This window comes from Aethalodelphis obliquidens, unplaced genomic scaffold, assembly GCF_003676395.1.
Source record: "Aethalodelphis obliquidens isolate GAN/ISIS:26980383/991018 unplaced genomic scaffold, ASM367639v1 scaffold4, whole genome shotgun sequence".
Classification (NCBI taxonomy): domain Eukaryota; kingdom Metazoa; phylum Chordata; class Mammalia; order Artiodactyla; family Delphinidae; genus Aethalodelphis; species Aethalodelphis obliquidens.
In genome coordinates, this window is record NW_020837948.1 from 63,487,242 (window position 1) to 63,559,330 (window position 72,089).

The window sequence follows — 72,089 nt, forward strand, 5'->3', positions numbered from 1 at the left end:
CAAGAAACTGGGAACTCACATACATGCTGTTGGGAATGTAAAATGGTGCAACCATAGTTCGGCAATTTCTTAAAGATTAAACATATATCATTCCGCTTCTCGGCAGTTATAAGATAAATGTAAACATATGTCATACAAAGACATACAGAAATGTTCATAGCTCCAAACTGGAAACAAAGCAAATGTTTATCAACAGGTAATTGATAAACAAATGGCAATATACTGGTAGGAAAGAACACTGCATCAAAGCCCTGAAAGAGGAATGTTGGTTGTAGAAAGAGCTGGCCTGGGAATCAGGAGTCCAGAGTTGTAACCCTGATTCTTCCACTAAAAAGCTGTGTGAACTCATTCAAACAACTTCATTTCTCTGGACCTCAGTTTCTTTATCTGCTCAATAAAGCAGAAACATTTACTTTTACTCTGAATTGTTTTTAATTCCCTTATTCACACAGGCACACAAGACTAAAGAAAATGAGGCAGGGGATCTTATTAAAAGGATAATGGAGTCTGATCAATTTCTGTTATTATTTGATTGGCTATTGTAGAGAAGCTGTGCTTGAGATGGAGTAAGAGAGATCAGATATGGTTGGAAAAGGACTTTCACTCCAAAAGGAATAAGGAGCCAATAGTGCACTCCTGGCCTCTGAAGCACAGAATTCAAGGTGTGAGCCCAGAGTATAATTCTCTAGTTTCTTGGTAGCTCCAAAAGAGTTCTTTAGCCAAAAGTTTTCTGGATGTTTGCTTATTCCCGTCCTCTACCCTACCCCTCCCCAGTGTTTCAAAATTATCTATTTTATAGCATTGAAAAACAAAATTACATAACTAAATAAAAGCTTATTTGCTGTTTAGTCTATTCAATTACAATGACACCTATATGGAAAGAATCTCAGCAAAAATACAAATCCTCAAAGTCACAGGAAGTCATCTTTATAGTCAAGCTTTCTTAATTCCACAGCTGGGCTATAATAAAACCAATCTTGACATGTGATCGAAGGATAATTGGTCATCTAGAAAGTTACATTCCCACTGAATATTTTGTACGTTGACCAAAATTTGTAGTGGTGTCAAATTATTTAAGATATATCCAGAAGTGTTTTAAGCCAAGAAAATTTGTTTTCTAGTGCAAGAGATAAAAGTGAGTAATTTTAGCTATGTCTGAGGGAGTGGGCTACATTTGGAATTTTCATTTAAATGAGTATATATATATATATATATATATACACCTATCCATATATAAACACATATATAAGGATCTTATTGCTTATTCTTGTCCTGGTAATGAGAATAAGCACTATTCTGATTTACTCCATGCCTTATCCCTCTGAAATCTTACATGGTGTTATTTGAAATGTCTTCACATTGAAGAAATTCTACATTTTCCTTTTGCTGTCAAAAATAAACTACTTTAACATGGACATAATCCCCTGCAAACATTCATACTTATAATCACATTCATGCACATCCTGGGTCTTTTCTGACAGCTTGCAAATATCCCCATTCTCCTTTGCATGCAGCCTTCACAGTTACAAAACTGAAATTTCTTTGGCCACTTTCTCTCTTTTTTTTTTTTTTTAGCCTTTCAGATTGTTTTTATTTTTTTTGTTTGTTTGTTTGTTTTGTGTTTTTTAGCATCTTTATTGGAGTATAATTGCTTTACAATGGTGTGTTAGTTTCTGCTGTATAACAAAGTGAATCAGCTATACATATACATATATCCCCATATCCCCTCCCTCTTGTGTCTCCCTCCCACCCTCCCTATCCCACTCCTCTAGGTGGTCACAAAGCACCAAGCTGGTCCTCTCTCGTATGGCGACTCTGAGAGATTGGTAGGGACTGCCTGGAGCACTGCTGCAGAGAATGCAGGCTCAGCAGGAGGGAGCACCAAGACCAATGGGTGAGGTCCTTGCTGGGCACTAGATGGGGGAGAATGTACAACTTTTTGGCTACACTTGGTGAAGACTCACAGAGGACTCTGGACAAAAACACAGGTTCCCAGGTCCAGGGCAAAGCCACTAACCCTGCAGGCTAGGTGCCTGGGAAGTGGCATTTTTAGCACGTGATTCTTATGATTAGGTAAGTTTGGGAAACGTTGAGATAGCTATGTTTTTCATCCATATGCACTTCCAGGTTTTGCGGAATCAAAAAATTTCTCACAGTTAAATTGTATTTGAGTTGAACAGCCCTTTCTGTAGCCGTCTGTACTTGCACACATGTGTGTGCATGTACCTGTGTAAATGTGCAGGCATAGGTAAGAAGGATGGGCTTTTCTACCCTTTAGCCAACCCATCAGAGACTAGTGATGGAATCTTCCCTTCTGTATCACCTCCCCTCCTCCAGGGATCCAGAACTCACACCTTCTTTTGAGTGTGGCAGGGAGTTAAAAAGTGTCCCGAGTAGTTCACAGAGTCTCAGCTAGTTCTCAAGTGAGAGGCAAACAGCTTTCAGTTGTATGATCACAGCAGGATGCAGGCGAGAAGCTGCCTAGGGAGTGCCCTTTCATCACCTCCTCTGCGGGGCCAGCAGGCGCTCCCAGTCCAAAGGCCAGAGGTCTGCAGCTTCCACGGTGGCCCCTGTTTCTGACCCCAGGCAGTTACTGGCATTCTCTTTTTGTTAACAGCTTCCTTCCTCCTTGACTTTCCCCAGTTCCCTGACTGACCTCCTCCAAGGTACCACCTCACACTTGTCTTTCTCTTTTCAGCACAGATATACCTCATCTATACCCTATTTTCTTTCCTCTGCATGCGCGCGTGTGTGTGTACATGTCACAGACTTTTATACTCCACTCTCCTCCAGTCTCTCCTCTGATTTTCCTGGCTTGGAAGAAATTTAAAAAAAAAAAACAGCAAATATTTACTGTTTATTTTCTTCTCTTCCTGCCATAACAGTCCTAAGTCTTTCTTTAGGCGATATGAACATCTCTGGCTCTATCTGACTTTATGATCAGGAAATCCAGGAAAGAAAGAAAAGGCCAAAGCTATATACTTCTCACTCTTATCTTGTATTTCTTCACTAGAACATAAGCTCCCTGAGGGCAGACACTTTGCCCGTTTTTGTTGTGACAGCTTCAGGCCTTGGTATATACTATGGCACGTGCTAATAAATCTCATGGAATCAATGCATGAATGACCATATTTCCGGCCTTGACTCCTCTAGTGCCCTTTTTCTATCCATAACTCATCCAGGGTTTCAAGGCACAGCTCAGGTCTCCCTCTTCTAAGAAGCCTCCCCCGTGTATCCCTGTTTTTCTCTAACCCCTTTGGCACTTTTATCTGTATATCACACTACCTCCTTGTTTGTTATTTCAACAACTTTTAGCTAATTTATTTAGTGAAGGCAAATGACCGTTTTCAACAAATTTACAATAAATACTGTAGTGAATTTCATTCAAGTTGTTTCTTAGAAATCCTTAAAGCAGACCGATGGCAACATTCCAGAGTCTAATTCAAGAAAAGTAAGTTGGGTCAAAACAGTGCTCTCTGGGTACACAGCTCTTTGACTCTTTGACTTGTCATTCTTCTTTTATTTTTAATATGTGTCATATTTCCTCCTCACTTCCTTCATGAACAAAGGATTGTGTGTTTTCCCCTACAGAGATGAGCGTGGCTCAAGGCACGTAGTAAATTCCTACTGATTACTTGATTGATTTTAAAGACAGGAGGGTTATTTCAGACTCTGAGATTCTTCACATGGATGGCTGTGGAAAATGTGTCCTTCCTAATTCACAGGAAGGCCTCCCTAGTCTTGTGTCGTGGTTATAATGCTCTGTGGACAATAAAAGAAAATGTGTATGACTGTAAACACATGTGCTCTCCCATCCTCCATCAGAATATAAATGAGAATTAAAGTCCATGAAAAGGATTAATTAAACCTTAAGGGGGTGTTTCTATTTGTTCTGAAATGTGGCCTATGACTAAAAGAAAATACAATTCTAGGATGCTTGGGCTCTTGAATGTTCTTTTCCTTTTCAAAACTTTGTCTCAGTTCAGAGCTGCCTTAGCAAGTTTTGGCCAGCAACTGAAGGGAAGGGAAAATTTTTGCCACAGCATTTGTCTCCATTTCAGCAATGAAAACAAATGGCCAGAAGGTACTGGCTGCACAACTCAAATGCGAGGAGGTGATTTTTCTTACACATCAATCATTAACATCAAAAAAAAAGAAGCAATAGTATTGATGGGATTTCATACTAAACTCTAGTAAACTAAAGAATCTCTTAATGAAAAGAAGCAAAAGATAAAGAAAGAAAAATGAAAGAGGACATCATTAAAAGTGAAGCCTGGACCAATGAGAGAACAAGGCTTTGATTCTTTGCCCCAAGATCTAGCAGGGCTGGTTGGGAAGGAAATGATGAGGGTTTGTATAATAAGTAGCCCAAGCCCAGTCTCCTTTTACCACAAATCCCTCATCTCAGTATTTTCTATTCTTGAGCTCTAATGCTCTTCCCTGGTAAAGCAAACACATGTATGTTGTTAGTGGTTTCTCTATAATTATAAGAGTTGTGGAGCACTATTCTAATTGGGGATGTTTATACATGTACTTCAACAAAGATTAAAAAAGAATCACAGACATTTACAGGGCACTGGCTTTTTTTTTTTTAACATCTTTATTGGAGTATAATTGCTTTACAATGGTGTGTTAGTTTCTGCTGTATAACAAAGTGAATCAGCTATACATATACATATATCCCCATATCCCCTCCCTCTTGCGTCTCCCTGCCACCCTCCCTATCCCACCCCTCTAGGTGGACACAAAACACTGAGCTGATCTCCCTGTGCTATGTGGCTGCTTCCCACTAGCTAGCTATTTTACATTTGGTAGTGTATATATGTCAGTGCCACTCTCTCACTTCGTCCCAGCTTACTCTTCCCCTTCCCTGTGTCCTCAAGTCCATTCTCTATGTCTGCGTCTTTATTCCTGTCCTGCCCCTAGGTTCTTCAGATTTTTTTTTTTTTAGATTCCATATAGATGTGTTAGCATATGGTATTTGTTTTCCTCTTTCTGACTTACTTCACTCTGTATGACAGTCTCTAGGTCCATCCACCTCGCTACAAATAACTCAGTTTCATTTCTCTTTATGGCTGAGTAATATTCCATTGTATATATGTGCCACATCTTCTTTATCCACTCATCTGTTGATGGACACTTAGGTTGCTTCCATGTCCTGGCTATTGTAAATAGAGCCGCAATGAACATTGTGGTACATGACTCTTTTTGAATTATGGTTTTCTCAGGGTATGGGGGCAGTGGCTTTTAAGCATGAGAATTTTCTCAATTTATTGATGGTTTCTTTTGACTTGCTTACAAAAGTAATCTAGTTCTTGGTTTGATAATAATTTATAGGAAAAAATCATTTCGTAGGTATGTTCTAGCATGAAAAACTTCATGCACGTGGTAAATGGGTCACCTCAACCCAAATGAATTTTACAAGGGTTTTGAGTCTCCTGATATTTGGACAATTTCTAGGTGCCTGAACTCTGGATGAGTGCATTAGACTAGATAGAAAGCATCTTCCATGACAATATGTGCTCTTCACTTTGGGACTGATCTTTTGATTCTTTTGCCTACAGGGGACTCTAGCCAGATCTTAATTGCATAGTGTTTTCCATATCCTCAACTCCTCAGCCAACTGACAAAAATAATCCAGGACTGCTAGCAAAAAAAAAATCATTATCTTTTGATTAATCTGGATAAAGTGAAAAATGAGAAACAGGAGCCAATAACAGACCATGAATTTTGCAAACTGTAGTTAAAGAAGCCCCTCTTCAGACTTAGAATCTCACAGAAAATTACAGAAAAAATGCTGTAGAAAGGATTCCTTGTTTTCATTCACAGGGAAAAAAGTTACTGTAGTGCTTTTTCTGGTAAAAAGGATGTATCTGGGGAAAAAATATTGCCAAACCAACCAAAGCCAAGTCATAATATCCAGTACCTTGGGAAAAATAGATTCTAGTTTCTTCATTGTATCATACCTGGGCAAAAAAAAAAATCTAAGATTGACTAGAAAAAAGGAAAACACTTAAAAGTAGATTTCCAATGTCCTTATCATTCAAATGTTAAAAATGGAAATAATTATATTGGCAATGAAAATAAGCACTGAACAGGGACAGGCCACAGGGACAAGATCCTCAGAACATCAGTGTAAAATGAGAGAAAACTAAGGAGTCGGTCTAATGGGTGTTGACCTAAAATATATTTGGTAATTTTGTCCTGTTCCTTATCTCTATTTTTGTTTGACAGTCACCTTCACATATTTCTTTCACCAGCTTATCTGGTGTCGTATTAGAGAAGTGTGGACAATTTGAATAGTGTATTACTATCCAAGCTTACAAGCCTGTCTTCTGTAACAAAGATCCCAAAATAACAATGGCTTAAACAGAATAGAAGTGAATTTCTCTTTCGCTAACAGTCTGAATATCATGGTGATGGTGTCAGGGATTCTGACTCCTAATTGTTTGCTCTGCCAACCTCAACCCTCATCTTCCATTTGACTCTAAATCAGCTACTCCACCTCCTGCCTTCACCTGAGAAGGGGCCTTTTCCTTAAAGGGCAGGTTTCAGAATCTTTGCATAATCACTTTGATTCACATTCATTTGGCTGGAGCTTTGTCATGTTGTCATGTGACCACATCTTGGCTGAAAGGGTGACTGGGAATGTAGTCTTTGAACTGGACGTTATGTGTCCCTGGTAAAGCTGAGTGAGTCTCTTATTTTTCATGCTCAATTTGCTAATGGTCCTTTGGCATTTCACCTGGCTTTCAGGATTCTTATTATTTTAGGGACAACACTTCCTTCCAGACACATTTTATGTGCTTTGGTAAGAATTCAGGGTGCTTCCCATCTATTTATTTGTCAATCACAAACAGCAAGCACCTTACACTAATGATATTATTTGCTCATGCTTTCCAGTTCCTCCCTGATGGATACCTCTGACGTTACGCTAAAATTTTAGTTTATTTTTGCTTGTGATAATATTTATCATAGTACTCAAGTCCCACTAAATTTCGACTCTAAAATGCCCTTTAGTGTCTTTAGTTATTGGATTTGTTGTGTGTGTGTCTGTGTGTGTGAATAAAAGTTTTGTTTTATTGGTGAGTGGGGGATGGCCTTGGTTGGGCTGAGGGGTGAGCTTGGTAATCTGAAAGAACAACTAGAAAATCTGGACAAGATTTTTTAAATATTTGGAGACATCTCAGAGAAAACAGCCAGTGGAGGGTCTTCCCTGGTGGCGCAGTGGTTAAGAATCCGCCTGCCAATGCAGGGGACACAGGTTTGAGCCCTGGTCTGGGAAGATCCCACATGCCGCAGAGCAACTAAGCCCATGAGCCATAACTATTGAGCCCATGTGCCACAACTACTGAAGCCCGCGCGCACCTAGAGCACGTGCTCCGCAACAAGAGAAGCCACCACAATGAGAAGCTCGTGCACCGCAACGAAGAATAGAATAGCCCCTGCTCACCGCAACTAGAGAAAGCCCATGCAGCAACAAAGACCAACGCAGCCTAAAAGAAAGAAATAAAATAAATTTTTTAAAAAAAATTAAAAAAAAGGGAAACAGACAGTGGAAAATATTGGGGCTATATTCTAAGAGAAGAACAAAGCTGAGAGGTCAGGCATTTGGGTTCACTTTGCTCCTAAGGGCTTCTATGAATTCTGCAAAGAACCTGAGCAGGGTGTTCCTCAGATGCACAGGTGTGTTCCCTTTATAATAATTCATCAAGCTATAAAATTAGAATTTGTATAATTTCAATGTGCGATATACTTAAAAAAATTTAAAAGGAAGCATGTTTGAAATAAAACAAAGAAATTATATAGAAAATAATATACAAACACCTACAGGCCCAAGATTAAAAGGATTCTATCATTTTAAAAATTTTATTTTCTATATTTGTAATAAATGTTTATAGTAAATATTTGGGATATAGCCAGAGCTCTACCCCCGCCTGTGTTTCTCCCATCCTTAGAGGAAACACCATACTGAATTTGGTACACCATTCTTAATGCATGGATTTGTACTTTTTCTATACATATAGTAAACATAAAGAATCTAGTCTAATCCTTTGGGTTTTAAGTTTCGTATGGAATATCACTATCTTTTGCTATTTGGACTTATCACTCCATATTGTTTTTGAGATTTATCCATGTTGAAATGCATAGATCAAATTTATTCATTTAGACACCTATATATAACTTTAGTGTATAGATAAGCCAATTTATTATTCATTCCCCTATACATTTGCTATTACAAACATTGCTGCAACGAACATCACCGTACATGTCTCTTTGTTCTCATGCTTGAGAGCTCCCCTTTAGGTGATATCTAGAAAGGAAAAGACAGGGTCCTAGGGCATACATATCTTCAACCTGAACACATATTGTCAGATTGCTCTCCAGAAGGGTATCATAATGAAACTCCCAAGAGCAACGTGGAAGACCTCCTGTTTCCCCACATTCTTGCCAGTACTTGGTATTATCAGGCTAGTTATTATGTTATGTTTTGGGGAGTTTAAAATGCTATCTCAATGTTGTTTTACTTTATCTGCTCCTGACTACTGGTGAGGTTGATCACATTTTCCTTATGTTCACTGGCCATTATTTTTTTCTCTTTGTGAATTGCATGCTAAAAATGGACCATTTTTTTCTATTGGGTTCATCGCATTTTTCTTACTGATTTTTAGAAGATTTTAAAATGTATTCTGTGGGAAGAAGTGAGGGAGTGGCATTGACATATATACACTACCAAATGTAAAATAGATAGCTAGTGGGAAGCAGCTGCATAGTACAGAGAGATCAGCTCGGTGCTCTGTGACCACCTAGAGGGGTGGGATAGGGAGGGTGGGAGGGAGATGCAAGTGGGAGGGGATATGGGGATATATGTATACATATATTTGATTCACTTTGTTGTACAGCAGAAACTAACACAACATTGTAAAGCAATTATACTCCAATAAAGATGTTAAAAATAAAGATATGTAAAAAGCAAATAAAAATAAACATTATATTTGTTTTCCAAAAAAATGAAATAAAATGTATTCTGAAACTTTATTCTTTGCCTGATAAATGAGTTGCCAGTATCTTCTCCCAATATGTGACACATCTTTTTGTCACAATGAAGCTTTTATTATTATTAAAAGTTTTTATTTATTATTAATGACAATGTAGTTCAAATTTGTCATTCTTAAATTTTTGTTTGTGTTTTTTTCTATCTTAATTAAGAAACAACTACTTATTCCAATGACATTAGTTTTTATTCTAATAATTTAAAAGTTTTGTTTTTCAAATTTGAGTCTTCAATCCATCTGGAGTTGTTTATGTATAATATGAGGCACGTATGTAACTTAGTATTATATATAGAACATCACAGTAGTAGCAGAAGTTCCATCCTTTCCCCAGCTCACTGAAATGTCATCTCTGTTACAGGCTTATCTCAAATATGTATGTGTGTCTTTTTAGAATACGCACTGTGTTCATCCCTGAATGAAGGTCTCAGTGTCCATCTGGTATCATTTCTCACCAGCTTTATGGAATTCCTTTAATGTTTCATGTAGTGAAGCTGAAGCTGTGCCACTGGCACATTCTTTCGCTCTTTTTTATACTAAAATGTCTTTATTTGCCTTTTTCTTAAAGGATATTTTCACTGGATATAGAATTCTAGGTTGATAGGTATTTTGTTTTATGTTTTTGTTTTTCCTTTCAGCACTTTTAAATGTTCTTTTATCTTCTCTACATTATTTCTCTTGAGATGGTAGCAGGTTTTTTTTTTTTAAGATTATTTTTCTCTTCATTTTCCCTCTGCCTGCTTTTAAGATATTCTATTAATCTTTGCTTTTCAGTCACTTGATTATGATGTGCCTAGGTGTGGTTTTCTTTGTGTTTATTCTGCTAGAAATTTTAAAGACTTTCAGAAATGTGAGTTTAAAATTTTCATTGAATTTGGAAATTTTTTCTTTATTTCTTTTTTTAAAAAGAGATTTATTTTTGGCTGTGTTGGGTCTTCGTTGCTCTGTGCAAGCTTTCTCTAGTTGCAGTGAGCAGGGGCTACTCTTTGTTGTGGTGTGCTGGCTTCTCATTGCGGTGGCTTCTCTTATTGCGGAACACGGGCTCTAGGTGCAGGGGCTTCAGCAGTTGTGGCTCATGGGCTCTAGAGTGCAGGCTCAGTAGTTGTGGCACACAGGCTTAGTTGCTCTGCAGCATGTGGGATCTTCCCGGACCAGGGCTCACACCTCTGTGCCCTGCATTGGCAGGCGGATTCTTGACCACTGTGCCACCAGAGAAACGCCCGTTATTATTTCTTCAAAAATTTTTTTTCCACCCCACTCTCTCCTTTTTTTTTCTGTGTATCTAATGATACATATATTTTCTTCTTGTCCCATAGGTCACTAAGGCCTTGTTTATTATTTTCACTTTTTTCCCTCTGTATGTCTAAATTTGAATCGTTTCTATTGACCTATTTTCAGATTCACTAATATTTTCTTCCGTAGTTCTCAAGCTACTTTTAAGCCCAGCTAAGAATTTTTTTAACACTTTAGAGACTATTATTTTAGTTTTAGAATTTCTGTGTGGCTCTTTTCTGTAGTCTTTGCTTTTCTGCTGAGCCTGCCTGCCCACCCTCTCATTATGGCCAGCTTTTCCTTTAAGTCCTTGAACATACTTCTAATCATTGTTTTAATGCCTTTGTGTGCTAATTGCAACAACTGCCTCATCTATGGCTGCTTTTATTGACTGTTTTCTATCCAAGTTTGGGTCACATTTTCTAGCTTCTTGATATATATGTCTAACAAATTTTTATCATATGGTCAACTTTATGGAGGCTCCATTGTGAGAGTTTGGCTTATATTGTCTTTCTTTAAGGAGTGTAGAATTTTATGGTGGATCAGCTTGATCCTACTGAAGCTTGATTTTAGACATTTTAGGAAGAGTCTAGATAGCCCTTACTGTGGGGCCAGAGCAGCTCTGCTAAAGGCAAAGTATTTTTGAAGCTTCAGTTGAATGCCTGGGTTGTTCATGAGGTCTCTCCACTCTGGCTTGTCAGAACACTAATGTTTTAATGTGTCACTCTTGGAATCCCTGATCTCTTCACTGTCTCCTAGAAACTGTTCTCTGCAGGCATCCTTGAGTCTTGCTTTGTGCATTCACAGCTTACTGTTCGGCTTAAGAGTCCAGAGGACCCTTATAGAGATTTTGGGGGTTCTTCCTCTGCACAACTCTATCCTCCTGGTACCCTACTCCCATAAATTCCAGCTCTCTCAGCAGCCCCAAACTCCATATTGCATTCTCCATCCAGGCCTATCATTGCTGTCTAACAGGTTTCTACTTCCTGTTTGAATGGAAAGTGTCCTAGTCTGGAAAGTGCCCTCAGGCAGAGAGCTGGGTGAATGTGGGCCTCACAGCATCCCTTCACTAGAGGATCAGAGCCCAGTGCTGCTTGTTATCCAATGTCTGGGAACAGCTTCTTCATATATTTTGTTTTATATGTATTTACAGTGGGAAGATGATTGTGATCCTCATTACTCCATTACTGCCAGAATCAAAGGTGTCTACTTATGAATTTTTACATCTATTATATCTAAATTCCAGTCCCTTCTTTTATTCTCAGCATTATAATTTGTGCTACCTCACCTTTTTTCTTCAGCAATTTAAGCAGAGTCTGCCCTTCAGACTCAGACTGGAGCTATACCATTGGCTCTCCTGGTCTCCAGCTGAAGATCCTGGGACATCTCAGTCTTCATAGCCCCATGAGCCAATTCCTTATAATAAGTCTATCTATCTATCTGTCTACCTACCTACCTACCTACCTACCTACCTACCTACCTATCTATCTGTCGTGGTTTGTCTTTTCATTCTCTTAACCATGTCTTAGAGCAGAAGTGTTTTAATCATAATAAAATTCTGCTTATCAATTTTTTTTCTTTTATCAGTCATGGTTTTAGTGTTGTAGTTAAAAGTTCATCTCTAAACCAAAGTTCACAGATTTTTCTTCCATGTTTTCTTCTAGAAGCTTTATAGCTTTGTATTTTACATTTATCTCTATGACCCATCTTGAGTTATCTTTTGAGGAAGGTGTAAGGTCTTACCCAGGTTTTTACCATGCATGTCAATATCCAGTTGTTGAAATACAGCACCATTTGTTGAGAAGACTATGCTTTCTCCACTGAATTGCCTTTTCTCCTTGGTCAAAGATCCATTGGATATATTTGTGTGGATCTCTTTCTGGGCTCTCTATTTTGGTTCATTAGCCTGTTTGTCTATTCTTTTATCAAGACCACATTACCTTGATTACTGTAGCTTTATAGTAAATCTCGAAATCAGGTATTGTGGGTCCTCCACCTGCGTTCTTTTTCATCAATGCTTTACTTCCTTTTTTTCCTCTCACCCTCCTTCTCTGTTCATCCCCTACCACATTCCAATTAGCATCGGAATCTTCGCCTTGTGTTCTACTTATGGAAGACCAATGTTATGGACTGAATGTTTTTGTCCCCACAAAAGTCATATATTGAAGCCCTAACCCCAGTGTGTCTGTATTTGGAGATAAGGCCTCTAAGGAAGTAATTAAGTTTAAATGAGGTCATGAGGGTAGAACTCTGATCCAACAGGATTAGTGTCCTTATGAGAAGAGACACCAGAGCCTTCTCTCTCTCTCCCTCTCCATGCATGCACCAATAAAAGTCCATGTGAAGATATAGCAAGAAGGCAGCCATCTACAACCCAGGAAGAAAAGTCTTAAAAGAAATAAAACCTGACAGCTTTTTAACCTTGGAGTTTCAGCCTCCAGAACTGTGAGAAAAGATATTTCTGTTGTTTAAGCCACCCAGTCTGCTATTTTGTTATGGCAGCCAGAACAGACTAATACAACAAGAATAAGACAAAGTACAACTTTTATAAATATCAAGTAGCTGGATTCTATTTCCTTAATCCAATCTGGTAATCCTTGTCTTTTAACTGATGAGGTTCATTCATTTAAAGTTATTCTATCCCTGACAGTTTTCATTTCTATCACTTTATTTTATGCTTTCTATATCACATATTTTTCTTTTTTTCCCTCTTTTCAAAACAAGTATTAGACTGATATATTCCTTAATTCATTCTTTCCTTTCATTGGTTAGGAAATTATACACTTAATCTTTATGATGTTATGGTTTATGGTTTGATTTTAAAAATGCATGCCTTCTGAACAAAGTTCAAAGTGGATCAAGAATTTTACCACATTTCCAAATATTACAAGGACTTTAGAAACTTTAACTCTGATGGCTCCCCTTCTCTTACATGTCATTTTCTCAGATTTTTATTTTGACTTTGTTTTTATGAATCTCACATTGTTCATAATTATTTTCATTTTTATATTGTTAACATGTGTTTAGGTTTACCCTATGTTTGCCAATTATTTTGCCCACTATTGCTTTTGGAAACCTCTCTTCCTTCTGGGTCCAATTTTCTTTTATCTGAGGTAAATACTTTAATAATTGCTTTAGCAAGGGTACGTGGGTGGTAAAGTCTCTATGTCATTTTGTTTAAAATTGCCTTTATTATGCTTTCACTCTTGATTGATAGTTTGTCTGATTTATAATTCTAGGTTGACAGCTATTTTTTTCAGCAATATGAAGATATTAGCCAATTGTACTCTGGCTCTATTGTTACCACAAGGGGGTCTATTGTCAGTAGTTTTTCCTTTATTTATCTTACTTAAAACTTTTTATTCTGGGACCTAAATATTCACGCTTTTCATCAATTTTATAAAATTCTCAGCCATCCTCTTGTTACTATTTGACTCTTCATTATTCTTTTTCTTTTCCCTCTTGAACTTTTAGTAGACATATATTAGAACTTCTCATTCTCTCTTCATGTCACTGAATCTCACTTTCATATTTTTAATTTATCTTCCTCAATTGAGCTTTACTTAATTTCCTTAGATCTATCTTCTAGTTCAATATTTTTGCTTCAGCTGTTTCTAATATGCTCCATAAGCCAGTTGGTTATTGCTTAATTTTAAAAGTTCCATTTAATTTATTTTAATCTTCTTGATATTTGTTTCTTGTGTATTTCTTACAGTTTTGATTCTTTTCATTACCTTTAATTATTTGAACTCAATAATTTTATATTCTCCATTAGAATATGCTGTAACGTGAAAATATTGATCTTCTAACGCTGCTACCTGTTCCATCTTTAGTTTCTTACCCATCTTGGATTGTTTACTTGTGAAAGTTGAACTTGAGAAGCACTTCATCGGTGGGAGTCATGGCGCATGTATGCTTTGGAGTGGTGGGGTCTCTGTGTCTGGCAAGTGCCCCAGAATTATCATTGGTACAGGGGCACATTGGTGTTCATTTCTCATTGTGAGGATTCCTAAACCTTGAGGACCTTGAGGGTAGTGTAAACTCAAACCCCACATCTATGCCTGCAGCAGACCCAAAATATAAATTGCCCAGGAACTCAGGCAGAGACAGATAAACTTTCCTGTTGCCTTCCTGTGTCACTGCGCACAGCATTTTCAGTCCTGTATTTTACTCAGGAACAGCCCTTTAAAGTTTCTAGTTCTCTCTTCATGGGCTTAAGGATTTATTCTGCAACCCTGAAGATCTTAAAATAAAAGCTCTTAGGGTGCTTGAACCAGCAAAGTCCTAACATCCTATTTCCCCCACACTCACTTCCACCTGGGGTTAACGGCCAAGGGAAGCCTCAGCTGTGCCTCATGGGATTGTGCTCTGCTTTTCAGATTACCTGCCACCTGAGAATTGTTCTTACTTTTCCTGTTATCTCAACTACACATTTCGAATAATGTTATACTTTGTGTACTTGGGGGAAGGGGTTCAGGTAAACGAATTCACATTATTTAGGGAACAAGAAGCCCTGAATTTGCTTCTTTAAATGTCTCAAATTTTGAAGTTTGATGAAAATTATATGCCAGATCTGAAGTTACTTTATTATTTTGCCCACCTAAATGACACTCAAGGAAAAGTAACATACATTTAGTTAATTATTATTCTGCTGTGTTGTAATGATCACAGAGTCAGGGCTTGATGTTTCCCTAGAGTCTATTTTATAGGAAGTATTTTCCTATATTCAGTAACCCTGTTAGTAGTTGAATCACTGCACAAACACTCATGTTTCATTGAAAACTCAAGTTTTCATGTATATAAAGAAACTACATCCCAATTGAGGGTTCAAATTAACATGTGGAATACGTTAATTAAGTATATTTTATGTTCACTAACTGTATCATACATTAATTTGAATTTGTGCTTTTTACCCTGAGAATGTGAAACAAGATGGGGTTTCACAGCTGTTTAAATCTCCTTTAAAGAAGCAGAATTGTATTAATGAAACAAAAAGGAATATATTGGCAAGAGAAGACTCACCTTGAGTTGATAACACATGGATCAGATGCCTCTCTTTGTTGGTTTATGAGCATCTTTAAGGCAGGCAAAGTGATGTACAAATTATCTTAGAACCTCTGAAGTAGAGCATCAAGCTTGCCACATGATAGGTGGTAAATAGCTGTGGAAAGAAGAGAGGAGAGAGAGTGTGAGGATGGCAGGAAAGGAGGAAAAGATGTAAGGAAGTAAAGAAGAAAGGGAGGAAGGGAGGCAGGGAGGGAAGAAGGAGGCAGCTTTTGCCCATGATACCTATACCATGATACTATGATACCTATAAAGAAAGAGGAAACCTAACCCACTTCTAGAACCTGGGTGTCTGGGGCATAAATGCAGATGTCCTTAAGTGTTACTTCAAATGTCTCAGTTCAGTGAAATCTTACATATTCCATCAACATGATTAAAGATTTTAGCTCCTTGCAGCACAGGTTACACAAGAATCTCTTAGGCTACATGCCTGAACCGGAATTTGTGTTTTCAGTGGCGTATGGCACTTGAAAGTCTCTGTGAAGTTGAGGAGCACGCAGCCCATGTCAGCAAGTCTTATCACTCCGATGAGTCAAATATTTCTGAGCTGCACCCATGTTTTGAGAGGACTGTTTCTTCCTTTCTTAATGAACTAAACTTCATTTTTATCCTGACCCATTTCTTAAAAACTCCCATGTCTTTTCTTTCAGCAAAAACTAAATTTCATAGACAGGATAGGATGGTAGAAAGCTCTTGTATCCTTCCTGCTCTTGCAGAGACCTCATCAACTCTGTAAATGTTTCTCTTCAAGGGGAGGAGGTATTGTGACTGAACTGTACCTTCAATAAACCTCTTTCCAGCTCAGGGGGGAAATTTCCTTGGCTTGGTCAGGGCAGTTTAGCCACACCCAGATGAAATAATGAATGTGAAAGCACTTAGAAAGTCAAGTGTCTTGTCAAGCTGTATTAACGTGGCGAGTGTTATACTCTGCACTAGGATATGGGGTGACAATGGCCAGCCATGGGTAGACACACAGCCAAAAGCTAGTGCAGCACAAAAAGGTAGTATCCATTTTGCTCCAATTGCTCCCTCCATTAGTCCAGGCTGCCATAGAAAAATATGATAGATTGCATGGCTTATAAACAACAGAAATTTATTTCTCACAGTTCTGGTGGCTGGAAGTCTAAGATCAAGGCTCCAGCAGTTTTGGTGCCTGGTGAGAAATCACTTCCTGGTTCATAGATGGCTATCTTCTTGCTGTGTCCTCACATGGTAGAAGGGGGCAGGGAGCTCTCTAGGGTCTCTTTTATAAGGTAACTAATACCATTCGTGAGGGCTCTACCCTCATGACCTAATCACCCAAAAGGCCCCATTTCCAAACACCATCACATTGGGGATTGGATTTCAACATATGAATTTGGGGGAGACAATCTCTAGCCCTCCCAAATGTGCAAATCACTGCCCAAGAATTTCAATATGGGAGAACTACCAACAATAGAAAAGAAGAGGAATGTACCGTGTTCTGAGAGGAATCGCAAACAAGGAAAGATTGGGGCCATAGACCTGAGTGGACTTGGTTCTCCATTTCTTATGTTCCCTCTGGAGGAGAGGGTGGGAGGAGTAGGGTCCCCTGGTCATAGGACTCTGGTTGCTGTTGATGTCACTTCCTGCCTTGGCAAATTTGACTGGGAGAATGAGTGTATAAAAGAACATGCTCTCTATTTCCCTCCTCCCACCATTACTCTTTCTTTCCTCATTTGCCCTACTCATATTTCCTTTAAATATATTTAAAAAAATAATCTTTAATACAATTTTATTGGCTCCCCATCGAGGTAACAGTGTTTCTTCAAGTGTGATCCATAAACCTCTGGTGATTCCAGGGAATGTAGAGACAATTTGACAGTTTCAGAAGCTACAGCATTGATAATAAAATACTAATAATATAACAGCATAAAACGTTTAAGAGCTTATATAGTTGATAGCATACATTTTGCTTCATATTTGGCTAAAACCACTGATGTACAGAACTTGAATAATTTCTCAGCATAAGTGGAGCATATATGAAGAAGAAATGATCAACATATTTTTATTATGTTAATATTGAAAAGTCACGGTATAGAAAGATAACATTTTAAAATAGTTAGCAAAGAGTTAAATACAAAAAAAAAGAGTTAAATACAATTCATGAGATAGGTGTATGGGATCAGTACTAAAGGACACCATTTATATATGCTGCTGTGAACATTAAAGGAGACTAAAGTACTTGAGCATTAGAACCCTACTGTTTGCAAAGAGAACAGTTGGCAGAATATTTCCTGATCTTGATCTAATATTGAAATAAATGAGGAAAACTGAATACTACTATGTTCTAGCCAATAAGCATATATCTTTTTCATGAGCAAATACATAGGCATCTTGTATCAAAACCTTGCTTTTTTCCATTAAAGTATGAGGAAGCCAAGGGGAAATTTGTCATAAGAGTTTTTGAAATGAGGAAAGTGAAAACAATCATTTCTCCATGACACTAATGATGTCAATAAACACCATTTCAATGATTTCAAGGGTTTTTCTCAAGAGGGATATCTCAAAATACAGTCAATATCTTGAATAGCTGAAATTCATTACTTGTGAACTGAAATAGCATAATTTGTAAGGCTAAGTAAATGATACCAAGATTTCTGACACAGATCAAATTGAGCTAAATGTTTGACTCTCTACTGATACTTTTTTTTTTCAAGATAGGCCTGGTGTTGACTATATTATTATAATTATATTATAACATATAATATATACAAATTATATATATAATATATAATATTTATATTATGGTAGACTGTTAGGGTCTTGATGATAACGTGCTATTTTAGTTAAGACTTGAAGGAAGTCCAAGAGAAGAGCAAGCCATTTGGATGTCTGGGGAAGAAAACTACACTCAGAGGGAACAGCAAGTACAAACTTTCTGAAGCAGAAACATGCTTGGTGTCCTCAGGGGATATCAAGGAGGTCACTATAGATGAAGTACAGTGAGGAAGGGAGAGAGTAAGAGTGATAAAATCAGAGGTAGCAAAAGATTTGGATAAAGGGAGGACTTTGGATTTTACTCTGAGATGAGAAGTTATTGGAGAATTTTGAGCAGAGAAGTGTTTATCTCCTTTTTAATGAGTTCACTCTGACTGCTGTGTTGGGAATAGACTGAGGGAGGCAAAAGCAGAAGTAGGGAAATCAATTAGGAGGCTATTTCAGTAACTGAGGCAAGAGAACACAGTGGCTTATACCAGAGCAGAAGCAGTTGAGGTGGTAGGAAATGGCTGGATTCTGGGCATATTTCCAGTCACTTATTCAATAAATGCTTATGGAACATTTACATACCTGGTGCTATCTTGAGTACTGGAAATGCCATGCTGAGCCAACCAAACAAGCAAAAACGAACACAAACCACCATGGTCTCTATTCTCTTGAGTTATGGTCTATTTGGTGATGGGAGGTTGGGAGTAAAAACAGGCAATATAGATGTAAACAAATCAGCAAGAATACATACTGTGAAACAAGTAAACCAGTATAACGTGAAAGAGTGTCTGGGTGGGTGGGTGGACTTTGCTACTTTGAATTGTGTGTCCGGAAAAGGCCACTGAGGAAGCAGTGACCTATCCACTTGGACCTGAGTGAGGAGAAGGAGGAAATCAAGTGACGATCTGGAGGATGATCATCCAGGTACAATGAACTACAAGTTCACAATCAGAGAGCTTGCTCAACCAACAGACATACATTTGGTAGTGTGGCTGGAGCATAGTGAAAGAACAGGAAAATGATAGGAAGTGAGATTAGGGAGGAAAATTATGTAGAACCTTGAGGGCCATAAAAAGGAATTTGGATTTTTTTAAAAATTAATTAATTAATTAATTAATTTCTGGCTGTGTTGGGTCTTCATTTCTGTGCGAGGGCTTTCTCCAGTTGCAGCAAGTGGGGGCCACTCTTCATCGCGGTGCGTGGGCCTCTCACTATCGCGGCCTCTCTTGTTGCGGAGCACAGGCTCCAGACGCACAGGCTCAGGAGTTGTGGCTCATGGGCCTAGTTGCTCCCTGGCATGTGAGATCTTCCCAGACCAGGGCTCGAACCCATGTCCCCTGCATCGGCAGGCAGATTCTCAGCCACTGCGCCACCAGGGAAGCCCAGGAATTTGGATTTTATTCTAAGTATTTCAGAAAGCCATTGGAAGCCTTTAAGTAAGAAAATGGCATGATCTACTTTACAGTTTTAGAAGATCCCTCTGGCAACTTTGCAGGGGATGGATTCTGTTGGAGACACACAAATGCAGAGCTCAAGTAAGCCGTCGGAAGCATGAGTCTGAGGCTTAGGAGAGAAGTCAGGTTTGAAGGTACAAGTTGAGGAGTAATCAGTGTGTGGATGGCATTGAAAGGGAAGGATATAAGTGAAATGACTTCAAAGTGGGTGTGGGCGGTGAAGAGTCAGGACCCTGAGGACTGCCCGGTCTCTTTCAGAGACCACTCGTTCAACCGCTTCCTGTCACAGCAAGACTCTCTAGTTCTTACCTCCCACCCCCTCCTCAGCCCACTCGGACATCTCTCCCCACTGCTTTACTGCATCTGCCCCCGTGACGATCACCTTTCCCTCCCTGAAACACACAGCAGAAGGGTTTTAGTGAATGAATAACAAGCAGGAGAACCGGGGAGAATGAGAGCATTAGAGTGACAGGACGCCAACAGAGAAAGAGCAACGCCTCCAAAAACTGAGGAGTGACAAATTCAAGTGTTGAGGAGGGTCTCCACCATATCTGAGAGAAGATTCCTACCAGAAGCATTGTGGCTTGGGTCTGACCTCTCAAATTTCAACTGCTTGCCTGTGTTTCTGATCACCATCTGCTCCCGAATTTCCCAAGGCCAAGATTTACCACCCATCTCTGTGACTCCAAGTTGGGAGTGCCAGCCTGGTATGCCACCTGCTATCTGTTATCAGGCCTCTCAGACTCTACATTATTCTGCCTGCTAGACTGAACCTCTCTCTCAGACCTACTAATACATGTCCCCTTCCCACCAACTCTTGTGTGGCTCTAGTCCTAATCCCTGATTTTGGTAGTCTGTGCATCTTGCAACAATTAATGAGGTCCTGATCAGCCATGTCTCTGAATGTGACATTTCCTATAACCATTCCAACTTAGTATCCTTTTACAGTATTCTTTAGGGTCTGGAAGATAGCTTACGATGCTGAGTTTTAAGTTCCTAACTTATTATGCCATAAGAATTTGCAAACCTTAAAAGGTCTCTGGGCTCAGTTTAATACCTACGCTGTGATTAAGCTTGACTCCCAGTGAAGGCTGCCCCTTCCCTTTACAAAGCATGTACGCTCATATGTTTATCAAAATTAATAGAAACACTGAGGGAAACAGTGACTGAAATGAGGAGCACTTGGTAATAAGGTCTTTTTAATATCTTGTAATGGGAAAGGCTGGACCGAAATTCGGTGGACAGTAAGGGCTTTGCTGCAAATTATAACTCTTCTTTCTGCTGCTTGGTAAAGGGAGACACAAGAGTCCTGAGGGAGTTACTAGAAGTTGAAAAGCAAATGTCACACTAATCTTGAAGAATCAACTTACAATTTAATATCTATTCATTGAATTACATAGTCTATTATTTATTTGAAGCTTGTTATGGGTTGAATTGTATCCCCTACAAATTCATATGTTGAAATCCTAACCCTCAGGATCTCAGAATGGGAAAACAGGTTTGTTGCAGTTGTAATTAGTTAAGATGAGGTCATACTGGAGTAGGGTGGGCTCCTAATCCAATATGACTGGTACCTTAAAGGAGAAATTTGGACACACACACAGAGAGGGTGTCATGTGAAGATGAAGGTGGAGATCTTCAAGCCAAGGAACACCAAAGATTGCCAGCAAACCACCTGAAGCCAGGAGAGAAGAATGGAAAAGATTCTCCTTCAGAGCCCTCAGAAGGAGCCAACCTTGCCAACACCTTGATCTCAGACTTCCAGCCTCCAGAACTGTGAGACAATAAGCTTCTGTTGTTGAAGGCACCCAGTTTGAGGTACTTTGTTACGGCAACCCCAGCAAACTAATACAAAGCTTGAGCAGACATGAATTAGATTTTCTACAATATTTTGGTCACATTTTCCATCTTGCATTAATAAAAGTGCAGCACAGTTTGTCCGCACTCCAGAATTTTGCTAGCATAAACACTCACCTCATCACAATCACCACAGGGAGGAAGAAAAAACAAGCCAAGCTGAGGTGTGTATGCAAACACATGCTTGCTCTTCTGAAGAAACTGAAGGCACGTTTCTTAATTTAGGCATATTTCCAAAGAGGCTGAAGAAAGGAAATCACATTTAAAACAAACATTAACCCCTGTTGCTAAGTAAATGCCTCACAACATTACTATAGTATCAGACATGAAAAATAAACCAGAATTATGCAGCTGGGTCTAGTGCTGTCTATTCAGGCGCTAGTGACTGACAAAGAGAAACAGTTGCATTTTGTATGATAATTGGTTGGGGATGTGCAGCATGCATTTAAAAACTGTGTCACAACACTTTTGCATATCAGAAAACAATCTCATTAACACATCTCATGAGACGCTTGTGTAGTCAAGGAATTTTAATAATTCCCGAGGCCTTGGACAAGGAATACAATTCAAACCATTTCAGTAATAGAAAAAAAAAATCGATAATCTTTATATTGCCATTGGTAATGTCAAACTCATAATTCCACCTTTATTAATATTTCATCATTTTATTGGAGTAATTACTACTTTGTAGTATAAGTAATATTATGTGCTTATGGAAACATGGACATGAGCCGCATATTTCTTCCATTCAGCTGACACAGTAGAATCTACTGAAATCGAGACTAGGATGACAGAGCGTATGCAAGAAAAATGCTCACGTCTTATTTGTTGTTTTCAAATTTATACAAAACCCAAAGGGTAAAAACCAGCCCGAACAACAGGTAACCTCCCCAAGCCTGATCTGGTGGTTTGACTTCATGAAACTTGCACTAAACGAGACATTAGGCTTCGCACAGCTGACCAAGGACTTAGGAAATCACTGCTTCTATTCTGATGCCACACTCTTGATCTGCCCCACTCCCATCCCGCCTAGACACACAGGGCTCGAGACTCCTTCTGAGCAATTCAGACAGGACGGAGCAGCACATGGAATCCACCTAGCAGACCCTAACCAGCCTGCTTTCCAAAGCCTGTCTGTTAGAACTAAGGTAAGGGTGAGTCATGGGGCCCATGTTCACCACCCAACCTGTTTGGGAGCATTGCTCTGTCATTTTCACAGCTAGACCTGCAGGCAACATGTGCTCTGTTATGATAGGGCAAGGAATGCTCAACTTATCAGGGACCTGATTGGGAGAGCAGCCTTAGTACTTTATAATAGTTGTTAGAACTGTTTACAGAACACTGTTTTTTGCACCTCAGGGTAAATCATGTGGCGTGAAGCCATGCCCCATCCCATGTGGAGCTGGGGGCCAGTGGGAAACTTCAGTTTTCCCAGGAAGGGGGAGCCTCTCTCTTTACTCTAAGCACTACAGAGGAGGCACTAAATTTAAATGGAAACAAGAGAGATGTAGATGAGATCTGAAGAGCTTAGGCTCCTACAGGAAGAAGAATGGTTTGTCTTTCTAACAGAATTCAGAGTCTCCTTGGAGGGGTTTTAAACAATGACAAGGAAGATTTCTCTTTCACCCATTTTGGAATACCTATATTCCATGTACCTTGGAAGATATCGAAGAAATATGTCAGACAAAGTGGTGCCTCATGGTTTTAAAGGACTAGGACTTTGTTCTCCTCTGTTGCTATGAAATCCCTTGGAACTATAGGAAAGAAATTAGTTTTTCCAACTCTTAATCAATGAACGCCTCCCATTCCACCCACGGGTGCTCTTCTTTTAGGTGTCTTTGCTGCTAATCCTCTTTAATCTCCTCTTTCTTCTCTATGTTTGGTCTTCCAAAACTGGCCCTGCATTATACATTCAGAGAGTCCTCCTGCGGAAAAAGAACTAAAATAAAAAATACAACGTGCTCTCAAAAACGGTTTAACGCTTTGTGCCTTCAAGCTTAGTATACTCACATACAGAGAAGGATCTAAGAACCCACTCATTGCTATACTTTATCTTGGTTTGTTGGACTTGTCAATTAAAGGAAGTATTTTCATGTTCAGACATACTCAGGGAATAGTGAAGGAAAAAGAAATGTGGATTTAAATAAAGGCTCACTAAGAAGGAAACGTTAATGGATGGATGGAAAAATCAGCTTAGTATAGAAATAATGTTAATCTCAAGTCCAAATTCAGATGGGTGATACAATGTTCTAATGATCTGGAAGTTAAGCTTTGAAATGCCTGAAGTCTCATGTTCCCAATAAGTTTCAGATTATTTCAGCTTGACTAAAAGTAGGGAGAAAGGGAAATGACATTTCTGCTCTCATTTTTCCCCTCTTTGTGAGTGTCAGTGATGAATCGTGGGTGAATGAGAGTAACTGGGGGTTTTGACCAATGGAAGAAAATTTGGAAACCTTGCTGCCATCTATATCCAGTTTTTAAATTATTTCACTCAATGGGCAAGATTCGGTGATGAGAGTTCAGAGAGACAATGCTTTTCCATCCCAGCTGTGCCAGTAGCTCCCACAAGCGTAGTTTCCTTTATTTAAGTGCAATTATTAAATCATTCTTTCATTGGTTCAACAAAAATTTATTGAGCACATGCTATGTGCCAGATATCATTCTAGATCCAGGGTTACAGCCATGAAATATCTGATAGATGTTCCTACCTTCAGTGAGATGGAGGAAGTGGACATTAGACAAGTAAGTGAAACTGTAGGGTATCCGATGGCTGAAAAGGCTATGGAGGAAAATAAAGCAAGGAAGGGCAATGGGGACTAACGGGGATTGAGTTGAGTACTCAAGTTCAAAGTAGGGAAGGCAGGCAAGACTTGGCTGAGAAGAAAATATCTGAGCAAAGATCTGAAGAAGTGGGAGGACCACATGTGGATATTTGTAGGAAGAGCATTCCAGGCAGAGAGAATAGCAAATACAAAAGCCTGAACATGCACCAGACAGAACATTTGTCAAAGCATGCCATATCCCTTTTCCTACCAAAGTAAATGTCACATAGAATGTAACTCTGCTCTAACAAAGGTAGCCAACAGCATGTGAATTCTGCATTCATAGTACAGTGTATTCTGATCAGTAAGATTATTACATCAATTTGATGAAGTGCCTTGGGACTTGGTCCATGTGTTACATCCATCTTATGTAGCTTTCTATTTGTTTTTGTCTTATACTGGGAATACATAAATACTAAATTATTGAAAAGATAGAAACAAAACAGACCTTTATACAGTGAAATGTGACAGTTCCCTCATCCCACTTCCTCTGTTCTAGTACCCATCCACCTACTGACCTCCTCATCCCAGAAGAAACTACTGTTAATAGTTTGATATATGTTCATATAGTAACTTCATGGTTAACCTTTTAAGAAACTATCAGACTGTTTTCCAAAGTGGCTGTGCCATTTTAAAATCCTACCAGCAGGGCTTCCCTGGTGGTGCAGTGGTTGAGAGTCTGCCTGCCGATGCAGGGGACATGGGTTCGTGCCCCGGCCCGGGAGGATCCCACATGCCGCAGAGCGGCTGGGCCCGTGGGCCATGGCCGCTGAGCCTGCACGTCCAGAGCCTGTCCTCCGCGCGGGAGAGGCCACAGCAGTGAGAGGCCTGCATACCGCAAAAAAACAAACAAACAAACAAACAAAAAAATCCTACCAGCAGTGTCTGAGGTATCCATTCTTTCTACCTCCTTACCAACACTTGTTATTATCTTTTTGATTAGAGTCATCCTAGTGGGTGTCAAGTGGCATCTCATAATATGATTTGCATTTCCCTAAAGAAAATGATGTTAAGCACCCTTTCCTGTGTTTGTTAGACATTTGTATATATTCTTTGGGTAAATTTCTATTCAGATCCTTTGCCTATTTTTAATCATTATATTATTGATTTGTGAGAGTTCTTTATATATTTTAGATATAAATTCCTTGTTAGATACATGATTTAAAATATCTTCTCCCATTCAGTCTTTCCACTTTCTCTGTGGTGACCTTGAAGCACAAAACTTTTTAATTTTGATGAAATCTAGTTTAACTATTTTCTCTTTCACTTTTGCTTTTAATATTATATATAAGAAGCCATTGCCAAAGCCAAGGTCATGAAAATTTACCTCCATGTTTTCCTCTAACAGTTTATAATTTTGACTTACATTTAGATTTCTGATCCATTTTGAGTTAATTTTTGTATATAGGGTAAGGTAGAGGTCCAACTTCATTCTTTTGCATGTGAATTTCCAGTTGTCCTAGCACCATTTGCTGAAAAGACTCTTCATTCTCCATTCAATTGTTTTGGCACCCTCTTCAAAAATCAATTTACTATAAATGTGGGGATTTGTTTCTGGATTCTATATTCTAGTCCACTGATCTATCCTTAATCACTATGACATGGTATTGCTTACATTTGCTTAGCAGTAAGTCTTGCAGTCAGGAAGTGTAAATCCTTCAACTTAGTTCCTTTCCAATACAGTTTTGCAATTTTGGGTCCCTTGTATATTCATACAAATTTTAGGATCAGCTTGTCATTTTCTGCAAAGAAGCCAGCTGGGATTTTGACAGAGATTGTACTGAGTATGTAGATCAATGGGGAGAGTATTGCTATCTTAATAATACTGCCTTCTAATCCATGGACATAGGATGTCTTTTCATTTACTTACATCCTTTAAATTCTATTCCAACAATATGTTTTCAATGTACAAGTCTTGTACTTCTTTTGTTATAGTTATTCATAAGTATTATTCTTTTTTGATGTTATTGTAAATGAAGTTGTTTTCTTAATTTTATTTTTTGGATTGTAAGTATATAGAAAAACAATTGATTTTGTATATTGATCTTGTATCCTGAAAAATTGCTGAACTTGTTTATTACCTCTAAGTATTTTGGGGGATTCTTTTATATTTTCTAGCTACAAGATCATGTCAACTATAAATAAGTATAATGTTAGTTGTAGGGATTTTTGTATTTTTGTATTTATCAGGATGAGGAAGTGACCTTCTATTCCTAGTTTTTTGAATATTTTTACATGAAGCGGTGTTGGATTTTTGTCAAATGCCTCTTCTGCATCTATTGAGAAGAGCACGTTGTTTTTGTCCTTTATTCTATTGATATAGTATATTACATTAATTGATTTCAGGTGTTAAACTGACCTTCTATTCCTGAGATAAATCCCACTTGGCCATGGTGTATATCCTTTTAATATGTTGGTAGATTCAGTTTGCTACTATTTTTTGCGTGTGTGGGGAATTTTGTGTTTATATTTATGAGAGATACTGGGCTGTAGAATCCTGGGTTTTTGTTGGGTTTTTTTTGGTGATGTCTTTGGTTTTGACATCAGAGTAATACTGGATTCAGAGAATGATTTGGAAGGTGTTCCCTCCTCTTCCATTTTTTGGAAGAATCTGTGAATAATTACTAATAATTCTTTAAATATTTGGTAGAATTCATCAGTAAAGCTGTTCTGGCCTGGGTTTCTCCGTGTGAGGAGTTTTTTGATTACTCATTCAATCTCTTCTGTTATGATCTATTTAGATCGTCTATTTCTTCTTGATTATTTAGCTCGTTGTGTTTTTCTGGGAATTCATCCATTACATTTAAGTTTTCCAATTTATAGTATAGTATTTATGGTATTTTCATAGTATTCTTTTAGGACCCTTTTTATTTCTGTAAAGTTGGTAATAATATCATCTCATTTATTTCTGACTTTAGTAATTTGAGTTTTCTCTCTGCTGTTTTTTTGGTCAGTCTAGGTATAGGTTTGTCCATTTTGTTGATCTTTTCAAAGAATCAAACTTTTATTTTGTTGATTTTCTCTATTGTTTGTAATTCTCTATTTCATAATTTCCACTCTACTCTTTATTATTTCCTTCATTCCACTTGTTTTAGGTTTAGTTTGTTCTTCTTTTTCCATTGTCTTAGGGTAGGTGTTTAGGTTATTGATTTGAGATATTTCTTACTTTTTAATATAGGTATTTACAGCTATAAATTCCCCTCTTAAGTATTTTTTTAACAGCATTTTATGAATTTTTGTTTTGTGTCTTCATTTTCATTCTTTTCAGTCTATTTTCTATTACTTTTTCTGATTTCTTCATTGATTAATTTGTTATTTAGGAATATGTTGTTTAATTTCCACATGGTCATGAATTTCTCTCATTCCTTTCTGTGTTTTGATTTCTACTTTCATTCTATTGTGGCTGGGGAGAATACTTTGTATAATTTCAATCCTTTTAAATTTTTTGAGGCTTTATATGAGATTTTTAGAAATATTTTTAATAGATATTGTCAAATAGTCCTCCCAAACCAGTACATATCTTCCCACTATGTGATTGATTAAAATATTCAAAGGATTTGTCAAAAACCAGAGTGAAAATAAAATCTTTTGTAATTCCCTTTCTGAATTTATTTAGTTAATCACTAAAATTAGCTGAAATTATGTTACTCTTCAGGAGATAACAGAATGATAATTAAAGTGCCCACTTAACACTATCGTTCGCGCTAATGCTGCATATTTAAAATACATTATCTGTAATCTTCACTATAAAATAGGTATTAATATTCCCATATTACAAATGAAGAAACTGAGTGCCAGATCATTTAAGTAACTTGTCCAAAATCACATAGAAAATGAAGAAGTATTGGAATTAAGACTCAAATTTATTTCTACCATCATACTCTTCTTCTAAGGCCAAGGAAAAATGATCACACAGAGATCATGCTTTTCCCTCATCTTTCCTTGTTTCTGAAATACCCTAAGACCTATCAGGAGTCATGTTCCGACTATTCTCAGCAGCCACAAATTTACATTTTCCATTTTTACTTTTACCTTTTTCCTATTCCTGAGGTCAACTGCATCTTATAATTGGACAACATGCTTATTGGCTTCTTCCCAACTGAATTAGATCTGCATAGTGGATTTTGCATTTTAAAATACTGAATCATTCATAACTTTAGATGGGGCATGAGCTCTCCAGTAATCTACTGTGCTCACAGCCTTATTCTAACTGGTATTGGCCTAAGCAAAAATGTGTATTATCTGCCTGGTCCTTGCAGATCTCTGAATATGTGAGTATTGATGTAGAACCTTGGCTTTTATTTTTTTTTATTTTTTTTTTTAACTCAATCTATGGTACAAAATGTATTTTACATTTTGATCCAGTACACACTCATTTCCTACATATGTATGTAAAAGAACACACCCTTACTACTGATACATTCTATTATTTAAAAAACTCTGGTCATGATTCAATAAGTTTATTTCATGAGATAATAATGGGCTATAACCTATAACTTAAAAATAACTTATAGTTTGAGAACCCAGAGAAAAGGCTAAACTAGGCCAGTTGTTCATTGTGCACTAAATAATAATTACTCATCATTAAGAATAAAGACACATCTTTCTTCCCACCCCACCTCCCAAATTCCAAGGTCATACCTTCTATAATTATTGTCCTCGACAGCCAAGTCCCCAAATGCTTGACTACTTTGACCCCTAGAAAGCCACAGTAAATGATAAGCAGAGACTAGACAAATTACACTACTCAACTGCACGTAACCTTTTTGAAGGCTCCTTTGACTGGATTTCCAGCACTCCCACATTCGTATTGCAAGACCAAGTTTAGAAGAAGGTAAAATAAGGAAAATGGAAGGCTTGGCAGGAGGGGAGGAACCATACAATGAGCTACTTGGTTGGGGCTTTGGGCCAGAAGCCCTGCCCAGTAAAGGAGTTCATTCTATAGCTTCTAAAAGGACCAGCCTGAGCTTCCCTGGAAGCTGAAGTAGAGGCAAAGGCATGGATGGTGACATGAGTGAGGTGGGTCTAAAGTCCAGAGACAAAGACTTTGTGAGAGGCGACAGGGCCCAGATGTCCATCAAGGGTTACTTTCAGGCAATGCCAAGGCAAAAATCAGCCTGTGATTCCCTCTTTGGGAGAGGCCATAATGATCGACTTCCACTATGAGGATGTGGACACCTTTTTCATATATCTGCCCCCCTGCATTCTCCTGCCACCCCACCCACCCCCCTATGATTGCATTATTTAATGGGATTAAGAAGGTTGATCTAACAATGAGGCATCATTCAACATACTCTACTCTGAATAAAAATTTAAAAGAACAATATTTGGAAGGGACACTTTCTGGGCAGCTTTAAACAAACAAAATTACTTAATAACCCTTGTGGAAAAAATTACAGTAGGTTACAAGAGGGGAGGAAGCCATGGTAATTTGAAAAAATGTGTGCTCCTTTGGAACGACTTAACTAATAGAAGACACTTGGTTTTGTTAGTAATAATTGCAACAGATTTCTATGATGAAGTAGGTGAAATGCTCCCATGCTTGGAATTTAGTAGAGAATTGTTTTAACATGTTGCCTTTTCCTTTGCTGGCATTCTAGAGTCAAAACACAGAGCTTCTCTATAACCCTAGCAATACTTGTATGGAATTCGGGATTGTTGAGGCTAACTTAGATCTTTTCCCAAAAAGTCAGTTACTGCAAGTATCAGAAGGATCTTGATACACAGTCACATCCATGGCACAGCAGTACATCCTCCAGAAAAAATGGTTTCTATCAGTTTCTGCTTAGCTGACTATACACACACATACACACACACACGCACACACAATCTCAGAGTTTTCCCTGGAACATGCATGAGTTCCTACTTGACCTATTTATACGGCTATAGCAATCTGTTCAATTAGGCTCTCTGGAAGCTTTCCTTGGTTTTCTGAAGTTAAGTCCATCTGTTTTCCTGCAATTTAGTGCATTAGTATGACTTGGAAATATAAGTTCAAAACCCAGTCTAGTTGTCCCACTTATATCCAGGGGCACATACCCTTTTTGTGGCTTTGTCATAACCCTCCTATAGGTGATGTGCTTTGCTGAATACAGCTTGAGACTTACCCATCATTGTTCTCAGGCAATTTCTGTGCCTCATTAGTCAGGATAATTGAGAATCAGCTGGATTTGTCAAACAAAGTCCACTGGCTTAGCTTCAAATTCTTCTCGCTTTTGTCCTACACTAGATGACATTAGGAAAATAGTGTTGGTAGCAGATCAACTCTTGTACCCAATCTTGTACCTAATGGCTTAGCTGCTTGACATAATAATATATATGACTCTGCAGTGATGTCTACTGGCATGGGGTGAGACAAAATGCTGTCTGGCTGGGACAGATAGGGTCCCCATTCCTGGAAAATAAACATATTTGCTGGGTTATTCTTGGAAGAGCTGTTTGAAAATTCTTAAAGCAAGGGGTAGAGAGTGGTGATGAATTCCAGACATAATGCCAAATGAGTCCCCACCTCCCCAGCTCATAATTCCCACAATTGGCTACAGATGAAAGTCCATAGGGATAGAAGCAGAGATTAAAAGTGCTGGCAGCTTGGACCACCCCTTCCTGTGAGCTCATTCTATGCATAAAGTGAGAGAAAACCTTATGTAAACCCCAGACTTTGAGAACCTCAGCAACCTGGACATTCAGAGTCAAGGATGACCTGCACCTAGGACCACAGCTGTACTTCACAAACCTCCCATTCATTCCCCCAACCTTCTCAGCCACAGAATAGAACATCCTATAGAGAGCAGTAGCTAGAGATGTGAAGCCAGAACCCATGAGAGACCATGACTACTGACAGGCAGATTCTTCATGTCCAAAGTCAGAGGGCGAGCACCTATGCCAAGTCCAGCACAGCCATCTTACTAAGCCTCTGCCTGGCTGCACCCCCCCTCTCCTGCACTTCTAGGTCTCTAGCCCTTGTTTAGACTCTCCTTGTTGAGCCTGCTCAGCTACTCTCTTTCTCTCTCTTATTGCACATTAATACTACTCTTTGAGTGGCTGCTGGTGACTTATAACTTCAATCTTTCTTCAGCTTCCAGCACAAACCATGAGTATAGAATTCATGGGTTTTGTAATGAGGCAGATCTGGATTTGATTTTTAGCTTTTTTTTTTTTTTTTTTGGCCTATTTGCAGTGGCACCTTGAGCAAGATGCTTAACTTCCCATCTGTAATCCCTGCAGGATGGCTGGAAGAATTAACTCGCCCTTTCATTCAGCAAATGTTCATTAAACATCCTAAAATAGGAAAAGCAGAAAGCACAGCGCCTGGCATATAATAAGTTCATGATAAAGAATAATTATGCTTAGTGTGATGAAAATAATAATAGAGACAGAAGTAATATTAAGCACCAATCTGACCTCGTCCCACATCCTTAGCTACTTCAATCTGAGATCAGTAAATATTGATCCATTGCCCATAGTTTCTATGGCTTTGGTTGGGCCTCTAACTTCTAGTTCATTATCACTATACATAGCATTTCTTTCTTGGCTTGGCTCTTGCAAAGCTCTCAGGTTGTAGTCTTGCCTTTTTACCTGGATAATATAATCATCTACGAGAATTTGAACTCCTTCACAAGCTTCGTGTATCAAGTGACGCTCACTAGAAGAGTTCCTGTGCGGAGGAGCCGTTGGATGGCATCCTGAGATAGCTCCACCTGCCATATGGTGTGGCAAATGTCATGATGTAATTGCTTCCTTCATTCCAGGCCAGCTTGCCAGGAACCTGATGCTACCCCTGTAACACATGATACCAGTGGCTTAACTGTTCTAAGGCCTTCAAAAGCAACTACTTTGCATGTTCTAACCCCATGGATTCCCTAAAGTCTCCACCATCCTACAGAGCTGCGTTTTCTGAGTTCCTCCTCCTAAGTACAGCTCTCTAGTTTTATGTTAATTGTGCTTGTTCCTACTACTCATTCCTGGAATTGGTCTAAGTTAATAAGAGTGTTCTAAATACAATTACCAAGTGACTGCTCCCTTAGAATTTATGGTTCATACGCCCCAGCTAATAATCTCGTAACTTGAAAGAACTTGTTTGTAATTGTTCATGAATGTTCTATTTCATTTTCTTTACTTAGAACAAAATACTAATTATGTTTTTTTCTTGTTCTACAGCTTGTTTATGTCATTATATGACAACATCTACAACATGGGTGTCTAGAGGGCATTGTCTTTCTTTAGGTGAACATATTGTCTAATTTATTAAACACATGTAATGGATAATGATCAAATTAGTGACTTTACATAAGAGGCCTTGTACAACAAGGTTTTTATTTAGTTATTTCTCTTGGTCACATCCTTAGGCTTCGGTAAGCAACAACATAATTCATCCTTAACTTCTTGCAACCTGTGTTTACAACAGCCTTGTTAGCTGTTTTGATATTTTTTCTTAGGGTTGCATTCAAGTCTCTCAATAGAGTGAAAAGGGCACATGGGAGAGAGCTGGAAAGAAATGGGGAAGCCATGGTTCATATAGGCAAGCTCAGTGTTGCTGAGGTTTCTGATTTTTCAGAATATTAATAGATACTAGAAACCAAAAGAAAAATCAGTGGATCAGACTTAATTGATGGAATGGCAGTTTACAACCCCTGATTTACTATCCTTGGGTTCTTGCTTCCTTGAGTATTCTTCACATAATAAAGGCCAAGGTACTTAACAATGAGATCTATGCTGTCAGAGGCTGAGGACATTACATTATGCTAAGAATAGTAATTATTCTTAGGATTTAAAACATATTTTAGAGGTTTTTGGCTGTCAGTGGTTGATCTGTCAACTTTTCAATTGATTCTGGAGAATATGTGTATGTATGTTTGTGTGTGTGTGTGTAAAAGAAATGACCCTCCTCAGTTCTACATCTAGGTATTTTCTTATTAGCATAAGGTACTGTAGGACTTTGTTTCTACATTCATATAATGTCTCAGAGGGTTTTCTCCCACCGTAAAGTCATGGAGATACAATTCAGATTTTTCTCTCAAATCTTCAAGAATTTGGCAAAAGAAGCATCCAACCAACATTTTGGTTGATAGACCCAGAGGTGAGTTGCTGAGTGTTCGATAGGGCTTTCTCCTATGGTTGGCATATCATGTTCCCTGGACTTTCGTAGAGTGTGAAAATGTTAGTAAAATCTAAATTCTCAACTTCCTTAATCATCTGTTTAAGGAACTACTTAAAGCCCACGCCACAACTACTGAAGTCCGCATGCCTAGAGCCTGTGCTCCACAACAAGAGAAGCCACCGCAATGAGAAGGCTGCGCACCACAACAAAGAGTAGCCCCCGCTCGCCGCAACTAGAGAAAGCCCACGCGCAGCAACCAAGACCCAGTGCAGCCAAAAATTTTAAAAAATAAATTTAAATAAGTAAATAAATAAAGTTTATTTATTTATTTAAATGAATAAATTTAAAGTTTATTATTTATTCCTTATAATTTCTTGATAGGCTCTTAATTTTTCTGTGTCCACCCTAGAAAGCATCTTAATAGACTCACACAGAGATAAATGCTGATGGAGCAGGGAGAACTGAAGGGGAAAGCAGAAGCGAAGGGAAAAGAAGATTTCATCATTCAAAGAAACTTTATACCTTTGACAAGTACAACTGGAACTTCTGTTGAAGAATAACTAGAGGAGTGCACAATTAACCCCCCAAAATCTCTAGCACTTTCTAGTAGCCTTTACCCTCACAGCCTGCAGATAGTTTATTTAATATTTCAAACACATGCTTCCCTTTTCAAAAGCCTGGGATAATTCTTAGATAAAACAGAAGAAATGTGACTTATCCCTAAACAAAGATTTTGCTTATACTGCCCCAGCAGGATATTTTCTTGCTCCATTAGATTTCTGGTTCTTTGTCTTTCACTGATTGTTTTTTTTTTTTTTTTTGCGGTACGCAGGCCTCTCACTGCTGTGGCCTCTCCCGTTGTGGAGCACAGGCTCTGGACACGCAGGCTCAGCGGCCATGGCTCACGGGCCCAGCCGCTCTGCGGCACATGGGATCCTCCTGGACCAGGGCACGAACCCATGTCCCCCGCATCGGCAGGCGGACTCTCAACCACTGCGCCACCAGGGAAGCCCTGTCTTTCGGTGATTTTTAAAATAAATTTTGCAATCTTAAAATGCAACAGAAGACTAAAATTGCAGTAGCATTCATTGGGATCTTTATAGTTGGATCACGATGTAGTGTATACTGTCCTGTACCATTCAGATGCCCTCTTCAGGACCAAGGTACTCATCACCTCAGTTGCCAGAAATGTTGGCTGCTGATGGCTCGCAGCTGTCTCAGCTCCATACAGTATTTGCTTGTGGACAAAGCGACCTGACTCACCCAAGTTAACATACCTTCCCTGGAGGCGGCCAGAATCCAGTGACTGGTTCTGGCGACCTCCTAGCCTGAATTTGGGAAATCCCTGACATATCATCACAGTGCCATAGATCCCAGAGAGACCTGCTAAGTCCTCTATTGCAACTACATTGGAGTTCAATTTCTCCTTCTCACAGTCTTACTTCTCTCATTTCCCCTGCAAACTTCTTGCATACAAATCTTTATCTCTGAGTCTATTTTCTGGGGAATTGACAAAAGAGAGTTGATACCAAAAGTGGTCCTAGGAAGCAGCCTCTAAACTGGAATTTTTGAGCTAGATTATTTGCCAGCCAGCTGCCAATGAGAACCCCATCACTAGTGACAGGCTGAGGACTCAGAGCCCCCAGTGTGTGTGGGTAGTACTGGTGCAGTTATTAATGCTATTACCAGTGGCAAACTGGAATGAGATACCAGCTAAAAAGAGTGCACTGGTTGGTGCAAGATCTGAGGAGAGTTTGAGAAGTATGGGGGAAGTAGAAATCATGGAGATTATGAAATTGGATGGCTGCTCTTGTGCTATGTATTAGGATAAAGACAGCAAATTGCTGAGGAAGATTAATCCCCAACATAAGACAAAATGTGAAAGTCAGAGGGTCTTACTGGCAGCATAGAAAGAGACTCATTTCTAATAACTGAGGACAGAAAAATCCGAGAACCAGGCCCAGAACTTAATTATCAGGATAGTAGAGCTCAGAGAAGGTTGAATACTCAATCCCAATCAGTCTGCTTCACCAACATCAATTTCTAAACTTGGGCCTATATCTCAGATTTGAACTCACTGACAGAAAGGGAAGCCATGTTCTGATCAGAAAGGACCCTGCAGTATCAATAGCAAGAGTGTACAGGAATGAGTCTCCCAATTGGAATGGAACAACATCTACCTTGGGTAACAACACACTGAGGAAAGGGGATAACCAGACATTCTGAGAACTCCTTGGGAAATGTTCTGTGTTACTGTTGCTAGCCTAGGACTTAAAGCATCATCATAGTCCCTGTTAGAGAGCTGGCATCTGACTGCCAGGTAATAAACGGGATCATGTCCCATGTTTGGCTCAGAGGGTCCAGTTGGTGGACCCTTCAGCATGGATGGTCATGCTTAGAAGTTGGCAGAAACCCTACATTGGTTCTTTGGCCTGTGGTGAAATAGCTATTATAGTGGGTGAGGCAAAGTAGAAGTTTATGAAACTGCCCCTTCCTCTATCCAAGAGAGTGAATCAAAAAGAGTTTTACATCCTGAGTAGATTGTCAGAGGTTAGTGTTACCCTTAAAGACCTAGAGGATGGTCACCTTCGCTTCTCCATTGAATTTACCAGTCTGGCCTCTACAAAAAGCAGATGGATTCCCACTGATGATACTGGACTTCCACTAATTCAGCCAAGCATTAGCCCTAACTGAAGATGCTATGTCAGTTGTGGTATTTCTACTCAAACAGATCGACATATCCTCAGGAACATAATTGGGCAGATGACTTCTTTTCCAACCTTATCAAAGAAGGAGGATCAGAAGCAATTCCCATTCATGCAGGAACGACAATATTTAAGATCTTGCCTCAGGGCTCCATCAATTCTCTAATCCTCTGTCATAGTGTGGTATGAAGGGACCAGAACCATCTGGATATTCCACAGAATATCACGTTGGTTCACTGAATACATGGCATGTTAATTGGACTTGAAGGCTATTGCAAAATACCTTTGTTCCTGAGAGTGCGAGGTAAACTCTATAAAGATTTGAGTTTCCTCTACATCAGTGAGGTTTTTAAGTGTTCAGAGGTCCAGGGCATGCTTAGACATTCCTCTAAGGGACAGATTGTTGCATCTTGCTTCTTCTGTCACTATGAAGGAAACACAGGTTCCAGAGGCAGCATATTTCACACCTGGGAATACTGCTCCAATCCATTTACTAAGTGACACTAAGGCTGAGAGCATTAACTGGAAAATAAAGTAGCAAATGCAGTCCATGGGATAATCATCCCTGCACCCTGGACCACAAAATCCAGCAGATGCTATGGTACTAGAGGCACTGGTATCAAAAAGAAATATTCTGTGGAGCTCATCGCCAGCCCTTACAGGGAAATCACAATGTAGACCATTACGGTTCTGGAGCAAGGCCCTGCCATCTAAAGTCTAGAACCACATACACCATTCAAAATACAGCTCCTGCTATGCTACCGGGCCCTGGTAAAGACTGAGCTTCTAACCAGACCATGAAGTGACTATGAAGCCACAGCTGTCCATTATAGATAGGTTTTGTTTACCAAGCCATAGATCATGCAGTCTCAAAAGCAATCGTAAGATGGAAATGGTACATCTAGGATCAGAGATGAGCAAGGCCACAGACACAAGTAAGCTGCACAATCAACTGGTCAAGATTGCCATGTCATCAACCACTATTTAACTGGCTTCTCTCTCTCAGCTTACATCTATGACCACATGGGAGTCCTTCAGACCAGCTGAAGGAGGAAGAAAAAGACTGAGATTATTCAGAGATGAGTCAGTTCAAATGTGGGCACACATGAAAATGGACTGTTATTGTAGTACAGTCTTACTCAGGGATGATCCAGGGAAAGGACAGTGAGGAAAAATCCTGCTAGTGGGCAGAGTTTGGGGCAATGCACCTGGTCATCCACTTTGTGTGGAAAGGGAAATGGTTGAGGGAAAAATAGACATGGATACTTGGGCAGTAGTGAATGGTTTCACTGGTGGTTCAGGGGTCGCAAGGAATAATATTGAAAGATAAAGAAGACAGAGGGCAAAACGTGGTGATGGGCACAAAGGGTGAAGACCTTTATTTTGCCTGTCAACACTCCCCAGAGAGCATCCACCCAGGAGAGTGCTTGCCAGGGTTCTAGGCAGAGAATAAGTCCTCAACAAAGATGCATTAACTGGGAAATAACAGGTAATGGTAGTTGTCCCCAGGAGAATGCAATGGATAAAACTAAATATTTGCATCATACAGAGGAACAAAAACCCAAAAAATTCTCGGTTGAGATAGGTTTTTAAATATGAATAACTAGAAGCAAAAATGAATAACAAAGCAACATCAAGTGACACTTAAATCTTACATTGTTCTGATGAAGAGGATGTTTTAACTTGGAGTCAATGAATGGGCCTCAGCATTTCAAGGGAGATTTTTGTGAAGCTGAGTGGATGTTTGTGTGTAGGTATATTAAATGGGAAGTGTTTCACTACCTTAAACACTGGCTAGTTCAAAGAGCAGTGGTTGAAGAGTCAAAGGACCTGCATTCAAGCCTCCTCTTTCTACAAACAAGCTTTAAGACTTGAATCTTTCTAGACCTTGATTTCTGCATCTATAAATAAGGGGGGGGGGCAGCCTAGATCAGAAGCTTTTTAAATTTTTCCTGCTGTAGCATGTACGTGTCTTTGTGCAACCCAGGATCATACGTGATACCTAGACATGTACACTCGGACTTTGACCATAGGCAGCAGCCCCGATAAACTGACCACTTTAGAAATGCCCATGCCTCAACCACTACAAATAGGAGAAATCTTGGTCAATAATGTATTTAAATTACTGTTCAATTATGAAGTTCTATCTTTTTTATATAGCTTCTAGAAATAGAAATTGTTATGTAAGAGGCAAACACTAGGCTTTTTTTTGGGGGGGGGAGTCTCTTTTCTTGAGCTTCTAGAATACTCCAGGACCCACACATTTGTTTTTCAATTGCCAGTCACCTTTTAGTAAGTGTGTCTTCATCTTGGCCCAAAAACACAAATAGGAATTTAAAAAAGAAGTTTATAATGTTCTAATGCCACTTTTATGCACTCTATGCTTTTCCTGTGAACACATGAAACATTTCCTATGTGACTACAAGTCTACAGAAAAACAAAAAGAGCAAATAAAAGTGAATTTGAAAATATTCATTTCATAGGGAGGGTGTTAAGTAATTAAGAAGACGTCTCAAGTGGCTTAAATACATGAATTAGATTAGAATAAACTGCAAAATATGACCCCACCCCATAAAAGGGCATTTCGGCCCATAAAAGTATTTTTCTAAAAAAAATTACTTCTGGATACACTTTAGCAAAATTAAACAGTAATAAAAGATTAGCCATCAGGAAAATGCAAATCAAAATAACAATGTAATACCACTGTATACCTACTGGGATGGCTATAATAAAAAAGATAGATCATAGGTTTTGATGAGGATGTGGAGAAACTGGAAATCTTATACACTGCTGGTGGGATTTTTACATGATATAGCCACTTTGCAAAACAGTGACAGTTCCTTAAAGATTAAACATAGATATACCCAGACTTACCATATGCTCCACCAATCCTACTCCTAGGTATATACCCAAGAAAAATGAAAATATATGTTCACACAAAAGCTTGTACATGAATATTCATAGTAACATTATCCATAATAGGCAAAAAAGTGGAAACAACTCAAATTTCTATCAACCGATGAACGGATAAATAAAATGTGGTATATCTATATAATAGGATATTATTTGGCAATAAAAAATTGTGAAGTATTGATACATGCTACAACATGGATGAACCTTGAAAACATTGTCAAGTGAAAGATACCAGATGCAAAAAGTCACAAAGTGTATGATTCTATTCAAATCAAATATGCAAAATAAGCAAATATATAGAGACAGAATATAGATTAGTGGTTACCTAGGGCTGGGGTGGGGGGTGGGTGGGAAGAAATGGGGAATGACTACTAATGGGTATGAAGTTTCTTTTGTGGTGATGAAAATCTTCTAAAATTGATTATGGTGATGGTTGCATCATGTGACCATATGACCATAATATGTGACCATATATGTGACCATAATAAACATCATTGAATGGGTGAATTGTATGATATGTGAATTATATATCAATGAAACTGTTGTAAAACATGATAGAAGAAAGACAGACATTCAGAACATAAGATATAGCACACAGTGCAATGAAGAAGTGAATGCAAGAAATCCTACTATGACAGCTAGGCAGCTGACTCACAGAAGTTGATACATATTAGAGCAAACAAGGCTACAGGAAGAATATCTTCAATAAGAAAACAAGTGTCATTACACACTTATACAATTTAGAAGTACAATAGAGTATTGATAAAGTAAAGACATACATGTCTTCTGATAAATAAGAACAAAGAAAGGCAATTAGAAGAAATCCATACACAAAAATCATCACCCAAACACAGCATGAGATTTAGCAAATGATGTCCAAGGAAAAGTACTGTCTGAAACACTAAGCTACAACCCCGCAGGCTGAGTAATTCAGGAGTGAGGAGATGACCAATGTCACTCAGAATTCATAGGTAATGTACTTGGGCCAATAGCAAAACAGCTAGAATTATTTTGTTGTGATGAATTTGTATTTTTCCTGAAAGTGAGTTGTCACTTTGACAGCATATTTGTTCACAGAACATTCTTTCCCTTTTAATCATTTATGGAAAATCATTCAAAAATATGTTTGCATCTTAAAATTTGTTTTTCTTTTATAAAAATAAAAGGGCTTACATAAAGGATATTTTCGGATTTTTACTTGTGAATATTTTTTAGAAACAACTGACTAAATTTTATCTTCTGAAAAATTTAAACTTATTCCCATGTAAGAAACATGTAGCTTAAAAAAATAACCCCAATATCTTAAAGATTTCATAACCTCTTTTTAATTTATAATGAATTTTTAGGAACCAACAGCTCTAGTTTTGCTCTAGCTTCAGAGAACTTTTGGCTGAAGTTTAGCAGCTTTTAAAATTTCAACTCAATTTCTTTTCTTTCTATGTAATTCAAATATAACTACCAGATTATTCCTATTTAAAAAGTGAAATAATTACTTATAGCTTATGTAATTTATAATAATTATAATTTTCTACTTTTTTTGTTTTTTCAAAGTCTTTCTAACATGGCCATATGTTACTTTTAAAATAAGAAAAGTGTTATTTAAAAATTTAAGCTTGTCTTGTTCTAGTTCTAGTTCTAGTTCTAGTTCTTCCTGGTTCAATCTTGGGAGATTGTACCTTTCTAAGAATTTGTCCATTTCTTCTAGGTTGTCCATTTTATTGGCATATAGTTTCCTGTAGTAGTCTCTTATTATGGTCCTTTGTATTTCTGCGGTGTTGGGTGTAACTTTTTCATTTCTAATTATGTTGATTTGAACCCTCTCCCTTTCATTCTTGATGAGTTTGGCTAAAGGCTTATCAATTTTGTTTATCTTTTCAAAGAACAAGCTTTTAGTTTCATTGATCTTTTCAATTGTTTCCTTAGTCTTTATTTTATTTATTTCTGCTCTGATCTTTATGATTTCTTTCCTTCTACTAACTGTGGGCTTTGTTCTTTTTTCTCTAGTTGATTTAGGTGTAATATTATGTTGTTTATTTGAGATTTTCCTTGTTTCCTGAGGTAAGCTTGTATCGCTATAAACTTCCCTCTTAGAACTGCTTTTGCTGTGTCCCATAGGTTTTGGATTGTTGTGTTTTCCTGTTAATTTGTCTCTAGGTATTTTCTGATTTCCTCTTTGATTTCTTCAGTGATCCATTGGTTGTTTAATAGCATACTGTTTAGCCATATTGTTTGTATTTTTTGCAGCTGTTTTCTTGGGTTGATTTCTAATCTCATAGTGTTGTGGTTGGAAAAGATGCTTGATATGATTTCAATTTTCTTTTCTTTTTTTAAAAATTTTAATTTTTTTTAAAGTCTTTATTGAATTTGTTACAATATTGCTTCTGTTTTACGTTTTGGTTTTTTGGCCGCAAGGCATGTGGGATCTTAGCTCCCCTACAGGGACTGAACCCACACCACCTGCATTGGAAGGCAAAGTCTTAACCACTGGACCCCCAGGGAAGCCCCAATTTCAATTTTTTTAAATTTACCAAGTCTTGCTTTGTGGCACAGCATGAGATCTATCCTGGATAGATAGATGTTTCATGTGCACTTGAAAAGAATGTGTATTCTGCTGCTTTCAGATGGAATGCTCTATAAATAGCAATTAAGTCCATCTGATCTAATGTGTCATTTAAGGCCTGCATTTCCATATGATTCTATGATTCCTTATGATCTATGACTTTCTGTCTGGATGATCCGTCCGTTGATGTAAGTGGAGTGTTAAAGTCCCCCACTATTACTGTGTTACTGTCAATTTCTCCTTTATGTCTGTTAACATTTGCCTTATGTATTGAGGTGCTCCTATGTTGGGTGCATATATATTTATAATTGTTCTATCTTATTCTTGGATTGATCCCTTGATCATTATATAGTGTCCTTCTTTGTCTCTTGTAATAGTCTTTATTTTAAAGTCTATTTTGTCTGATATGAGTATTGCTATTCCAGCTTTCTTTTGATTTCCATGTGCATTGAATACCTTGTTGCAGCCCTTTACTTTCAGTCTGTATGTGTCTCTAGATCGGAAGTGGGTCTCTTGTAAACAGCATATATACAGGTCTTGTTTTGGTATCCATTCAGTCAGTCTCTGTATTTTGGTTGGAGCATTTAATCTGTTTACATTTAGGGTAATTATCGATATATATATGTTCTTATTGCCATTTTGTTAATTGTTTTGGATTTGTTTTTGTAGGTCTTTTTTTCCCTTTTTTTTTCTTTTGTTCTCTTCTCATGTAATTTGATGACTATCTTTAGTGTTATGTTTAGATTCTCTTTTCTTTTTTTGTGAATATTTATATACATATTTGGTTTGCAGTTACCAAGACATTTTGATATGGCAGTTTATATAGACAGGTAATTGTTTTAAGTTGATGATCACTTAATTTCAAATACATTTCAAATATCCTTACTCTCCTCCTCTTATGATTATTGGTTTAGAGGTCATATTTGTGTGTGGATGATTTCTTGCCTTTAGAAATATGAACAGACTAATTACAAGTACTGAAATTGAATGTGTGATTTAAAAAAACCCAACAAACAAAAGTCCAGGACCAGATGGCTTCATAGGTGAATTCTACCAAACATTTAGAGAAGATTTAACACCTATCTTTCTGAAACTATTACCAAAAATTGCAGAGGAAGGAACACTTCCAAATTCATTCTATGAAACCATCATCACCCTGATACCAAAACTGGACAAAGATACTACAAAAAAGGAAAATTACAGGCCAATATTGCTGATGAACATAGATGCAAAAGTCCTCAACAAAATATTAGCAAACCAAATCCAACAATACATTAAAAGGATTATACACCATGATCAAGTGGGATTTATCCCAGGGATGCAAGGAATTTTCAAATATCCACAAATCAATCAGTGTGATACACCACATTAACAAACTGGAGAATAAAAACCATATGATCATCTCAACAGATGCAGGAAAAGCTTTTGATAAAATTCAACATCCATATATGGGAAGAACTCTCTAGAAAGTGGGCATAGAGGGGACGTACCTCAACATAATAAAGGCCACATATGACAAACCTACAGCTAACATACTCAATGGTGAAAAAAGCTGAAAGCATTTCCTCTAAGGTCAGGAACAGGACAAGGATGTCCACTTTTACCACTTCTATACAACATAGTTTTGGAAGTCCTAGCCACAGCAATCAGAGAAGAAAAAATAAAAGTTAAAGGGATCCAAATTGGAAAAGAAGAAGTAAAACTATCACTTTTTGCAGATAACATGATACTATACATAGAAAATCCTAAAGATGCTACCAGGAAACTACTGGAGATCATTAATGAATTTGGTAAAGTTTCAGGATACAAAATTAATACACAGAAATCAGTCGCATTTCTACACACGAACAATGACAGATCAGGAAGAGAATTAAGGAAACAATCCCACTTACCGTCACATCAAAAAGAATAAAATATCTAGGAATAAATGTACCTAAGGAGGCAAAAGAACTGTACTCTAAAAACTATAAGAAAGACACTGATGAAAGAAATCAAAGATGATACAAACAGATGGAGAGATATACCATGTTCTTATATTGGAAGAATCAGTATTGACAAAATGACTATACTACCCAAGGCAATTTATAGATTCAATGCAATCCCTATCAAACTACCACTGGCATTTTTCACAGTATTAGAACAAAATTTTTTTCAATTTGTATGGAAACACAAAAGACCCTGAATAGCCAAAGCAATCTTGAGAAAGAAAAACAGAGCTGGAGGAATCAGGCTCCCTGACTTCAGACTATATTACAAAGCTATGGTCATCAAAAGAGTATGGTACTGACACAAAAACAGAAATAAAGATCAATGGAACAGGATAGAAAGCCCAGAAATAAACCCACACAACTATGGTCAATTAATCTATGACAAAGCAGGCAAGAATATACAATGGAGGAAAAACAGTCTCTTCAATAAGTGGTGCTGGGAAAACTGGACAGCTACATGTAAAAGAGTGAAATTTGAACATTCCCTAACACGATACACAAAAATAAACTCAAAATGTATTAAAGACCTAAATGTAAGACCAGATATCATAAAACTAGAGGAAAACAAAGGCAGAACATTCTTTGACATAAATCGCAGCAATACTTTTTGAGTAATGGAAATAAAAACAAAAATAAACAAATGGGACTTAATTAAACTTAAAAGCTTTTGCACAGCAAAGGAAACCATAAATCAACATAAAGACAACATACAGAATGGGAGAAAATATTTGCAAATGATGCAACCAACAGGGGATTAATCTCCAAATATATAAACAGCCAATACAGCTCAATATCAAAAAAACAAACAACCCAATCCAAAAACGGGCAGAAGATCTAAATAGACATTTCTCCAAAGAAGACATACAAATGGTCAAAAGGCACATAAAAAGATGCTCAACATCGCTAATTATTAGAGAAATGCAAATCAAAACTACAATGAGGTATCACCTCACACCAGTCAGAACGGCCATCATTGAAAAAATCTACAGGCAATGCTGGAGAGGGTGTGGAGAAAAAGCGACCCTCTTACACTGTTGGTGGGAATGTAAACTGGTACAGCCACTATAGAGAACAGTATGGAGGTTCCTTAAAAAAACTAAAAATAGAGTTACCATATGATCCTGCAATCCTACTGCTAGGCATATATCTGGAGAAAGCTATAATTTGAAAAGATACATGCACTCCAATGTTCACTGCAGGACTATTTACAATAGCCAAGACATGGAGACAACCTAGATGTCCATCAACAGATGAATGGTTAAAGAAGATGTGGTGTATTTATACAATGGAGTATTAGTCATAAAAAAGAATGAAATAATGTCATTTACAGCAACATGGATGGACCTAGAGATTATCATACTAAGTGGATTAAACTAGACAGAGAAAGGCAAATATCATATGATACTGCTTATATGTGGAACATTAAAAAAAAATTAATACAAATGAATTTATATACCAGAAAAAAACAGACCCACAGACATAGAAAACTTACGGTTACCAACGGGGAAAGGAGGTGGGTGGAAGGGAAAAATTAGGAGTTGTTTGGGATTAACATAAACACATTACTATATATAACGTAGATAACCAACGAGAACCTACTATATAGCACAGGGAACTATAATCAATATTTTGTAATAACCTATAAGGGAAAAGAATCTGAAAGATATACATAAATATGTATAACTGAATCACTTTGCTGTATGCCTGAAATTAACACAACATTGTAAATCGACTACAATTAAACAAAGAAACAAAAATTAAACTCATCAAAATTATCTTTGAAAATATTAACTTATAATGTTATATTATTCAATAAATACTATCAGGCTGACTGGCTAATTAAAAAAATAATAATTTTCTCTTCATCATACCATACCTCAAAATATATTAAAGATAGATTAACAGCACACGTCAAAAAAAACCCTTACAGTAAGAAAAAAAAAAAAAACACAAACACTTGTTTATTATATACTAGTATATACTGGAAGAGGGAAGTTTTTAAAAGCCTCACATTCAAGGCAAAGCCAAAGAAGGAAAAATAATAGATTGGCCAACATAAAAATTATGTTTGTACATAAAGGCATACCTCAGAGATACTGCAAGCTCAGTTCCAAACCACTGCAGTAAAGCAGATATCAGGAAAAAGTCACAGGAATTTTTTGGTTTCATGGTGTATATATAATTTATGTTTACAGTATGCTGTAGTCCATTCTGTGCAATAGCATTCTGTCTTTAAATTGTACATACCTTAATTAAAAAATACTTTCGTTGGGGGCTTCCCTGGTGGTGCAGTGGTTGAGAGTCCGCCTGCCGATGCAGGGGACACGGGTTGGTGCCCCGGTCCGGGAAGATCCCACATGCCGCAGAGCGGCTGGATCCGTGAGCCATGGCCGCTGAGCCTGCACATCCAGAGCCTGTGCTCCACAACGGAGGAGGCCACAGCAGTGAGAGGCCCGCGTACCGCAAAAAAAAAAAAAAAAAAAACTTTCATGTTAAAACAAATGCTAACCATCATCTGACAATGCAGGGTTGCCACAAACCTTCAGTTTGTAAAAAATGCAGTATCTGTGAAGCATGAGAAAACAAAGTCCAATAAAACAAGGTATGCCTGTACATGCGAAATGACGTTAGGATAAATGAAAGACAAAAAGAAAACAAAAAGGGCATATTTATAACATGTAACATACAATGAAGTTATTTTTTTACTTAAAAAATGAGATGTCGGGCTTCCCTGGTGGCAAAGTGGTTAAGAATCTGCCTGGCAATGCAGGGACACGGGTTTGATCCCTGGTCCAGGAAGAGCCTACATGCCATGGAACTAAGCCCACGAGCCACAACTACTGAGCCTGCGTGCCACAACTACTGAAGCCTGCGCACCTAGAGCCTGTGCTCCACAGTAAGAGAAGCCACTGCAGAGAGAAGCCCGTGCACCACAATGAAGAGTAGCCCCCGCTCGCCGTAACTAGAGAAAACCCGCATGCAGCAACAAAGACCCAACGGAGCCAAAAGAAAAAAAAAAAAAAGAGAGATGGCAATAAAAATTAAAGGGCAAAAAACCCAATAAATTCAAAAAAGAAGAATTACAAAGGGACAATAAAATATTAACTCTCACTAGTAACCAAGGAATGCAAAGTAAATCACAAATGAGATACTCTTTTTCCTGAGCAAAGGAATGAAGATATTTTATAACAGTAGAAGTTTTATATATAATGTAACAATATATGACATAATATAAAATTTTGTATATTAGCAGGCCATGAATTTGCTGAAAGAAAAGATCTTTGTATGAAAATAAAGAATGAAAAGCTCTTACCTCTTTTTCTAAATTAAAAATTCTTTTTAGAATATGTTCTGGGGATGTAATGTACGGCATGATGATTATAGTGAATAATACCATATTACATACTTGAAAGTTGCTAAGAGAATAGATCTTAAATGTGTCCATCAGAAAAAAGAAATGATAATTATGTGATGTGATGGTGGTAATCATTTTGCAACATATAACTGTATCAAATCAACCTGTGTACACCTTAAACTTACACAGTGTTATATATCAATTATAAACTCAATAAAGCTAGAGAATAAATAAACTTTTTAATTAGGGACTTTCTTTCATGTATCATTGAAAAACTATCCATCTTCCTGTCACTGAACTTAAAAATCTAACACAGTGGCTGGCAACTAAACAGTTAATATTTATCTGAATGAATTCATAATGATATATCAGTTTAATGAAACAGTTTTCCCAGAGTTCTTTTTTGTGCATGGCTGAGTCTTCACCCACAGAGCCTCATGAGGCTGCTGATCCTGCAGAAGTGGTGGGTGGAGCTCTTTGGACAGCCTACAGGGCCCCAAGGAAATAAGGCTCCATTGTGTCCATTGTGTCCAGTCCAGGAAGGAGCAGCAATTCCTTAGGCAGGCAGGTCTCAGCAAGCCCAACCACAGGGAAACCATTCAGGTCAGCTATCTACAGGCTCATCTGTTGAGCATGTCACCCATGAATAATTAAAAACTAATGCTAAAAGATTTTCCATTTTTACATTCTAACAAAAAATAATGTTGGAAGCTAAATTTAAGCTCCTATATTATAATTTACTTTTGTCAGTCAGCTTATTTAAAGCCTACAGGTTTCCACTTATTTAAAAATGAGGTTGCATTTGTTTAGGGGCCTGGCCCCCTAAACAGGATTGTCCCAGAGACTGCTACCAAAACATCTAAGAAATTAATATTTAATAAGAGCTAACATTTATTAAGCACATACTAAATTCCAAGTGTTGTTCTAAGTATTCTACATATTTTAATTCGTTTAGTCCAATGAGAACAGTTGAGGAAAATGAGGTTCACACAAAAGATAACTGACTTGCCCAAGGTCACACAACTACAAATGGCAAGGCCAGAATTTAAACTCTGGTGACAGCGTGCCTGAGACTCTGTTCTTAACTACCAAGATATTTGACAAAGATAAAAGAGAAAAAAGGACTGACTATGGGAGAATAGTTGGCTATTTTTCTAATTATAAATTGTTCTAGCAAATATAGAGTTGGAAATTTATGATGTGACTAAAGAAACAAAATTACTATCTCAAAATTTAAAGGAGAACAAAAAGGTTTCAAAGGCAGGTAGCGCTGGCTGGGATGGTGGGTTAAACATGGAACTGTGGTTGCCAGCGATTTGCGTCTTTTAACGTGTACCAAGCCAACACATTAAGCCTCATTACCTCAGTCATATTGAATTACATTTTATAGTTTAATAAAATGTGAAGTTAGACCATGAAGTGCAGTCATCAGCTCAAAGTGCTGATGTGTTCTCTGGCAAAGGATCAACTGGACAGACCTGATTCCCAATCTTCCCCACTGATGCAGGTGATCAGATCATGATACTTTGGCCAAAGCGCCAAATGCTTCTTTTTCTGCATCTTTTCTCAAGGTGGTTATGTTAGAAGTAAAATAGACAAATTATATTTTTATCTTTTATCATTATTTCTCTTTTCCTTTTGATAAGAAGGCCATGAGTAGAGAGACTGCTGGAAAAGTGTAGCCCAAGATTGTGAAGACTCTAATACGAGACAGAGCCTTGCTTAGATTGACTCCAGTGTCAATAGAGTAGAGACCATTAAGCGTGCTCCTGGGGATTTTAGAAAGATCCTGGTACTTTGGTAATTAGATCCTATTAGCTGAGCTGCAGGAAGAACTTGCCTCATGCCCAAGTTGTTTTGTTTGTTTTGTTTTTTAATCTTTATTTTTATACAGGAAGAGGCGGGTGTTACAGTGAGGTTTCAGAGCACGTATGTTGAACTGATGCTGTAAAGGTCCCTCAAAGTAAAATAAAGATAGAATGTCAGAAGAGAGGAGGAGGTAAGAATGGCTTATGCCCTCGAGTCTCTTTCTATTTTGTCTCTAGTCAGTTACTCCATGAATAAACAGAAAGAGTCAGCAGGCTTCTCTTACAGCAGTGGTTCACAGAATGTGGTCCTTGGTCTATCAACATCAGCAACACCTGGAAGTTTGTCAGAACTGCAAATTCTCAGGTCTACTAAATCAGAAACTCTGGGGGTGGGTCCCAGCAATCTGTGGTTCAACAAGCCCTCCAGGTGATTCTGATGCACACGCTAATTTGAGAGCCAGTAGCTCAGGTTACTCCTAAGTGTTTCCCATCTGTTGAAAATTAATAGTCAACAATTAGTATTTTGGAAGCAAATAACTGATGTTAACCCAAATGCACAAAAATAGAAGATTTTGTCATTATGAGTTGTCTCCTGATTCATGGTGCTGTGTCAGATCCTCACCTTAAGTCCAATTTAATGACCTAACTCAGGTATCACATCCAGAGTTGGGAGTGACAGGAAATAAAAGCCAATATTTCTTCACCTAAAAAGACCATTTGAAAACTAAATATTTTTACAGATGGTATTTGTACCCTTGTCCAATTATTTACTTAAAACATACTCTTAGAAATGGACTTTCTGAGATGAAGACCACAATTATTTAAAATTGTAATCTGTTTTGCTAAATCCCCCTTGAGAATATTGTGATAATCTACACCCTCATCTCATGGGTGCAACATCATTGCTTGGTACAATTTTTCCTATTTTTCCCAATTTAATTGGCAAAAAAATACAGTATTTTAAATTTGTTTCCATCTGATTATCAGTGAGATTAATTTATCAGATGGATTTACTTGTCACCCGTATTTCTTCTCTGAATAGCTTTTCTTTATTCTTTTTTTTGCTTTCTCACTTAGCGTCTTAGAATACATTGATACTGATAGATTTCCTATTGTATTCCAGGGATAAATACCAGCTAGGCATGATACATATGCACACGAACACACACATTCACACACTCACATGCACATGCTGGATTCAATTGACTAGTGTTTTTAGTATTTTTTATCTACCTTCATAAGAGTAATGGGACTAGGTATTTTTTTCTTAAATTTGTCTCATCTGATTTTGAAAGCAAGATTATACTACCCTTACAAAATAAGTTGGGCATTTTTCCTTTTTTTTTTAATGCTCTTAACAACTTTTATAGTATTTGGATTATCTATTTCTTTACGTTTTGTAAAAGTTGCCTGAAAATTTGTCTGGGTAGGTGGGTGTTTTTTGTGAGAAAACTATTTTTGCTATAATTTCAAACTTTGATAGTTACTGATCTACTGAGATTGTCTACTTATTCTTGAGTCAATTTTGATAATTCATATTTTCTAGAAGAATATTTTATAAATATAGATGCAAAAACATGAATAAAATCTGATTAACTAATTACAATAGAGAAATTCAAAGGCTACTGAGGTCTCCACAACTTAATAGTCTGATTTTTAAAAAATCTTTTTATTTTGAAATAATTTTAGACTTATAGAATAGTTGCAAAAATAGTACAGAATTCCCATCTTTCTCTAGTGTTAACATCCTATGTAACCACAGTAACATTACAAAAACCAGGAAATTAACATTGCTGTAATACTATTAACTAAACTATAGACTTCATTCAGATTTCACCAGTTTTTTCACTAATCTTGTTCCAGGATCCAATTCAGGATCCTGATCATTGTACTTAATTGTCATGTTTCTTCCAGTTTGTGATAGTTCCTTGGTTTCTCCTTGTCTTGTATGAACTTGACACTTTTGCAGAGTACTGGACAGGTATCTTGTAGAATAGCCTTCAGTTTGGCTTTCTCTGACATTTTCTCAGAATGGATTAAGGTTATGTATTGGGTTGGCCAAAAAGGTCATTTGGGTTTATCATAAGATGTTATGGAAAAACCCGAATGACCTTTTTGGGCAACCCAACATATTGAGAAGAACACCCGAGAGATTTGCCCTTCACAGGGTATCCTATCAGGGTTTAAATGATGTCAGTAAGTCTTACTATTGATGATGTTAACTGTTCTCATTTGGTTAAGGTATTATTTGCCAGGTTTCTCCACTGTATCTTGAGGGAGGTGATACTTTGAGGTTATACAATGTCCTGTTACTCTTAAACTTTTACTCACTAATTTTAGCAATCATTGGTGGATCGTACCTGTAACAATTACTATGGTATTCTATGGTGATTTTCTGTTTTCCTCATTTCTTCTATATTTATTAATTGGACTTCTTTGGCAATGAAGAGTAGTCCTTTCTTCATCCTTATTCATTCAATTACTTATTTATACCATCACAAACTTACAGATGTTTAATTATCCTTTCCTAATTCTGAAATCAACCACTTCTCCAAATAGCCTTGGTTACTTTTATTGGAAATGCTATTTTGAAACTAAGATCTGAGCATGGATATTTTAATCTTATTTTATATTATCTGTCTTTTAGAAAGTGAGTTAAATTCATTTATATTTTGTTATGGAGACTGGCATATTTAGAGTAACTTCTATCACCTTTTTAAAAATAAGTTTCTGTTTACTATGCATTTTCTTTCATTTTTTTACATCTGTCCTACCTTCTATTAACTTGATGAAATTTACTTTATTCTCTATGTTTTTTCTTCCACTGACTTGGAAGCTGCAGAGTGTATTATGTATTTAGTTATGACCATTAAATTTTTATTGTAAGTATTTATCTAAACATTTTTCTAGCAAAGTCCAATGTTATTCAGTACTCCTAGGCCCCTCCTATACAAGGCATCTATCCATGGCATCTACACTGAATCCTCTTCATCTCTAATAACTGCTCTAATTTTACTTCAACATTTAAAAAACTTTTTATTTGAGTATACATATAACATGTGTACAATTGGATTAATTTTCCTAAAATGGACAATTAAACACACTGTATAAAATGCATGCAGATCAAGAAACAGAATATTATCAGTACTCACAGAAGTCCTCACTAATCCGCTCATCCTGGAATCACAGCCTCCCCCTAACCCCTTCCTGCATAACCATTACTTGACTTTTAGCAGTATAGATTTGTTTTACCTTATTTTGTACTTTTATGTAAATGAGTTTTTGTAGCATTTACTCTTTCATTTTTAGCTTCTTTCATTCAATATTATTTTTGTGAGATTATATTTTTGCATACAGTAAGTAGTTTAGTCTTACTGCTATATACTATTTTGTTGTGTGAATATAAAACTTATTTATACATTCTCCTGTTAATAGGCATTTGAATAGTTTCCAGTCTTGGGCTACTTCTGCTGCCTTTGCATGAACATGTACAGAAGTCTGAAGCCTGCATGACTTTTTCTCCCATTTTAGGTGATCTGTGACTTCTGTCTCAATCCTTTTAGAACTATTTGCCTTTGAATTTCAAAATGTCATAAGAAATTGTTGACAGCATTCCAATAATTTCACCTAGTAATTATTTTTACTCTGCACAGTTTCTTTTAATTCAATTACAGTTTTTTCTTTTGTATTTTTAACTTATATTTAAGTACTTCATTCACACTCATTATTCATATGCAGGATCTCTGTTTTTGCATTTTATGTCTATTACTTTCTCTTTTATTATTTCCAGCTTTCTGCCCTTCCCCTCTGCATGCTTTAGAATTTCCTCCTATTCATCTTTCAGGCTACGGATTTATCTTTCTGCATTTTTGATTCTTTTCTCTATATCTAGATCTCTGTCTCTTTGACTTACACTACCATTAAAAATTTGAAATAACTTATTTGTTTTTATAACAAAGCTGGTACTTTTTAATTTCCAGTCTCTTATTTCATCTCTTCTCTTTTTTTCTTAGTTCATGTTTTTCTCTTTTTTTTATATTTCCTTTAAAATGAAAATATTTATTATCTACTTTTTTTCAGTTTCCCAGAATAAATATTTTCTAAAATGATGTTCTTTCTTGGAATGTAGTATTTATTTTCCTTTTTTATTACAGATGTTTTTCAGAAGTCTCGTTTATCCTTTTGCTTGAGTTAAAGAGACAAGGCTATCTATAACTGTCATTTTTAAATAAACAAACAATAAATAGTATAGATGGAGTCTTGTATTTCCTCTCACTGTACTTGGGTGAATTTCCTGTCTCTCCTTTGAATCTAGGCTGAATGCCTGACTGGACAAACTAATGTCATCTGTTCAGCCATTTAAGTCATTCAGAAGTCTTCTGTTGAGCAGATAGTTGGGGTTATGAATGCTTACTATTAAAAAAATGTTTAACTATAAGCTTTTCCTACATATGTTTGAAACTAGTTCATCAAGTTCCAGTTCCACTGAGTTGGGAGAATATTCTGGTTTATTCAGTAGGCTCTAGTTACTAGCCATACTGGTTCAAATTCAACATCAAGAAATTCCCACTACTATGTCCTTTTTGTTTGGTGAAAGGGCATATATTTTTTTCTTCATCACCAGTTTCCTCCCTTCACATACTACCATCCACTTTATAGCTCCAAGTGAGGTGAGTTCCATCTCTTCAATGATCCATATTCTAGACACTACTTCTCCAGATTACCACTGCTAATAAACTTCTGAGTCAAAGAAGCCCCAGGGAAAACATCCCTTGCTTTCCTCAAGGGATCTATGACTTCTAAACACAGCACACAGATGGTTTCCAACTTCAGTGGTTTCTCCCAACTCTTTCAGTCTTTGTCCTTTCAAACTAAGGGATATTTAGAAGAATGTTCCAGAAAGATCTATTCTTATTTGTTGCAATTCATACTCCCCCATCATTCTCTCAGTTGTGTGGTAGCTCACTGAATCATTTTCTGCTATGTTTCAAAGGTCATTTTTTTCTCTTAGAAATGTCAGAAATTTTAGAGTACCAGATTGACGCTATTACAAAGATTAAATGCTGGTATAATTTTTTTATATTTCCCTCTTCGTAGTCTTTGAGTCAGTTTTGACGATTAGAAGGGAAGGACTGTTAAAATTGCTTTCACTTCCATCTTCTACTAAACCCTTGTATTTTCAGTATTAGATGTTGTATATCTTTTCTGTTTTTCTTAATGAATCCTGTATGGACCTAAGCCTTATAGGGTATAATATCTTGGGACAATTCACCACTTTCTTTATCTGTTTAATAAGTGTGGCTTTTCATAAATTAGGTTTAATACATATGGAGCTTAACTGTGGTTATGGCAACATACTTCCCAATTTGCTCACTTTTTTCTTTCCCTCTTTGATTTTTAATGAGGCAATTATACTCTTTTTCACATATGCAGAATTCTTCTGCTGGGAATAATATTGCGACTTACTTTGCCAATAAAATTTCTGTTGCAGCAATATGGCAGGAAGTAAAGTGTTTTTTCCATAAGAATTCAGTTTTAGTTCATTTCTTGAAGGTTTCCACTGCATAAATCGAATACACTGTAATCTATATATGAATAAGAAAGCTTCTGAAATCCAATCGCAAAAGATGATGAGAGTTACTTTAACAGTACTTTCATACAATCACTTTGTTTTAAAAATTCCTTTGCATGGTAGAGTGGTATGGGGCTGGGGAAATGCACAGGTGAAGTAAGTTATTAAAAATAGCATTTGTGATCTATAAACCTCTCGTTTCCACCCCTTTCACTTTCTTTTAAGATCAGATATGAATTGAGGGCTCTCAGTGCTCAGCATCATAAAGAAAAGAAAAGAATACAGAAGCAGTGGGGCTGCTCTACAGTATGTCCTTCTGCAAGGGTATCATCTCTTTGAATTATTAAATCTCTTATAAAAGTTTGTGAATATGGTCTTATAAAAGAATCTATGGTGTAGTAAGTCAAGACTGGATTAGGAATCAGGTGATACGCGTCTAGTACTGCCCTTGCCCTAAACCAGTTGTGTGACCTTGGGTGAGTCACTTTACTTCTCCAAGCATCTGCTTTTCAATCTGTAAAATAAGGGGGTAACATTAGGGGTCCCCAAGCTTCCTTCCTATTCTCAGACTCTGAAACACAAAGAGCCTCAGGTGTGTAATTACAAATGAGGGGTCTGCTGAAGCTCCTGAGCAGTCAAGCAGGCAGGGAGATAGAAATAGCTTCAGGAGCCGCTAGGATATGCTTAGATATTGCCCAACTAAATATTGTGGGAAAACACTTTGATCACTATGCAAATCACTAGAAACTCATTTAGTTAAATACGAGAATAGGCTTGACAATTTAAAATCAATTGTGACGGCAGTACTGCTGCCTCAGACACATGGCAGATATCACTCATCATGTCTGAGCATTGGCACTGAGCCCGTTCCTCCCACTCCCCCTCTCAACAGAGCATTCCAGAAACTGCCCCTGTCAGTGAGGGTCAGCATGTAAGATGTCACTGCTCTGCCATCCTAAACCCTAAAGAGTTACTCAATATCCACAGTAAGTTCCATTTTCAGAAACCTGAGGAAACTTGCAGTGCCCTACACTGCTTGCCAATTATTTTCTGAGAAATGCCCTGCCATCTTCCTTGAAGAAACTTCACAACTGAAAATACTTGGAGAAAAACTTTGAGAAGAAATTTCTATGAAATATTCTTGGCTTATGGAATTTAATTTATCTCTACTTTAGTTTCAGTTATAATTGATCCATTGTAAGAACATGATATTAATTCATTCTCATGCAGATAAAGCTTGAAAAAAGTGAGCAAAGAGCTTTAGAATCTTGCCCTCTGGTAGAAGCGCTGCTAGAAACTTTCTACAGAGGTTTCCTGACCTGGAGCATCTCATTACAGTGAGAACATACAGAATGACCTAATTTCAGGACTCACTAGCATACTCCCAGCAAAAGTACACTACAAGATCCTTGGAGAAAGAGTGCATTCTTAATTGCCATTTTCCATTTATATAACAAACAAATATTCAATGTCAAAAACTAAGAGAGGGAGGGAGGCAGGGAGGGAGGGAGAGAGAGAGAAGTCTAAAGAGAAAGTTAAAATTGCCTATTATCCCACTATTTTTGAAAAACTGCCATTAAAAGTATTGATATGTAGGTATTTTTTAAACAAATCAATAATCGGAACATCTACCTGCTAAAAAGGCCCATTTTTTCTTAGCATTTCTCTGCTCTCAAGCACATTTCATGTGTTGGCTAAAGTTTTTTGAGGTAGAGAAGATTCTTTCTCACCTAACTGAATCCCTCAAACCATAAAACTGAGACACAGCTTTTAACACTCAGGTTTGTGTCCTTTGAATTGTCCATTAGAAACAAAGATATATTTTTATTGGGAATGGGACCCAGAAACTCGAATCAGAACTAAGGAAACATCCAGATTCATCAGTCTCCAGTTTCCTTTTTAAGCATTGCCATCTGATTCTCTCCCTTCTCCACCCATCGCTTTGTATAGGATGAACACTGTTTCAGTATTTCTCTGAAGGAGAATTATGCCATTGCCTGGAGCCCAGTGACAGTGACCTGATGTTTAAATCAGCGTTGTTATAACAGTGAGCATGGAAGTGGAGGAGAATGAAGAAATAGACTGCACTTTACTACGTTTTCTAGTGCTTTTTAGCCTATTGGCCCACCTGCAGGAAGGATGGAACTTGAGGAATTATGCTTGTTTACGTTAAGCAACTTTTCTAACTCATCAGCGGAGGAACATTTGGAAAGGTTCTCCTTTCCTTTGGAATGTTGGCCAGTCCTGCATCCTTCTCTCCACACGGTACGAAATGTGAACTGCTCACTAACTAGGATTTTTAGTATCCACGTGTTTTCTGAGGAGTGGCAATGTTCTTCTTACCTGTCAGGGATCTAAAACCATGTGACTGATATTCAAAGAGAACCAGAGGAAATTCCTCTTTTAGGAGAACACAACTGTCAGTGAGATAGCTAAAGAAGAAGGAACAGGGTGAGTAACATCCACTAATGGATGACCACATGCAGCCAGGACACATGTCCCATGTGAATGGGCAGAAGACTGCAGCAAGGTGCTTCTTTTCTCGCTTAAAACCCAATGACAAGGATGATGGGAGGACAGTTCTGGCAATGTTTCTACAAGAGCACGTGAAACCCTGAAACACCAGACCCAAATAAAAGAACTGCCAAACCCCAGAAAAAAACATAAGCACAGGGACTCCTAAAGCTTTCAGCAGGGCCTAAAAAGAAAAAAACTAAATCCACCAACTTGATTAAATGAGCTATTCATCTTATGGACTGTGGTTCATAATTGTCATCCTATTACTTGGGAATCAAGGATGGATCCTGGTAGTGACCCAGTTAAAATTGAGGGGATAGAAAATTAAATTGTTGTGTCTGGTTTATCTTTTTTTTAAGTGAACAATGAAACAACTGCAAGTCATATACTGCATACTTCATGTCTTGGATCAACAAGGGAGCTATGCCAAGTGTCAGATTAAATATTCCACAGCTGAAGTGTTTGCATAACTTTTTGGTGGCTACCATTTAAAGAAAGAAAAACCGTGATGGGCCTTTAAAAAAAAATATTCCCTTAACTTGACATGCTCATGGTGTCCTGCCAGCAATTGCTCTCAACTTGGAAGGCGAGGCCACGCATATCTTGTCCCTCGAGGGACAGTGCCAGCTGGCAAGTGTGTCCCTGGGTTTCCATTTGCCCCAGGAGCGTGAAGCCCCACTGTGCGCCCTGAAGGCCACAGCTGCACTGCTGTACTGTTTAACCATCTCTGTTTTGGCTAAGAAGCAAGGCATTTCCAGAAAGAATCTCCTGGTTCCTGAAGTGTCCATCATGTTTCAACAATGCGTTTGCAATGGCCACGTGCGTTTTCAGTCTGGGCTGGCTCTGTGGACCTGCCCAGGAAAGTGGAGGCAGGTCTCCTATTGAAACAAAATAATAAGTCTGGACAAATCAGCTTTATTGTCATTGGCTCTGGCATGGCCTGGATTAATTTTAGCTTTAAGTTTCTAAAGGATCGCTCAAGAGGTGACACTCTTCAATCTCAGGTCATTTGAGGGAAGAGAGGGAACTGACATATTTTAAGTGCCTACTAAGTGTCAAGGGCTTTGCATGTATGATCTCAATGACTTTTCCTAACCACCTAAGGAAGTAGTTGTTCCTCTATTCATTTTACCAATGAGGAAATGGAGGCACTGAGAGGGTCATTCCCTTGCCCAAGGTCACGTAGTTAAGAGCACAGGCTGTGAAGTCCAATTGCTTTGTTTTATGCCACTTACTCAATGTGACCTGGGGCAAGTCACTTCACCTCTATTCTCCAACTTTCTCCTGTGGAAAATGAGAATACTAATAGGAATCCTCCATCGAGGACTAAATAATGTGTGTAAAGTGATCAATACCTAAGCTGGTCAATACATTCAGCCCTTGTTACATGACAGTGCAGAGATTTCAACTCACTGCAGCTCCCTTCCATGCTGGTGCTAATGCCACCTGCTCACCAGTTTTGCTGACCAATGCCACTCTTCTCCATGGGGAAGGCTTAAGTCAACACTGATATTCAAGACCCAAAGCTGAAGGCAGATTTAACGTCCTTGTTTTAAAATTATTTTCTCTATTGAGGCAAACAAGGTCTGCAGCTCTGGCTCAGGCTCCTATAAGAGAAGCTCTTTCTGAAAAGGAACCAGAAAGAGAGGAGAAATGGTGAGAAGTATAGAGGCTGGAGGGCTCTATTGTCTCATCGTCCAGGCCAGGGGCTTGGATTCAGAACTAAAAGCTGAAAAATTACCATGTGATATGTTTTCTCATGACAGCTGATGTCTAGTGTATTCACTGAAGCCAAAATCAGAGCTAAACTGGTGATGCTAACTGATATCAACCATCACAGGGCCTGTCAGCCTGGCCCTCAAGCCCTGCCTGGGAGCTTCCTGGGTGCCAGGCTCTTTGCTGGGCCTTGGGATGCAAAGATGGGTAAGACATGTTCCCTGTCCTTGCAGAGCTCAGACAAGTGATCAAACGAGCCTAAACAACACAGGGACCTTGCTTTCAAGCAAGGCTATTTAAAATCTAGATCCTCTGAAATCCATTCAGAAAGAAACACATACTTCATTAGCTGTCTGTAACCAGAAATTTCTGGAGCTTTGTGAAGCAGCTTAGGTAACTTTCTTTAATAATCCTCAGTGAAAAATCAAAATCCACAAGTAGGAGGGAGGTCCATAATGCAACCAACTCAGTTAATCACTTGGAAGTTTTTCCAGTCTTGTGAGAATTTCTTGGGCATCAGTTGCCCCAATAACTACCCCCAGGGACTTGGAATCAGAAGACCTAAATATAAGTTCCGGTCTCACCACTCACAAGCTGTATGATTTTAGCCAAAATCACTCAACCTATCTGAGTCATATATTTTTATCTGTAAAATGGGGAAGATAAATAATATTCAGACTACAGGTTTATTATCAGAGAGTAAATAGATTAATGTCTTTCAAAGCCTTCTTATGCAGTAAAAACTTGTAAATACTTGTTCTTGTTACTTCCATTCATACTTTCTCTTGCATTCATCTTGGAATCATTTGTATCGTATGACTTTTAGATTCTAAGTTTCTTGCTTTATAGTTTGATGTTTGTGAATATTTCAATAAAGAAAAGGTGGGAAAGAATAGCATCAGTGAGCAATTTTTCAATACCACCTCCATGAAGGACAATAGGTAAAAAGAGGGCATCTCCCACTATTTTATTTTTAAACAATTATTTGTGAATTATTTACTTTATGTCAGGTATTGTGTTAAATACTGTGTGTGTGTATGTGTATGTAAAATCCCACAACATTCTCATTCTCACAACAAACTCCTCAGGATATCATCATTTCCATTTTACAAATAAAGAAACTATGGTTTCAAAAGCCTAAGCAATATCCTTAAGGTCAGAAATCTAGAACCAATTGAACTGGGATGTGAATTTCTATCTGCCTAACTCCAAAGTATGGGTTCTAAACTATCCTATATCTGAAGTGATGATAATAATAATCTGAAATGGGAAAGGGGTGACTAATAACGATGTCCACTTATTATGTTTATAGGAAACTGAAATGTGATCATTTACGACTATCTTTGTGGGTTGGATAATGATTATAAATATGTACCCGTGGATAGAAATTTATGAGTTATGATCTAAGCAAAAGATGGGTGAAAAATATAAAAGACTATGTAAATATGTGGTGCTTTTATACAAGCTTCTTCTTTAGCAGGACCTCTATTTTCCCTGAACTGATCTTGAGGGTCTTATATCATTATCGACTCTCTTAGCTAGAAATAATCTCATCAACTCTGAATTCCCAGAGCCTGTTAGAATATTTTTTATGACTAACATTCCTGCCTCTGGACATCTGCGCTTGCTGTTTTCCCTGCCTTCAACATTATCCTCCAAGAAACCTGTTAAGCTCATCTCCTCACTTCATGGAAGTGTCTGTTCAAATGTCCCTTATGAGACTGACCCTCCAGTCACATGACTTGACTAGGTCTTTTCTCATCACATTGTACAAAATAGCCAAGTCTCCCTCACCACAATTTTTCCATTGCCTTACTTTATTTTTCTTCAAAGCACTTCCTACCACTGAATATATTATTTAATATTTATGTATTTGTTTATTGACTGCTTCCATGACTCACATAAAAGCTCTGTAAGAACAGGGAATTTTTTGTTTGTTTATTGCTGCCCCAAATCTAGCACTTGGCACATAGCAGATGCTGAATATATGTCTGTTAAACAAATGAATGAATGACTGAAGAATGAATGAATATGGCCCTTTCTCTTTTGTATCATAGTTGGTAATACATGAGTCTTACCTCACCTAGGAAACTGAACTTTTTGAGGTCAAGGTCAGTACCTGGCTCATTTTTACATCTCTCTAGTTCCTAACACAGTACTCATAATTTGTTTAGTGATCGAAAATTTGCAGAGATTTTATATATGTCTCATTTGTGATCTAAGGACTCTATAATATAGGTTGGTATTTTTATCCCCATCTGTTTTAGTCAGCTTGGCCTGCTTTAACAAAATACCACAGACTAGGTGGCTTAAAAAATATACATTTATATCTCACAGTTCTGGAGGCTGGGAAGTCCAAGAATAAGATGGCAGCTGATTTGGTTTCTGCTTAGACCCCTTTTCCTGGCTTGCAGACAGCCACCTTCTCACTGAGTTCTTACATGGTGGGGTGGGGGGAGGGAGGGAGAGAGGGAGGGGGAGAGAGAGAGAGAGAAAGAGAGAGAGAGAGAGTGCCCTTGTCTCTTCTTCTTATAAGGGCACTAATCCCATTCATGAGGGCTCCACCCTTATCACCTCATCTAAACTTACCTACCAAATCCCCACCTCCAAATATCATCATATTGGGGTTAGAGCTTCAACATGTGAATTTGGGGAGGACACCAACATTTGGTCTAAAACACCATCTTACAGATGAAAAACCGTAAGTCAGAGAAATGTAATGATTTTTCCAAGGTCGGAGATAATGGATAAGTCAGATCTCAAGCCCAGTTCTTTTCTCTACAAGTCTAGGACTCTCTCTTTGAAGGGCCACTGCCTCTCCCTGTGTTAGGCTCATAAGCAACTACTGAACCAGGAAAGAATAAATGGATACTGAAGCAGTAGTCCCTTAGAGGTACAGAGGAGACAGGAATTGTAAAAACATTTCATACAGTCAATGTAAACGTAGATTTCTATTTTCAGGTTTTCTTGAATATTATTTTTTAATCAAACATGGCTTTAAATTTTTATTTTGTGATAGGAAATCTATCCTCACACTGTTACCCCCTCTGCTTTCAGGTTGAAGGAATAGAGGCTCTGTGAGGTAGAATAATTTGAATAGGCCACATAGCAACTAAGTTGAGAGAGACAGGATTTGAACTCAAGCCAGGCTGTCTCTTTTTATACCTACAAGGGAGCTCAGTTCTTAATATGGCCATTGAGAAAACATTGTGTGTCCTATTTGGTTTGCTTGCTCTGGTGGGCATGGTTTAGAATAGAGTTCTCTTCTCCCACAGAAGTAGAAAAGACATAAGCCTCTGAAAACTTGAAGCTTTGGTTATTAATTCTTCCCTAAGTGCGTGTGCGTGTGTGTGTGTGTGTGTGTGTGTGTATACACACAAACACATATATTTGGGGGGACATCCTTAAAGGACATGCATTTTTTTCCTGGATTTGATGAGCTCTTTAATCTCCAAATACTTGTGTAATCTGTCACTAAGCCCCAGAATTCCTGGAACCCTTATATAAAGTCAACCCAGATTCCAAACTTAATGAGATTTATCCACCACTAATCTCCATATCTATTTTTAACAGAAATATCTTACTTATTTTCAAGACAGAACATGTCTCTATAACATGCCATTGCAGCAAATTCTACATCCTTGTAGATCAGAGTATAAGACAGAATACAGGGTTAGATCTCAACCCAGAGAATGCTTTATCTTTTATGTTTTAGGTTGCACTACAGATAGAAGGAAGAACTGTGAGATTTAGACATTAAGCAGACTAATTCAAACTCAAAGCAACATTTAAATTTGTTTGCCTGGGAATGCCTGATTATGTAATTCCATTCTCTGTTCTACCCTACCATGGGCCAAAACAAACCAAAACAAAATCCTGCCTTGTTTGATGCCAATAATAAATTCACATGAAAAGCTGCCTTTCCCCGGTACCCACTATACATAAAAAATTGTGACCTAAGCCAAGAACCTCCAGAGGAGCCACTTCAGAAGGTCTCCGTCTCTGAAGCCAACAATGCCACTCCTTCTTCGGAACTGTTCATTGGAAGCGGATCCATCTTTTAAGGTTAGCTTGGGAAGAGAAACAGAAATGCTTGGAAGGCAAAACAAAGATGCCCATTCTACTTTTTGCACCTACAGTATGAAGGATTTTGCCTGATTAAGAGGGTGCTAAGGACCATTAAAGCTCCAATATTCTCTGATGATCTGATTTTCCCCATATAACACGCTGTTCTGCCAATCCCAATCTTATTTTCTTTCTTCACAGAAATCCAAACAACTTGACATGGAGTAGGCAGTTTAATATGATCTCCCTGTGAGTAAAATAAAATGAGTTTTCTGAGGATGGAAACTGATTCACAGCAAATCAGTGCTGGAACAATCATTTTCTTCTTTGGCCTCTTATTCTGGATTCACAAGCCACACGGCACATGACACAGACAATTAGCTGTTTATCCTACTTCTGGCTGGCTTCAGAAAGTGTCAAAGTCTGTGCTAGAATAATGAAGAGAACACAGGTGTGCAGCATTTCCAGCAAATCCAGAGTTCCTGGGAAATAAATGTTTTCAAACTTTAAAATCTACTAAAACAGCTTCTTATTTAAAGTGTTGACACGGTAAAGGATCCTTTTCTTTAGCAGTCACTTTGCCAGCTTTTCTATTTGGCAAGTCTAAATTTTTATAAGTGGGATTTATTTAAAGTGAGCACACCTGTGAGTAAACAGAGACCATTAGCCTCAGGACAGTGACATAATTCCTGGTGGATGGGCTGGAGCTGGTGTTTGGAGCCTGTGGCAGCAAGGCCATGAGGGTTCCTCACTGTCATTGCATTTAGAAGCTAAGAATCTTGGACATGACATTTCTTAAAAGCACACATTTATTGCCCCCATCTGTATATGACTACTTCCAGAGTACTTTCATCATGATACCTAAGCAAGGTAAATAGAAAATACTTTGAAAATGAAGTCTTCCCAAGAGTCATTCTTGAATGTAAGTAAAAATAAAGTGTCAAAATAGCAATTCACAAAAAGAGGATGGCTGCAAAATGTTAAGATGTAGGCATGTACTCCGAATATTTTCTGAAGTAGACAGAGACCTTTCTCTCTTCTCCATGTGCACTCTGTATTTCCAAGCCTTCATTTAACTAAGCAGGGAATGGTTGAAATAAGCTGCTTTGAATATGAAACTACTTTGGGGAGGCTACAAAAGAGTCATTTTAGAATAGCACTGGATCTGATAAAATTTTAACCTCCAAGTTTTCCTGAGGGACACTGTGAGGAAGATTTTTATTAAAATCCCCAGTTTCCAAGGCTTCAAGAGACACCACTGGCAGTGTAGGGCTGTCATCAGCATCACTTTTCACTTGATAGGATGTGTGGGGTGCTTTCTGAGCCTATGCAGAACCATAATGTTAGAGACTGAATGTCTGTCCCCCCAGAACTCACATGTTAGAAAACCTAACCCCCAATGTGATGGTATTAGGAGGTGGAGCCTTCGCAAGGTGATTTCATGAGGGTAGAGCCCTCATGAGTGGGACTAGTGCCTTTATGAAAGAGACACAGAGAGCTCTGTTGTCCCTTCTACCATGTGAGGACACAGCAAAAAGACAGCCATCTATGAACCAGGAAGCGGGCTCCAACCAGACAACAAATCTGCTGGAGCCCTGAATTTGGACTTCAGCCTCCATAACTGTGAGGAACAAATGTCTGTTGTTTAAGCCCCCCAGTCTATTACAGCCTTTTGTTATAGCAGCCTGCACAAAGACACATAGTAAGCCCTGATACTGCCTGACTGCACTGCTAAGAAGCAAACTTTATAAACTTCCCCTTCCTTCTTATAAACTCCAGCATTTTACCCGCAGCACCTTGGAAGCCCATACAAATCCCTGTCACATGTTGCTTAGTTTCTTTAAAGCTATTTATAGCTCAGGTTATATCCTCCTCCGACTCCTCTTTTTTTCTCCTCATTTCATAAACTGAGTGTCATGTTTCAGCTTGTGAGGCTTGTTTTAATTGTTCCCTCCATCATTCCCCATGTTAGGGATAATTTGCAGTGGTTAGAGAAAAAAATTATGCATCTGCCTAACATTCAGTGAACATCTACATGCAAAACACTGTGAAGCATCCAAAGTTGAATCAGGGTCAGCACCAACTCTCACATAGTTTCAATTTATAGGAAAGATAAAACATAAAAAAGTATGTTACAAGAAAAGGACGGAAGAAGCTGTTAGATGTTAGTAGCAAGTTCCAAGGAAAATGACATTTGGTCTCCCCTGGAGATCAGGAAGAGTCTCATGGAAGTCATTTTTGGACTGAGCCTTGAAATATTCTTTTTAATTTTATATGAAGCAATATATTTAATTTTTCTGACATCACAGCCCCAGCAAGTGGTTTTGTACCGAATTTAATGGAAGTTCCACAGAACACTTTGTGTGTGGGAGCAGGAAGAAAGGGAAGTAACCACAAAAGTTCAAAAAACAAAAACAAAATCCTGGATAACTATTAGCATCTGTTCCATCCCACATTAATAAAATTCACCTGGAAATTCCGCAGAAAAGGAGACCAGAAAACAAGAGTGGAGGCAAAAGAGGGCATATTGGCAAAGAAAAAGTCACCCGGGAGGAGAAAGCCACAGAGCATTCCAGGGACAGACCTCACTCTCCCTCCCAAAACCAGGAGGATGCTCAGCAGGGATGCTGAGGCTTTACTAGATCTATCTCCCCCAAATAATGCTGAGTACGCAGCACCCAAGGGAAAAGAAGCGGGGAAGGCAGGGCGTGAGCAGGCTGGGGGTGGGCATGAGGGAAAGAAGCACACTTAATGAAGGAGATGGTGAAGGGTGAAAGAGGTGGATGTGTATATCGAGAGAGACAGACAGTGATGAGGCGCACTTAAACTGAAAAGCGATGTCCTAAGTTTCATAATTAAACAAAAAATAGATTTTCTTACTATTCCTACCCTACACTGAACTTAGTAACAGTTAGTTATTTAAAAATTAATTGTGTGTCTGTGTGTGTGTGTTTCATTAATATTTTGCTCTTGCCTGAGAGAGGCCAGTGATCGTATTGGGTTGAGGCTTGGCATGGTTACACCTGTACCCGGAAGGATGCCCAGAGTTTCCACAAACCCGGGACCTCCCAAGCTAGGCAAAGCTAGTACATTCAGGGGGCTGGTTTGCCCATCATCCCCTGTGCAAAAACCCAGGTCTAGGACCCCAGGGCTGTTTATGGCCTGGGACTTCCCCTCATGGAACCATTTCAGTGTCTGGCTGGGCTTCTCAGGTGGAGTGTAGAGGACAGGTCCAACTCAGGTATGACTTCCTGCAGATCTGGGTCCAAAAAGACTGAAGACAGGCTATTCCCCAGCACAGTGATGGAGTCAGGACCCCTTGGGCCCCCAGGCTTTTAAAGTGCTGAATTCTAAATTGGGTGTTAGAATGGCCAAATGTGCCTTCTCCTGGGACACCCACATCTTCAGGAAGTTGCTCTGCCTCCATTGGGGCCATGGCAAGAAAATGATACCTGCTGCGGAAGAGACTCATCTTGGAGGGAACTCCTGCAAAAACCCATCTGTCCTTGAGATGTCATCTCAGGCTCCTGGGACCCAAGACCCATCATAGGATTGTGTGACATCAAATCAGACCCCACTGAAACACCATGAGGAAGCATGTTGGTTCCCATGGTAACCAAGGAGGGCATCTGGTTATAGTGAGGAGTGGTTGGGTCATTCCCATGGGGTTGAGTGTTGGTATCAGAACGTGAAATTCAAGGATTTTTATGTATTAATGCCCATTTCTGGCAGGTTATTCATTGATGAGAAGTTGAGTGAAGGAGCTGGAGGGGAGCTTGTCATCTGAGTCGATTGCCATCTTGATGGCATAATGGAATAATCAGGTAGAACTGGACATTGCAAACTTGAACATTTAAGACACCACAGTGGAGAGCAGGCTTGGGGAAGGATAGGCTCTGGAGGCAAGTTGTACTAGAGAGAAGACATCTGGATATTCACAGAAGCAGATCACCCACAGAGCAGCAGCAAACACTAAGAAGGCTGTTTAATAAAGGCAGCAGCGTCTGGGCCTGCCATCAGGCCTACCATGTACAATGGAATCTGGAGGCACTTGAGGTTTCCTGAGGGTGAGCCCAGCATTGATGTCTGGACAGTACATGGTGGGAGGTTGCAGAGGGTTCAGACCAGGAGAATGCACAGGGCTTTTGCCCCAGGCCACTTCAAACTGGAGGAGCTGTGTTGAGGCTAATGGGGTTTCTAGAGGGTTGAGATGTATTGGTGGCTATAGTCCTTCTGGTGAGTCCGATTGTTTCTCTGAGATTCTGCAAACCACTGTTGCTTCCTGGACCTTGAGACACGGAAAGTATGGCCTAAAGCCCAGGACATACTCCTGCTGAGGACGCTCACCAGATGGCAGGGGAGCCAGCTTCTGCTCAGCAGGCAGCATCTCGGAGCCACCTGAGTGCAAGTCATCATCTCCCCAGGGCACACTGAGCCTCTCATCTTTTGAGGTGTCATCTGAAAGTTGGATCCCTTGTTGATATTTAAGTTGACATTTCCTTTCATGACATTAAGGACCATCCCAAACTCAAATTCCCAACCAGGGCTCATTGGTGGGGAATCGTTTTTGGAAAGTTATCCTGGCAGGACTGCAGGAAAATGGGAATGTTCACTGAGAGCCTGGGATCATGCTAGTCATCTCCATGTTGGACCTTATTCCTGTTATGCTTATCCCAGGGAGACCACCTTGAAATTTCTCTGCAAGCTGCTGTTGAAGCATCTCTGCAGAGAATCTTTGGGGATTTTGGAAGCAATCCCATCAATCAAAAAGACCCCCTGGCCAGGAAAGAAGTTTCAATTATTTGGAATTTTTGACATGTTGTCTGGTCAACTGACTCCCGAAACACGTGGTCTGGATGCAGGGTTGGTGACATTTGCCCTTCCATTTCAGATTATCATTCCTGCAAATCCAGGAAGGCATATCTGATCCCTGGTATGTTGCAGTCGAGGGCCGTGTGCCTAAGAGCAGAGAACATGGTGCAGTCATACTATCAGAAGATGGTTCTGCGTGCCCAGGTGCCCAGCCTTCACTCGGGGTCATCTGGTATCTAGGGAGAGGCCCTTAGAGAAATTCTAAAGTCCGTGCAGATAAACCTTTGTAACCCGGAGGGAGTGCTAGGGTACAGCCACTTTTCCCTGATACCTCTTCTTCTGTTTATTAAAAACTCCTGCTATAATTTCAGCCAAACTATCTGCTCAGGAGTCATATGATCTGGGTGGTTGGGTCTTAGGGGCCCAGACAGGGAGTTCATGGAAGGTGGAATCACTTCATCTGGACAAAAGGGCACATCTCTGTATCCTGGAAGGACAAGTGGAGCCTCCACAGCTGTCTGGGACCCAGGTCCCTTACCTAAGCTTTGTTACTAAGCCACTCTGGCCTGTATCAACCCTTCTGGTTTCTTTGGAGGTTCATTTACCACTCCAGCATTCTGCATCCCTTGTGCTGCTACGAATGTCTTCTCATCAGGGGAAAGCATGCGCTAGATTTGAGAGTGTGTAAGGAGTGCTCCCGATGCTGAAGCTGCTCATGACGTAGTCTATCTGGGGTTTCTCCCAGGGTGGGGGGATCTCCACTGGACACTAGTGGAGGGAGGTGGGGAAGGAGTACACTGGGATCTGCCAGAGCCATTGGCCCTGTAGGAGACAGAGGTAACTGCTTGGTTTGGGGGCATCAGGCCTGGAGCACTACCATGTCAGAGCAGTGGAGTAGAGCTGGCAGGGCTGCCTGCAGAAGGAATCAGTTTGTTTTCTACCCCAGGCTTATCTCAGGGGACATATGGGAGCAGCAGGTGTGGGTGCTGGTGCCAGAACACACAGAGTTGGCTGTGGTGTGGTTTTCGGGGAAGAATTCCAACCCTGGTTGGCTGGAGCTGGGAGAGGTTTCAGGTCATTCCAAAGGCACATATCTGCCTGTTCACAGAGGTATGCTTCTCTCTGTCTTGCTGCTAGGGATGTCATGGATGTGAAAAGGGGCAGCAGTTTCAACTTGACCCTTAGTGCAGATCTGCAGCTTGAAAACATACACACTATTTGGTCTAATGTCTTCAGAGCAGGTGTGGGCTTTGGATAATAGTCTGGCTGTGGAAAGGTCTGGAAGAGCTGTGGGTCATGTAATATGATGGGGTCATCAGTGCGTTGTGCACTGGGAATCCTGGGACTTTAGTGGTCAGCAGAATTCCATTCTTCAGTCCCAGGAGCTCTGACCAAAGCGGTGAGGTGGCGGGGGATGGGGAATACCTTGCTCCCTTGGCACCATCTGCAGCCCCATTCTTCAGGTCCAGGCTCCCACCAGGCCAAAGGAGTGCTTACAGTGTATGGCTCCCACTCTTGGAGTCATTAAGAGGGGGGACTAGGATTGACTGGCCAGCCCCCTTGTTTTCTCTGCCTGGAGAATTTGAAAGGCAGGTGGGGATTCCCAGATGGGGTCATCACTGTAAGGGAAGGCCATCGTCTCCTGCTTTGACTTGGACTTTGACTCTTTTTTTTTTTAACATCTTTATCGGAGTACAATTGCTTCACAATGGTGTGCTAGTTTCTGCTCTATAACAAAGTGAATCAGCTTTACATATACATATATCCCCATATCTTGTCCCTCTAACGTCTCTCTCCTACCCTCACTGGCCCACCCCTCTAGATGGATAAAAGCACAGAGCTGATCTCCCTGTGCTATGCAGCTGCTTCCCACTAGCTATCTATTTTACATTTGGTAGTGTAGATATGTCCATGCCACTCTCTCACTTTGTCCCAGCTTACCCTTCCCCCCTCCCTGTGTCCTCAAGTCCATTCTCTACGTCTTTATTCCTGTCCTGCCCCTATGTTCTTCAGAACCATTTTTTTGTTTGTTTTTTTAGATTCCATATATATGTGTTAACATATGGTATTTGTTTTTCTCTTTCTGATTTACTTCACTCTGTATGACAGACTCTAGGTTCATCCACCTCACTACAAGTAACTCAATTTTGTTTCTTCTTATGGCTGAGAATATTCCATTGTATATATGTGCCACATCTTCTTTATCCATTCATCTGTTGATGGACGCATAGGTTGGTTCCATGTCCTGGCTATTGTAAACAGAGTTGCAATGAAAAGATACTGATACGATTTCAATTTTCTTAAATTTACCAAGGCTTGATTTGTGACCCAAGATATGATCTATCCTGGAGAATGTTCCATGAGCACTTGAGAAGAAAGTGTATTCTGTTGTTTTTGGATAGAATGTCCTCTAAATATCAATTAAGTCCGTCTTGTTTAATGTATTATTTAAAGTTTGTGTTTCCTTATTTATTTTCATTTTGGATGGTTTGTCCATTGGTGAAAATGGGGTGTTAAAGTCCCCTATGATTGTGTTACTGTTGATTTCCCCTTTTATGGTTGTTAGCATTTCCCTTATGTATTGAGGTGCTCCTATGTTGGGTGCATAAATATTTACAGATGTTATATCTTCTGCTTGGATCGATCCCTTGATCATTATGTAGTGTCCTTCTTTGTCTCTTCTAATAGTCTTTATTTTAAAGTCTATTTTGTCTGATATGAGAATTGCTACTCCAGCTTTCTTTTGATTTCTATTTGCATGGAATATCTTTTTCCATCCCCTCACTTTCAGTCTGTATGTGTCCCTAGGTCTGAAGTAGGTCTCTTGTAGACAGCATATATACAGGTCTTATTTTTGTATCCATTCAGCCAGTCTATGTCTTTTACTTGGAGCATTTAATTCATTTACATTTAAGGTAATTATCAATATGTATGTTCCTATTACTATTTTCTTAATTGTTTTGGGTTTGTTATTGTAGGTCTTTTCCTTCTCTTTTGTTTCCTGCCTAGAGAATTTTCTTTAGCATTTGTTGTAAAGCTGGTTTGGTGGTGCTGAATTCTCTTAGCTTTTGCTTGTCTGTAAAGGTTTTAATTTCTCCATCGAATCTGAATGAGATCCTTGCTGGGTAGAGTAATCTTGCTTGTAGGTTTTTCTCTTTCATCACTTTAAATATGTACTGCCGCTCCCTTCTGGCTTGTAGAGTTTCTGCTGAAAGATCAGCTGTTAAGTTTATGGGTATTCCCTTGTATGTTATTTGTTGTTTTTCCCTTGCTGCTTTTAATATTTTTTCTTTGTATTTAATTTTTGATAGTTTGATTAATATGTGTCTTGGCATGTTTCTCCTTGGATTTATCCTGTATGGGACTCTGTGCTTCCTGGACTTAACTATTTCCTTTCCCATATTAGGGAAGTTTTCAACTATAATCTCTTCAAATATTTTCTCAGTCCCTTTCTTTTTCTCTTCTTCTTCTGGGACCCCTATAATTTGAATGCTGGTGCATTTAATGTTGTCCCAGAGGTCTCTGAGAGTGTCCTCCATTGTTTTCATTCTTTATTCTTCTCAGTGGTAGTTATTTCCACTATTTTATCTTCCAGGTCACTTATCCGTTCTTCTGCCTCAGTTATTCTGCTATTGGTTCCTTCTAGAGAATTTTTAATTTCATTTATTGTGTTGTTCATCATTGTTTGTTGGACTTTGACTCTTTCGTGGTGGAGTTCCTCCCTTTAGGGTTACTGGACTGCACTGGTTGAATGACTGAGCCTGCAGTCACAGACAGGGACAGGCTCTCTGAGTTCTTCTTGGACCACAGCAGAAGCAATTGCTGAGTCAGTGACAGTGGCTTGCTGCTTGCTGGGTGCGTTCCTGCATGTTGGCTGCTGGTATACCTTGTTCCTCTTTGTTTTTCTGTGCTCTGGAAGCGGGTTTTGCAGCTTCAGCATTCTCAGAGTGTGGTTCCTGCTGCCAGAGGAGAACCTTGCATGTTGAGGGCACACAATACACAAGGGCCACCATGCTGCCGTGCTGATCCTGGAGCTCTGGGGCCTAGGAGCCATGTTCTCAAAGGCAACCCCCACCTTTCGGGAGTTCAATTTGCTCTTTAATCTACATTGGGACACATGATCTCTGCCACCTAAACTGAAGTGACTTTCTAGGTGAAAACTGGGCTGACACCAGCTAGTTCCACATTTAGTCCCTGGAGGCAGGGTGGTGGCAGGGAATGGGGAGTGGGCTTGGGTCCAGGTCCCAGCCAACTGTTTAGCTGGGTGGCAGCCTCCCCTCTTCTGTCTCCCCACTGCAGCTCTTAGAGTGTTTTAACCACTGGAAGGACCAGGTAAAGAAAGCATATAATAAATAAGCTTGGAAAGGTTAGTTGGCACAGATTGTAGGAAAGTCTTAAATGCTAGATAATAAATTTGGAGGGTTTCTTTGGTAGGGAGTGGGGAACTACTGAAGATTTCTGAACGTGGGAGCCACATGATCTTGACTTGGCTTTAGAATGATTCACTCTCCTATTACTGTTTAGAGGAAAAAGAGTCAAGATACTTCCAGATGCAAGTAAGAGAATACCAAACCAAGATGGTTTGGATGATAGAGATTTATTACCTCATATAATAAGAAGTCCCGTAACTATAAAGAGAGATTCAGTTGTTTTTCCCAGAGCAATGATGATATTTGAAACCAAGAGACTGACTGAGGGTGTCAAGAAAGGACACAGAAACAACAGCAACAAA

At 38.6% G+C, this 72,089-nt stretch overlaps 1 long non-coding RNA gene and 1 pseudogene across 1 annotated transcript; both read right to left on the reverse strand.

Annotated features, from left to right (window-relative positions):
• Positions 1-15,353: 15,353 nt before the first annotated feature.
• LOC113613852 (uncharacterized) lies at positions 15,354-30,468 on the reverse strand. Its single transcript, XR_003430392.1, has 3 exons — positions 30,357-30,468; positions 21,545-21,669; positions 15,354-15,486 (listed from the first exon to the last, which is right to left on the reverse strand). It is a non-coding gene; the product is annotated as an uncharacterized LOC113613852 (long non-coding RNA).
• A 31,968-nt stretch (positions 30,469-62,436) lies between these two features.
• On the reverse strand, positions 62,437-71,370 carry LOC113617681 (B-cell CLL/lymphoma 9 protein-like; annotated as a pseudogene).
• Positions 71,371-72,089: the final 719 nt, after the last annotated feature.